Genomic DNA, 72,089 nt, shown 5'->3' with positions numbered 1-72,089 from the left:
TACTCGCAGCAGAAGAAACCAGATGTATTTGGCGTTTAAACCGTCGGCGAGCAACTTGTAAAGCGGCGAGGAAAGATCAAATCTGGAACAATGAGCAATTTTCCTTTCTTGCTGGCCCGCCGCGCGGTGCGGCGCGGCGCGAAGCAGAGCGACTCCAAATACGCTTTGCGGATCTAAAAGCGCGACGAGGTTCTCTCTCTCTCTCTCTCTCTCTCTCTCACCCTCTCTCTCTCACCCTCTCTCTCTCACCCTCTCTCTCTCCTTCTTTCTTGTCAGCGTTTACGAGCGCCAAGTCCCCGGGGGTAGTTCACAGAAAACTCGGCTCCCTGCCGATCGTAAATTTGCCGCGGCGCGTAAGTAAGACAAACGCATAATAAACAACCGGGACGGCGATCGCGAGCAACGGAATGGCGTACAGCTCTCGCCTCGCCTTGCCTCGCCTCGCCTCGCCTCGCCTCGACTCGAAGTTCAAGTGAAAACTCTCGGATCGATGCGCCAGCCATAACTTAGGGAACAACCTTTCGCCCGCGCCTGCGAGCGCAACGGAATGCACGCGTCGTCGTCGTGCTAACCAGGCGTCTCTCATCGGTTCTAGGAAGCGATGTATGAGTGCCGCGACATCTGGGAAACATTAGCATCCAAATCCGCACGGATGAAATAGGATCCGGATAATTCTGCCCGGGTCTGATCAAGAGCTATCGTCTCGCCGTTTCGTGTATATTTAAACCCTTAAGACCCGAATTATCGTACCGTTACGCTCCCGACCGAGCATCCATCTTCCGAACAATGCAAGACTATCCCGTTTTGATAGCAGACAGAGTTTTTGCGCGGAACCGCAGATAGAACGTTCCGTCTTTGTCATTTTTAATATATATTAAAATTAGTACCGTACATAATACGGTAATAATGCGATGTTACTACCTATTTACACACCTATTTCTACGGAACACGTCGAAGCGACGGGTTGGCGAATTTTACAGTTAACAGCAATAAACCGACAGTACGCATAAAATAATTTCTCCGGTAACAAACGTAAAAGTCTTGAGAAAGTGGATACTAAATAAACATCGTAATGCCACGGAGATGATAGGTGTGCGTATACGAAATGTCCATAAACCTACCGTTAATTACACGTTACTTAATGCCTGAGCTGAAGCTTGTTTCACGTAGGTCTTAGCTACCAATTAACTAAAACAATAGGGTCAAGAGATAGGTGGATAAAATATAGCCTGACTGACTATAAGATTGTGTCCCATTTGATTAAACTTAATAACTTATTAAACTGAAATTAATTCACATCAGTATTATTATTATTATTATTATTATTATTATTATTATTATTATACGTCGTTTGTTGTGAAAACAGTAAATGAAAAATAAAATATAAATATACATAAGTTAGCAGAGGCAGGCATGTACGATGTAATAGATTTTTGATCCGATTGCTCGAGTTTGAATACGAATCTATTTAAGGATGTATTAGGGGGGCCGGAAAGTAATGTCGTTTCTGCGCATATTTATCTGTTTGAATTTAATGTAAACAAACGACATAACTTTTCGGTCCCCCTAATATATACTCATGAGACCTTGAATTTTTTGTATTATCTACGGGACCGCATTTGTTCAGATTTTGCGCAGTTTTTGTTGCAGTATGCGATCGAATGAAGAATTTCGATAAAAATACAATAAAAAGAACGTTGATAACGGTAATGTAAGTGTTAAATAGATATTCGACTAGTCAAAAATGCAAAACGACACCAACGGTCGGGCGATTAAGATGAATTAAGGGATCTAGTTGATCGTTACGCGGCTGGAAAACGGCGCGGCGCTCGCATAAATCTCCCGTTGGCCCCTAATAGGTTAAGCTCTCAGCACGCTTAATTTCGCCTGCTGTCACCTGCTAATGGATTCGCCTGCAAAATTCCACGGAGATTTCGGGGAATCGTGTCAAACCACGGGACGCTAAGAGAAAGAAAAACAGGGGCGAGGATCCACACGGTAAACGACGGTGCTATGAATCTCGGGTGTTCGAGAATGCGTTTGCGGCTCGTAATGTCGCGGGAAATTACGCGCTCGAAAATTATGAGATTGTTGCAGAATGAAGCGAAGCGAACAAGCCGGAGATCTATTATCGTTGCCCCCGACTCGAAATTTCTCCGGAAAACGTCACGAAGCAGGGACTACATCTTCTCTGACGGTCTCTGTTGCCTGTTGCATTCCTTGCGGGCGCTCGTGTGAACCCCGTAACGGGCGTCCTACCCTATTCTTCGCCGAAATTTTGTCTTCTCCAGTCAGAGATTGAAACTTTAGCTACCAGTTGTTAAACATTTTAATAGCTCTGTCATGTTTAAGGGAAACTTAGTCATTTTCTTGCGATTTGATTATATTATTCATCCCAACTTTGTGCATAGATAGATGCGGCCACTAGTTTTTGCTGATGATCTTAAAGATATATATGAAGATAATGGGTGTTCTAGATGAAATTGCACTTCGAGATGAGTTGATTAGACTAAGCAAATGGTGTAAAAAATCATCTCTTAACACCGCTAAATACTATGTGATAAGAATTTTTGAGTAACTGTGAAAGTATTTCCCTCGAAACATTGAATAATACGTACTAATTGTAAGAAGTTCGATAAATTCTATTTTATTAGTGATTTTGAAAGAAACTGGGTCTATTCTACAGAAGAAATAAAATCGTTATTGAATAATTTACTAAACAAAATTCTCTATTATTAAATCTTTATGGATCAGAATTTCTGAATAGTGCTAAATATTAAATTATATATCGAAGTCTTAAATTCTGGGGAGAAGAAAAATATACACCGACATTTTATTATATAAATAACTGAATTGTTCGTAATTTTGGGAATTTTAGCTTTAGGCTTCGGAATTATTTTCCATTGGAGAACAGTTCGCACAAAGTATGTACCGCGTTTCCAATTGTCTAACCTGACCTGTCTAATCGAGCCCAACGAATCCCACAGCGAAGCACGAAGTGTACCTAATTTCCTTAACCACCCGGCACACGTTCGCAAACAATCGTGTGACTCGGACGCAGGCTGCAACCCCGTTTGCCAAAAAATGGCCGTAATTCTCGTGATTTCCCGTCACGCTCGATTTTCATCCAAGTATTCCCAGAAATGGGGCCGGGTCAGGGGCAGAGATACGATCTGGTAGCCATCGAATTCGTGCTCCGTTAATAAAATTACACGAACGCGTAATTTAGCAGCGTCGGAAATTGATTTTAATTTGCAGGAGCTGTCCGTAAAAACGTGACAGCGGAAAAAGAGAAGAAGCATAAGGACGAACGATGAAGCGGGGTGAAGCGGGGTGAAGCGGGGTCCGGAGCTGCTTGCGCCGAGTATAATTTCGTGGGACACGCTTACGAAGCACGGGGACCGGGACTGATTACGGGCGCAGTTAACGAGAAACGCGATACACCAGGAAATTATGAATTTACAATTCGGGGCCCCGGTATCTTTCTTCCTGCGATCCGATCGGAGATCGAGAAGAAGAGGAGGAGGAGGAGGAGGAGGGAAACAAACGAGAGGAGTAAAAAAGGACGAGAGAGAGAAAGAGAGAGAAATAGTGGTAAAGAGAGGTAAAAAGAGTGGGAGAAAGAGAAAGAGAGAGGAGTATAGGATCACCGGGCCTTCGGGGCCGATCTTATCCCCGGCGTCGTCCCATCGGCTGCCTACGCACGAACGTCCCCGGTCTTGACGGACGTCTGAATGTGCATGCGCGCAGCTGCATTTCACGCGAGACACCCACCGGCAATTATGCGCATGGTGAAACGCACGGAAGGGTGAAAAAGAAATCGCCGGAGCCGATGGCGGGAGAGAGCCGCGCAAGCCTAACCGAGCCAGAAGGCCTCTATACGTGGAAAAGACCACGACGACTATTTGTCAACGGCTGAGAGACGGGCCAGCAGATCTTACCCGCTCGGACCCGAGAAAAAGCGAGGATAGGACGCTACGAGACCACGGAACAAGACGAGACTCTTTCTCCCTTCATCTCTTCTCCTCTTTCTATCTTTCTCTTCGTCTCTTATACTCTGTTATACTCTCTTATACTCTCTTATACTTCCTTGTACTCTCTTCACTCTCTTCACTCTCTTATACTCTCTTACATTCTCTTTCTCTCTTGCACCCTCTTTGTTTCTCTCTCTCTCTCTCTCTCTCTCTCTCTCTCTCTCTTTCTCTCCCTCTCGCTCTCTCCCGCGTCTCGGCCCTTGCTCTCGGAACAGCCAAGCTGCCGGCGAACGGGGCACGTTCTTCTTACCCGTGGATCGCGGGTACAAATCGTCGCGGTGAGATCAAAAACCACTGTGCGCTCGCTTTCAGTGCCGCGCCGACAACGTGGCGAGCAGATAATCCGCCGTATAATTTCATCGTCTCCGGGAACACGTTGCTCCTATTCGAAAACCCCCCTCTGGAACATTGATTCGCGTGTAAACCTTGCCAGCCTGGAGAAACTATGAACTAGACGGAACACCGGCAGCGAGCCGGCAAGAACACGTCGTCGTTGGATTTTGATGCATCGGACACCGAGCTGCTACGACCTAACTGGTTGGTTCTCGACAAGGACTTGGTCTCGCTTAGGAATTCTGAACGATTCGATCGGGGGTAAGAAGAAATCGAACTAGAGAAATAACTAAATATTCTAATTCGCGACTCGTCCGTTTCTCGGTCCAACCGTTCTGGATCCAGTATTTCTTGATCCAGCAGTTGCTATATACAATATTTCTTGCACCATTATCCTTCCTGATCCATTATCTCTTGATCTAGCATTTCAAAGATAACATCTAACATACTCTACTACCGGTGATTAACCTTTCCCGTTCGACTGTACCCTCCCTGGGTGGTAATTACGGTACTTTCATGATTAAACGTTTTTGTCTCGTGAAATCTGTACCAATACAACTTGATTCGACATCTGCTTCAATCTAGGGCAATTATTTACAACGTTATATTAGTTTGTATTCCATTTAACCTCCCGGTTAACTCGTTAAGGGCCGGAAATCAACTCAAAAAATGCCCACATAATCAAAGTAACGTTTGTACTCGAAGTTATTTTAATACTACAGTATTTCTATTTCATATGACCTAATGCATTTTATGCATATGAAATTGAATATTGTGGCCCATTCGTTACGCTTTCGACAGCTCTTTAAATATAAACAAATTTGATTGGTAAAATTATTTCGAGACGTGACATTACAATTTTTAATGGCGTTTCGGAGTCGCCCCTCGAGTGCAAAGGGTTAATTAAGTACTTACTAATTTTTACAATCTTGTATATGAATCGCTTTAGATCGATGTGTTCATATGAACAACTCGTTTGGATAATAAAAGATCCAGAGATGAGGATAATAAACAAATTATCTACTTCAAGTGCTAGATTAAGTCATTACCGATTTCTACAATAAATAATGTTTCATTTTGCAAGATGGCTATAGGTTGATTTATCTTCTGCATGAACGAGATTCAAGAAAGTTCTCTGAATGTGGAAAGAGCCAAATTGAAAGTTGAGTAACTGGATGCAATAAACACATCAAATATACAAGATAATGCATCTTAGAAAGTCGAAAAAAGTGACCAGATGGAACTAATGATTGCATCTCTGCAATTATCGAGCGCGTCTACTTAGACGATCAGATAACAAACGTAAAAAGCAATTTCTCATGCCGAACAGGAGATTGCGAAACAACATTTCCCTGTTCGGGTGTTGTTCCAGTGGGAAGAGATTTTTCCGATGCCAGCTAAAATAACCGTTCACCGCGTGGGTATGCCGACGCGTATCAGCCTTGCAAGGCTGTTTCTGACAAAGCGGCCTCGTTCCGAGTCTGAAAGCAAACCCGTTGTAACGCGACATTCTTCTTCGCTAGGGTAAAACCGGCCACGAGGAACGAGGATATTTTCATGTTGTAGAGCGCAGCATTGCTCTCCGAATTGTCCAATCATTCAAAGATCGCGAGACCGCGTAGCGAAAGTTGTCCGCATAGAATCTGGCCGATTTCTGATCTTGCCGTAACACCGGTACGGTTCATCGACACCGAAACGCGCCTGTCTTCGATTATGTTCGAGCATTATATCTGACTTTATTTGTCGGCGTTTCAACTGCAGCAACCTAATAGGATTTGCGTTACAGGGCACAACGGTCTGGAAACTCGCTTTCAGTGACCAAAGGTATTTTAGCGTTGTTTCAACAGAGTAGATCATTGAATTCGTCTCGACACCAGACAGAATATTATTCAAGTCAAAACTATGTATGAACATTAAAAAACGCGAGGTAATCAGCATTTTTTATGAAAAAATATTTTTTTTGCAAGTCTTTATATTATAATTTGTAGAACAGTGAATACTGGTTAACTTTTGTTGGAAGCATTTTTTTGTCGGATCATCGAAAATGTTTGAAAAATCGTAGTTTGATTTGAAATTGGAAACGAGCGTTCAGTGGCAAGCACGTTTACTACTTGACTGCTTGTCCTGGCATCGAAATACTGTTCGTAATTATTAGCTAAAATTATTCTACACATGAAGATTTACAAGAAGTTGCAACTGAACTTGATATTTTCTCAACAATTCTTTAAGCTTTCATGTAAAAATGGTCTCATGCTAACGATTCTTAACAATATTTTTAAAACTTTTCCCAAAATTTGAATTGTCATTTCGACGCTAATTGCACGTGCATTAAAAAATATTCAATACTTCTACTAGTGCACTAACTAATACATACGGAACTATCATTAAAACCTGTTCGTAAAGTTCGCGGTTTTGCATTTAGAACGCCGTATCTTAGCACGGAATCGTTTGAAACCAAAGACCGTAACTGTTATAACAAAAACCAGAAAAATTGAATCGCGGGCATTAAATGTTGTTTATAATTTTGGTTACCAAAAACCAATTATAAATGACGGAAATAGCTTCTGGTTAAAAATAACCATTATAGATTAAGAAGAAAATTGAGTTCTGTTACAAACAACAATTATCGATGACGAGAACGTTAATTCGTTACAGGTAACTATTATAATTCACGAATACAGTTTTTGGTTATAAATAACCATAATGGATAACTAGAATTACACGTGTTGGTATAGTATATTGGTTACGAATAACCATTATCGATGATCAGAATTTTATTTTGATTACCAGTAAACGATATTGACAAGTAACACTTTGTTTTTTTATCCCTGACTGTCGTCTTCCCGTTACTAGACTATGCATTTGTATATAAAATCATGATCAAGAAACTTGCACAGTTTCAAAAAGATTAGAATTTTCGGGTTGCCAAACTTCCTTACAAATGCAAATGCGTCCTTGCAAATGCGTTTACATTACATTCTTCGGCTAAGGTAATGTTTATCTATAACGAATTAACATCCTCGTGATTGATAATTGTTATTTCTAACAAAAACAACTATTTTCGTCATTTGCAACGATGATTTTTTGCCTATCAAATTTTTGGTCTCTGTTCAAGACGAATAATATTTTCGATTTTAGGAAGTTTAAAGGATTTCTAGTTCGTAACAAAACAAACTGTTTCAGTATATTAACCCTTTGCGCTCGGAGCAGATTTTGCAAACATTTAGATTTCGTTATACAGAATTGAATAGAATAAAATATTCTGCTCGAAAATTTTATGGAAACTGATGAATGAAAGATTTTGTGTTTTTATTTGTGCATTTTACGCGATTACCTTGCGGTATGAAGGAAATTAATAATTAAAAAGAGATGCCACTTTGACATGAATATATTGTGTCGCCGTATCGGCGACATAAGTCGAGTGCAAAGGGTTAAATATAAGAAATTGAATTTTTTGACCGTGGAACGTTTCTTGGCCAGACCACTGTGTCACGGGTACGCTGGACGTTCGGACCCTTGAATGGACGTTAGGACACGCGCGACAGTCGTCGTGTTTGGAATACGATTACTCGGGTTCGCGAAAGAACTGTGTCTGAAAATGCGGAGTCTAATTATGCGTAATTGACGTCGATGGATATGCGCGCGTGTACGGTGTACAGAGACGGGACACGGGACCGGACGGTTGTGAAGCGGTGGTTGATCTTTCGGCGGCGATGCAAGCAGATGGCGGTTAAGTAGGGTACTGGGCCCGTCAAACACGAAACCATCGAGTCCGAGAAATTACGGATAGGTTTAATGCGAACAATAATGTGGAACTCCGGACTGAGCAACGACGAGAACGACGACGATGACGATGACGATGATGATGATGATGATGATGATGATGATGATGATGATGATGATGATGATGCCGGTGATGAGAATTCGGATTGTGACGGGACGGTAAATACGCGCGCATCTGTCCCTGAACCGCAGTGAGCAGAATTAAGTTGTATTTATGGCGCGAATGATACCTCGCCGCAACGGTGGGACATTATGTCGAAAAGAAAATGCCGGCCGTTGTAATTGCAACCGTAGAAGGGCTGCAATTATCCGGAGAATTATGCACGGCGCATTACATTATCGACAGTACCATTGAACGCAATTATTAAACGCCTCCTCCGAGGACTGCTTTCGTAACGATCCGCGCGGCTGAATTTACATTCTCCGGTCCCAATCAGAAGTATCGCCCCTGCAGGTATACACTTCGATTCCGCTAATTCGAGCCGGGAATTTGCATGAGGATCGGTGCACAGATGAGCAATTAATTGGAGGACGCTTGCCAGGCGATTGTTCGTCGTAACGAGGGAAAGTAACCCATCGATGCCGTAGCGAAACAGCGGACACTCCCCCATTATGAAATTCCAACTAATAGGCTTCCGGCTAAGCGTGCGTGCCTGATCAGGCCCAGCGGCCTAAATTCCAGCCGATCCTGCTCTAATTGTCATTCAAGTTGCCGCGCTCGCCAGTTTTTCCAGTCGGGTTTTTCAGCCGTGATCTCGCAACGAGACAGCCTAAGCAAGCATGCGAGCACTTACTAAATTCCGAACGAAACGAGACCAACCGAGCCCGTTGCCGCTCTGACAAACGATGCTAGAATATTGTGTTTAATTATGCCGCTTACACGACTATCCGGCTATTTATCCCCCCCCCCCCCCGATACAATCACGATGCTAATTAGAGAATTCGTTACACGTGTTTGAATATTACACCTTGTAAACGTGACTCGGGCATGCGACCTGAATACTAGATAGCTTGTACCGGATATATCGACGCGAAACGAGTGATCCGAAATTAGCGTCTATTCGCGGCTTTTCTACCGCGGCGCGGCGCATTTCAATCCGGTGTCACCCTGTATGTCGGCTCTGCTGCTGGCTCGTGATCCTCGAGATCTTTGATTGATCGACGCAAGATTTATGGGGACTACTCACGCAACCGCTTGGAAATGTCTGCCTCAAGTTTTAGTGTGATAGAGAGTAGCATGTGGAACCCCTTGCATCTGATCGTTACATCGAACATGAAGAGACTTCTAATTGGGATCTGTACGATGACAATTCTGTAATAATTAATCAAAGGACGTAACAAAGTTGCTGATAATCATGGTACTTTCAAAGTTGATCATTTTTCCTTCATAAAGTCTGTAACAATGCGGTCGTTCGTCTACTTTTATTTGAAACATTTTATTTTATTTTCCACGTTTTATCGTTTTATATTTTCATGAAAGCGTTGCTTATTGGGATAATCTGTTCAAAGAATGAAAAAGCAAAGTTTGTCGCAACTAGATCGCGGATTTTTATGTAAAATGAAAATCTTCAGCATCGATTGAAAAACAGATCGGTCAACAATTATTTTATTTCTTCCTTTAATAATTTTAATGAGTCGTAATTAGTGAATCAACATTCTTGGTTTTATTTAATCTTTTCACTGTTTCTGGTTTCACCCATCCAGTTTCGTTACAAATATATAAAATTCGCAATCTAATTAAAATTCTGAGGACATTCCTCGAGCCACCCTTCAGCCTACTAGGGTTAATAGCTGCTCCTTTAATTTCTACAGCAAGAAAAGAATGGTCTAACTAGCTTGTAGCCAAGTGCAATTTTTCTCCTATCCTAAATAATTTTAGGAAGTTCATAGTTAAATACCAAAAATTATTTCGAAATCCCTAGCCGAACATAATGTAATCATCTAAGTAAATAAGATGCATATACGAGAAACATAAACACGAAACCATAGAATAAGTTAGTAAATATGATTTACATGGTAAGGACTTACGTGTAAGATTAACTAACTAAACCGAGCTGTCCATTATATCTACTGACATGTACCTCTGTGATGTACTATACTAGATTTAGGGTAACTTCATGAGAATATATACATATTTTGCTGAATGTACCTGACAGAGAAGACTCTATGCATACTTCATTCCTAGATCATGGGATAGATCAAGCCTATATATATTTTTTAATAATTACATACATGCAAATTGCAAATAGACAGTTATAGACAAACAAAGAATTAGGAAAAATATCAAAGAAATAGTGCAAAATAAGTATAAATCCTTGCGGTTTAGTAGGGGGTCTAGAGGGTATAGGTTAGTTTAAGTCAAAATAAATCAGTTGTTTAAAATATTAGTCTTAGTGTTAGAATGTAAAATGTATAGAAGAGTTACCTATAAACATAAATATAAGCCAAACTAATAATACATACAGATTCCAAAGGTAAATTATGGCAACACGATTAGATTTTATAACATAATAGCAAATTATCTGAAATAGAAGAGAGGAAATAGTTTCGACCTCAAAGATCTAAGAACAAATCGATCTCATACATAGATCTTCGTTTTAAAGAGAACACCCGGACAAAAGAGCTGTTGCATACGACGATCAAAGGCAAATCCTCCGCTAGAAAACTGTCGGAGAAACACTGATTGTCAGTAGCGTTAGTGTTACACAGCAAACGATCAATTAGGATCCAGCCAGGACGAATCAATCGGCCGAGGAACAAGAGGCTTAAACGAGCCGCGAGGGGGTACGAGGATCGCGATCGAGGACCCGATCGCCGCGAGGTCGCTGCTAATTCCTCGGGGTCAGGTCGAGTCGTGCCGCGACTCCGTTCGCGATTGGTCGACGTCACCGGCGGCGGCCCCTTTTGTTCTTTTCGCTAAGAACCGCGCCGATATGTGTAGTGCAACCTGACGACGATCGTGATATGCCAGCTGGCGCCCACGCTCCTGCGACTTGAGACGTGTTCCAGTGCGCCACCTTCCGGCCCTGACCTGCCATCACTTCGGCCAATCTTTCAAGCTACACCCTTTTTCCTTTTTCTTCCCCTTCGCTCGATTACGCCGCCCCTGAACGGTACTCATTTCCAAACCGACTCGTTCGGTGCACCAAATAAACTGCCATCATTATTTGTTCGAGAGCTACGATCACAAATGGGTCGCAATCGATTTGATCATGCTAAACTGAAGTAACATTCGGAAGTAAATTGATTTTCAAACTCTTTGGGCGTTTTGGTCTATGTACGAGAGGATAAATTCAAGTCCCAGAAGAAGAATACATTTCATGAAATTACAAGAAAACCTGAAAAACCATTTTTTGCTTGTTGTAGAAATTGAAGAAGCAGCTATTAACCCTAGTACGCTCAAGGGTGGCTCGAGAAATGTTCTCAGAATTTTAAACATGTATTTTTGTTCTATGTTCTTTTAAACATTTGTTATATTTTATTGTTGTAGGTGCCTAACTGTATTATTCTACAGTATTGTATAAAAGAATATACCTCGAACAGAAAAAGTAATATTTGAAGCTCTTTTTCTTACATGGACACAAAATGACCTTGTTTTAAGCAGACCTTAAACCTTTAAATACCTAAAACTTCCTAGAATTAAGAATGTTTTCTAGCTAAAACAACAAACTATGTCAAATGTGGACATATATTGCGCTGGCTGCTTCTTCAATAGTAACGAACAACTTTCTCCCATTTCTAAAATAAAATTTAATTCAAAATAGTGACGTATGTTGCACCAGCTGCTGCTTTAATTGCTACAGAACGCATTGAATCGTTTACTTGTTTTCCTGCAAATTTTCTTATACACTCATTGAAGTATTAACTTCCTCTTATATATATATACTTTTGGACTTACATCTACGATACTTTTATTGGACCTAACGCAAACTAATCTAATCCAACAGTTCATCCAATCTGGATGCTAGAAAATTGTTAACAATTTAAATTGTATTTAAGCAGAATAGGCGGCACAATACATTGTTGTTTATACAATTATCATCTTCCTCGGCGTTCAAGCTGGAGTATTCATACCGCAACCGCGTTAATGATGACGAATGGACTAGCCGATCGAATCGGATAGCAACTGCTGCGGAAAATAATTGGAACGCGTCAGGTAGACTAGCTAAACGTACATTCCGCAACAAAATGATGGAACAACCCCCGATTTTTCGAGTTTTACAAAATCTGTGACGTATTTAAGTACAGTGGGTATAGAAAGTATTCGTACACCTTTTCAAACGGAATAACTTTTTAGTAATTGGACCAAACGGTCTAAATTTGGGGGGGGGGGGAGGGGGGATGTTAGATGGATTAGTTTACTGGCTAAAATATTATTTGGAAAAATTGCAACTTGTTGGCATGATAAAAGAATTAAAAAATGAAGTTTTTCAACTTTTATATCTGAGACTATAACGAAAATTTAAAAAATGCATTTTGTAGATCTCGGTAATTCATATGCTAAAGCCACTGAAACTTTTTGGTTGAAATTCGTAAAAAACTGCGATTTTCGCGATCTTAATTCTAGCTATAATTAGCTATAATTACTTATAGCTTATGCCATGGTCAACCGATTTTCACATAAACAGATATATTTCGTTAAAGACGATGTAAACAGTGGCAACTTTCTCGCAAGTTGCTAAGAAAGGCACACTGTTTACGCGTCTACGTACAAAACACTCAAATATATTGTGAATTTTGAAAAATTCGAAAAATCGAGAAGGATCTCCTATCATTTTGTTGCGGAGTGTACGCAACGCAACAATTTTTAAAGTTATTTAATTGAGGTGCTTATCAACGATGAGGAAGCGATAAGTCCCCTTGCGCGACGCGTGAGGTCCGATTGTAGAAGACGACAAGAAGAATGGAATTCCTGACGAAGATTGATAGACCAATGATTGTACAACGGAGGAAGCAGGTGGCCCGATGAAAAAATTCATCGAAATTTAACGTAGGCTCTGTTTGAGGTCTGCGACTCGAGACGATTTCCTGCTGGTCCCACCTCGAAAGTCAATGGCGACAGTCAAAGCTTGTAATGGCAATCGAAAGAAGAGTCCTCGATGGCTGACGATTGCATTCACCACCCGCCGCAATCTCTCCCACTAAAATCATCCTCCTACTCTAATGCCAGCAGAGCCACCTCTTCCTGGAAAGTGCATCATTGTCGACCAATGAATGTTACGTGGATCAAGCTACCAATTGGCCGACCCCTTTAACTTTCACCTACAAATCGACCTTACCGACAGAACGCCATCACGTGCTCCGAGTAGGCGTGGCCGTCTTGCTCCCGGGGCAGTGCCCCGTGGGGCAATTCGTGCCTGTTTAAATTCGAAACTTTAAGTGTCGTTTTATAACTGTAATTTTATTGATATGCATACAGGGTGGGCCAATGACTTTGACCACTTTGAATATCTCCGTTATTTTTAAAAAATATAGAGAAACTTATTGTATGTAAGTTGTATGGTATGGGGGAATCTGTAATATGCAAGTAATAATTTCCTACAAAATAATAAATTCCTACAAAAATTATGGCTGTTGAGACGATTTCAGCACTCCCTAAACAAGGTCACTCGATAATGGATATCAGGGTTAAATACAGAAGTTAACATTATAGGAGATACTAAAAATCGTCTAGCCATAATTTTTGTAGGTGTTCCATCGCGAAGGAACAAACACGTGGAGTCTTTGCGACCGGGTTTACGACATGGACGTGACCATAGTTAGGCTGCAGTCAAGGACACTTTCACAACCATTTGGCGGCCAGATTGTCCGGATGCCATCCGGACATGGCACAAATCACAAGGCAGACGTTTTTTCTTTCCTTTTACTCATCGTAAATAAGCCGTTTCCTTGACTGCCATAAGGTCTCATAAACCCGGAATTTCCGAAGGGTCAGCCGACGTCGAGCGCGCGACGGGGCCCGCTACCTGAGTTGACCTGACGGAATCTCCAGGGGATGAACCAGGGTCGCAGAGATTCCACGACCCAGCGACTAGCTTCCTACCCCCTCCAGGACAAGTTCCGACGAGGAACCACCCATAAATAGCCGAGCAAACCCGAAAAACGGTCTATTGCAATTTTACCGGTACACGCGAGCAGTCATCCCGCGAGCAATCATTCTCAAGTCACAAGCACTCAGTCTTCAAACCACGCAACAGTACGCGCAACTACCAATCGAACTTGAATCCGATAGCCCAAAATTAATTTGGCGGGCAATCAATCGGCGACTTAGGAACATACGCGTCCACCGTGCAATCCGGGCCTTACAACCCCGGAAGGGTTCATTTCACCGCCCGCGCGTTTCTTACGTCTCCGAGTCAATACATGGTCCTTCGAGCCGGATTCTAGTGATCTGTGTGGTGACAACAGTGCGCGTACTCGATAACAACCCAAGAAAGACCGCACACTACATCAACGGGCAGTCCAGCCAAGCAACAGCCACCCTGAGCCGCAGTCCAGTCAGACCACGCTCAGCCGAAGACAACACGCAGCAACCGGAACGCAGTCAAGGTAGGCCTGTTACTGAACGGTCAGTCAAATCCTTTCTTATTATCTACTCCCACTGAGTCCCGTCCGCGACGCACATTAAAATGGCAACCGACGACAATATTCAACAAATTATCCGAGACCTCAAAATGAAGCGCCGCGTCTTCAAATCGCAAATGACCAACCTGTCGAAATTTGTGACCGACTTTCGCGACTCCGACGTTGAACGCGCCAAACTCCGGAATCGGGTTGAACGGTTGCGGATCCAATTCGACAGCTTCAACGATATACAAAACAAACTCCACGAATACGAGGACTCCGACGAAATCGAAGCCGAACGCGAGTCGACGACAGAAACATACGACACGGTCATCGCGAATGCGGAAGTGTTGTTAGATAAATTAGGTAAGGCCGACTTACAATCGGTCTCCACCACTCGAGGCAACATCAGTTCTCCCACACCTACCATGTCCGGGACAACATTCGGAATCCATCTGCCTAAGATAGATCTGCCCAAATTCGACGGTAGTCTTGAAAGGTGGACTACATTTAAGGATGCGTTCAAGAACATCATTCATGCACATCCAGGTCTCACGGACATCCAGAAACTAAGCTATTTGCGACTATCACTAACCGGAAAGGCAGCATCCGCGATCGAGTCACTTACGATCAGTGAAGACAACTACAAGGCCGCGTGGCACCAATTGGTCGAAGATTACGACAACACGCGCGCTCTCGTACTTAGGCACACGTCGCTACTGATAGATACGCCCGCGATGCCAGACGATTCGGCCGATTCAATCCGCGATCTTGTCAATCATATGCAGTCACATATCCGATCGTTACAAGCTCTCGGACGGTCGTGGGAAAACATTGCGAACGATCTCATCACCAACGTCGCAATTTCAAAAATGAATCCCGAGATTCGTAAAACGTGGGAGACCACACTCACCGACACTCGCATGCCGGATGTCGACGCGGTATTCAAACATCTCCGAAACGCGTCTCATAGCTGCAAAACGGCCGAATCAATCGGGACTGCAAGGGCTAGGACCAATCAAGAGCGAGAGCCCATTGCCGCGAACACATATCGGCGGCCCAACAAGACGCGATGGAGTCCTCCGACCTCTCCGCAGACACCTCGACGACGTCCTCCGACCTCCCCACAGACACCTCGACGACAGACATTTGTCGCAACCTCGACACGAGCGTGCAAAATCTGCAATCTCGATAACCACGCGGCGTTCGCGTGTCCGAAATTTCGCTCCATGACGGCACCAGAAAGAATCGCGACCGCACAAACGCACAAATTGTGCCAAAATTGCTTGTGGCCAGGCCACGCACCCGAAGAGTGCAAGGCGGGACGGTGTCGCGTGTGCAATGGCAAGCACAACACCAAATTGCACCTCGACGCGGCATCCGGGAACGCGTCTCACAAGGACGAATGACAAAACAATACGACCATGGACATGCGAACAGAACGACTCAAAACCCTCATTTCGGACGGACAGACGAACGGTTTATTGACAACCGCCACAGTTTACGTGTTAGATCGCGATCGACAACCGGTTCCATGCCGAACATTGATCGATACATGTTCTAACGCGAATCTTATGACAGACGAACTAGCGCAAAATTTACGATTACCGACGAAACAACAAACCGCGACAATAGAGGCATTAAACCAATTGAACACCATCACCAACCAATTGGTCACAACAACCATTAGATCGAGACTTACGAACTACGAACGGACACTGACTTTCCTGACGATACCGAGAATCGCAGGCCCGCTACCCGACGTGCAAATCGACCGAGCGAAACTAGGCATTCCTCCGAACATCAAATTAGCCGATCCGAATTTCCATCGACCAGAACGAATCGACATGTTGCTAGGGACCGGACCGGCGCTGTCTTGTCTCAGCATCGGGCAATACAATATCTCCAAACGACCCAGCGACGAGTTAATCCTCCAAAAAACTCAATTCGGATGGGTCATTGGAGGTAGCGTCCCGATCCCTACGCCGCGAACAACACGCAACACGTTTTCCACCACCATACAGTTCGATTTACAAAATTTCTGGGAGGTCGAAGAAGGACCCCATAGGCACCATCCAACACTCGATGAGCAGGAGTGCGAAACACATTTCAGCAACAACGTCAAGCGTGACGCGTCCGGACGATACATGGTCGCGTTACCCTTCAACGAAAAAAGGGAGCAGCTCGGAGGTTCTCGGTCGATGGCCCTCAAACGTTTCTTGGCACTCGAGCGGAGATTAGCGCGGAACGACGAATTACGAGAACAATACCACCAAGTAATCAACGAATACCTCGCGCTCGGGCACATGACACAGGTAGACACCGTCGATACACCCGGATTCTACCTACCACACCACGCAGTTGAAAAACCCTCAAGCACGACCACGAAGGTTCGCGTGGTCTTCGACGGGGCCGCCAAATCTACCAGCGGGCTGTCACTGAACGACACTCTACTGACCGGTCCGACCATACAGGACAACCTATTCACCTTATTGATTCGGTTTCGAATGCACGCAGTCGTCCTAACCGCGGACATCGAAAAGATGTACCGGCAATTCATTGTCCGACCGGACGACCGTGCATACCAACGCATCTTATGGCGAGACAGGCACGGCGAAATAGCTACATTCGAGCTAAATACTGTCACTTTCGGACTCTCCTCAGCACCATATCTTGCCATAAGATGCTTACACCAGCTGGCAGACGACGAGCAGGACGCAACACCAACAGCATCAGTAATCCTCAAACGTGATTTGTACGTCGACGACCTGTTGACCGGTGCCGACACGATCGAAGAGGCTCAGGTCATCCAACGGCAAATCACTAGGTTACTGCGAAAGGGAGGTCTTACCATTCGACAATGGGCCTCCAACGAACCCAAACTTCTCGCGGGACTGCACACGGATCTTATCCATCCAAAGATCCTGGGCAATGCAACCGCGATGAAGACGTTGGGCATCTCATGGGACGCGGAGCGCGACACCATTCGCTACTCCGTACAGACAGCCACAACCAACAAGGTGACCAAACGTCACATCCTAGCAACCATCGCCAAAATATTCGATCCATTGGGATTACTCGGACCCGTGACAATACGCGCCAAAATTATCATGCAGCAACTCTGGCAATTGAAGATTGACTGGGACGAATCCCTGCCGGCCAACATCCATACCGAATGGACCGAATATGAGAGGTCGTTACAAGAATTGAATCAAATCGAATTCGGTCGACACGTAAGTCTCAGGAGCGCGGAAAGGCTCGAGATACACGGGTTTTGTGACGCAAGCGAACGGGCCTACGGCGCCTGTCTATACGCACGGGCTATCAATGCACGCGGCCAAATCCAGACCAGCCTAATCTGCGCAAAATCCCGCGTCGCACCCCTAAAGACCGTCACGCTCGCGCGTTTGGAACTCTGCGGCGCCGTCCTCCTAACGTCACTTTACGAAACAGTTCGCGACGCCATCACACAAGACATCCACGCTACCGTTTTCTGGACCGATTCGACGATCGTTCTCAACTGGTTAAACAAACCACCGTCCACCTTAAAAACCTTCGTCGCGAATCGCGTAGCCGACATTCAAGGAAAGGTCGACATCTCGTCATGGCGCCACATCAGATCGAGGGATAATCCGGCCGATCTACTTTCTCGAGGCATCACGCCTGGGAAATTTCTCAACAACGCACTTTGGCGATGCGGACCAGAATGGCTCTCTCAAACAGAGGCCACATGGCCCAACTCGAGATACATCCATTCAAACGACGTACCAGAAACAAAAAAGATCACGTGCCTCGCCACCGCAATCAACCAATCCAACGACATGCTTACCCGGTATTCCTGCATCCAAAAACTACGGCGAATTGTAGCATATTGTCTACGTCTGGTGCCTGCCCGTCGCAACACAGGCCCCTTGACCATCAAAGAGCTACAAGAAGCCAACATCCGCATCATCAGGTCCGTTCAGTCAGTCACATTTACACAAGACATAAAAAACCTAAAATCCGGAGAATTACACCCCAGAAGCAAACTTCGACCTCTGCACCCGTTCCTCGACAACGAGGGTGTCTTGCGCGTGGGGGGTCGCCTCCAAAATTCCACATTAGCATTCGCTCAGAAGCACCCAATTCTATTGCCAAGGAGTCACCACGTGACTGATTTAATCATCCGCGACGCTCACACGAAGGGTCTTCACTCAGGCATCACCGCAACCTTGCACGACGTGCGCCAAACATATTGGCCCATCGATGGAAGGAATGCCACCAGGAAAATTGTACGGCAATGCGTAAGGTGCTTTCGGGTTAATCCCCCCACGGTCGACTACCTGATGGGAAATTTACCTGCGGCACGCGTCACCGAGAGTCGACCATTCCAGAACTCCGGTGTCGATTATTGCGGCCCCTTTTACATAAAGGAACGACGGCATCGAAATCGCACCCGCATAAAGGTATACGTTGCCGTATTTACCTGTTTCGCGACAAAGGCCGTACACCTCGAAGTAGCAGGCGACTTGACAACGGATGCCTTCATGGCGGCACTCAAACGGTTCGTCGCACGCAGGGGGGCCTGCCAAAACATGTATTCAGACAACGGGACTAACTTCGTCGGGGCCGACAACGAACTGAGGGAAATTTACAGGACCCTCCCAACGGACGAAAGATTGCAAACCTTCCTCACCACGAAGGGAATCGCGTGGCATTTCACGCCGGCTCTGTCACCGCATTTCGGGGGACTGTGGGAGGCCGCTGTAAAGGCCTTCAAACATCACCTCAAACGAGTCGTAGGTGAAGAGTTGTTCACATTTGAACAATTCAACACTTTTGTAGTCGAAATCGAAGCCATTTTAAACTCGCGTCCGCTCACTCCCCTCTCTCCCGATCCAAACGATATATCGCCTTTGACTCCTGGTCACTTCCTGATTGGCAGCTCTTTAACGGCCATTGCCGAGACCGATTTCAGGGCAACTCCGGACAATAGATTGTCGACCTGGCAACACATCCAGAAGGTAAAACAAGACTTCTGGACCAGGTGGCACAAGGAGTATATTCACCAACTTAACGTTCGCCACAAATGGACAAGTGGTTCACACCATATTCGAGAAGGGACCATCGTTGTGCTGAAGGAGGACAACACTCCTCCCTTATGCTGGCACCTGGGACGAGTCCAGCAGGTCCATCCAGGAGCTGATGGAATCATCAGAGCAGTCACCGTTCGAACCGCAAACGGCGTCTTCAAACGAAACGTGAAGAAGCTGGCACCACTTCCCGATCCAGAACCTTCACCGCAGTACGACGGGAATCAAGGAAAAACAGACAGTTCATAGTTAATCGTGTTAGTCGATCGTACCGATCAACGGGGGGGAGCATGTTCCATCGCGAAGGAACAAACACGTGGAGTCTTTGCGACCGGGTTTACGACATGGACGTGACCATAGTTAGGCTGCAGTCAAGGACACTTTCACAACCATTTGGCGGCCAGATTGTCCGGATGCCATCCGGACATGGCACAAATCACAAGGCAGACGTTTTTTCTTTCCTTTTACTCATCGTAAATAAGCCGTTTCCTTGACTGCCATAAGGTCTCATAAACCCGGAATTTCCGAAGGGTCAGCCGACGTCGAGCGCGCGACGGGGCCCGCTACCTGAGTTGACCTGACGGAATCTCCAGGGGATGAACCAGGGTCGCAGAGATTCCACGACCCAGCGACTAGCTTCCTACCCCCTCCAGGACAAGTTCCGACGAGGAACCACCCATAAATAGCCGAGCAAACCCGAAAAACGGTCTATTGCAATTTTACCGGTACACGCGAGCAGTCATCCCGCGAGCAATCATTCTCAAGTCACAAGCACTCAGTCTTCAAACCACGCAACAGTACGCGCAACTACCAATCGAACTTGAATCCGATAGCCCAAAATTAATTTGGCGGGCAATCAATCGGCGACTTAGGAACATACGCGTCCACCGTGCAATCCGGGCCTTACAACCCCGGAAGGGTTCATTTCACCGCCCGCGCGTTTCTTACGTCTCCGAGTCAATACAGTAGGAATAGAAAAATATATTGTACTATTCAAGTAAATGGAGACGACCTTGACCAAAACTCCTCCATTTGTAAAAAAAAATGATTACTTACATATTACGAGCCCCTCCATGCTATATAACTTTTATATAAAAATTTCTCAATATCTTTAAAAATAACACTGTTCAAAGTTGTTGATCCACCATGTACATTGTAATATACATTATATATGGTTCATATGTGTACTTTTAGAAACACTTTAACTACAATAAACGTTATATCTAATTTAACAGTTCACTTTCCGTCGCACTTGTTACATTTCCATGCACTCCGTTATTCTCGCTATACCAATCTAATCTGACCTTCCCCAACACAACAGCAGTGCCACCAATCCATGAGATACGTTAATTAGTATTTTATATTAAGAGCAAGATTTGGCACGATACTCAAGGAATTCATTAGTTTTCGCGATGATATGATACATTGCTTCGCGCTTTACAAGAGGGTACAATGTAACTAATCGAATGTCGCATCTATGGCAAACGGAACGTGCTAAGAAATTTTGAGCATGTTCGGAAAATTAATTTCAGATACGATAACGATGTGTCGGAAGAGCAAGATGGACGAGATAGGATCGGAATTATGAGACACGAGAGAAACGGCTGGGCGGCTGCCGCGCGGCTGCCGCAACGCGCCTCAATTATCCTGGCCGCGGCGCAAACAACGAAAGATAACCTTTGACAAACGGGACGCAAAAAATCCAATTAAAACGAACTGCCCACGTGAATTTGATCGTTTCCGCCGGCAATTATCTAAATTACGGTCGAATGTAAACCGTAAATAATTCAGCAGCTCCAAAGCGGCAAGGATGGCCGGCCGCGGGGCGACTCCGCCGTTGAACAATTCGTGCTCCGCAATCCGTGAACCGTCCTCGGACGTTGCCGATGCGGTGATAAACGCTCCGCGGTGGTAAAAGAAGCAGGAAATATAAGCCACGGTTGCATTACCAGGAACAGGTTACGCGATTAAGACACCGGCACGGCGCGGGCTGAAAATCCGGGCCCGGCCCGGCGCGGCGCGGCGTGCCCCGGCGTGCCCCGGCCATACCGGTATTCAAAGAACCGGGACGCGAGTCCGGTCCCAGGCATTTGATACTCGGTATGGGGAGACATTGCGCTCGATCGCGCGTTTCGTGACATCGGCGCTGTTTTTCTAGAAATTCAAGGAATGCTCGACGTCCCTCGGCGTCTCCGAACCCCGCCGCGCCGCGTAACAACCGTGAGGAACCATTGCGCAACCGCTTTCGCGCGAATCACGCCCCTGGAATTCCGAAAACTATCCTTGTCCTGTGATCGCGATCATTTTTCACGGTAACGAACGATCACGGTCTTTCGCGGACAGCTTTTGTTACATCCTACGATACTACTCCAATTCCAATTGCATTTATTCTTGTTGGTATTGCTATCCAGAGTTAGGCACAATTCGTTCGATTGACGAATCATTACGTTTATTCAAAAAATGTTTATTCGAATAAAAGTACAATTTTCATTTTAGTTGTAAGAGTTCGTTCGAAGGAAGATAAGGTTCTTATTCGTTATTCGCAAATGACGAGTAGTTAGGTGTGCGTTTGGAGAAATCATAAACAGAACAGGAAGCCTTGATTACTTGAACGTCACCACTCTTCTTACTTATATATTTCTTTCTCACTAGCACATCATACTAAGGCATGGCTGAACTCAAAGCCGACAATATTACTGCCCACGCCGATATTATACAGAATGTCTCACCTGACTTTATCACCCTTAATTACTCTCGTATCCGTAAAGTTACAAAAACATTGTTCAAGGAAAAATGGTGATATTGTAGGAGAGAAAGTAGGCTATAACTTATCAGTAGTATAGCACATAATAGTAGAAAGAAGGACAAATGTTCAATGTTATTTGAAATTATTAAATGGAACTTCAATAGTTTTCTTAAACGTTACTTTAGATATATGTATAGATAAATTGGCATTGCGAAACAATGTTACATGTGTCATTGTAATTCATGAAGAATGGCTTAGAAATAAATAATCTTTATGCGCAAAGACAAATAACATGTTATATGTGAATGAACTGTTCGCAAATGATTTATTCCTAAATAAACTATTCACGATTAATTTATTCACGGATAAATTGATAGTATCTTCTTCGCGAATAAAATTATTCAATCGTTTATTTATTTGAATAATTATCCAGAGATAAAGTCATTCGACTAATGCCCAACTCTGTTATTATCATTATTATTACTATTATCGGTGTTGTTAATGTTATTTCAATATTCAGCATATTTGTAATATGTATGTGTATCTTTAGGAATTCACCAGCTACTATGTATAATAACCATATTTCATCATTCCACTAAATGGAATGCTTTTAGAAAATTTCTAAGCTACCCTGAATTTGAAAGCAATATCTCAATGACTCAGAATAAATGTTAATCTTAATATTATATTTTTTTTTGCATTCAGATAGAATAAGTATGTCTAAAGCGAATTCTTAGAAATTAGTTGGTTGAGCAGTGGTGTCAGGCTGCCGGCTGAACCGTGACGTCACCGGCGTTCCAATTACTTCGGACTACATATGTACATATGTAGTTCGGTTTTTCCCGCGCGTCGAGGAGAGGCTTCACTTATCTCTCTTCTGACCGAACGAAATGTAGTGCCACGACGCTGGCGCTAGTCGACGCTAGTAGTCGGCCTTCTCCCACTTACCGCTCCTTGCCACGTCACTTGATCCGAACGTCGTGACGTCACGGTTTATCAAGCAGCACTGTGCTTGATTGACACTGTTTCACTGTTTCACTGTTCTCATAGAGAAAGTTCGCATCTGTTGATTTTTTGCGTTTATGTTAAAATTGACTAGTTGAAATGCCAAACCACAGGAAGACATTTAAAGAATTTAAGAATGTTCTCAGATCCTTCACAACGTATTGTCATCAATAAAAGTAGAAATACATGTTTGTTTACCTTACGTCTCCCGCAATCGATGCAAGACAAATATTTATTTCGAATAAAGATCCGCGATCTAGCTATGAGCAACCAAAATAGAGTTTCCCTCATCGGTAATCATGATCGGCAATGAAAATGATTTTTCCATCGTTCATAATTATTACTTGTAACAAAAAACATTTTAGTGAAATAAATCATTGTCGACTGTATTTTATTACTGTTGTAACAGCTAGGGTATCTGCTGTAAATATTATATATTGTTCTATTAATTGCAACTACGCGGGGGGTAGGTAACAAAAAATATTTTAGTGAAATAAATCATTGTCGACCGTATTTCATTTCTGCTGTAACAGCTAGGGTATCTGCTGTAAATATTATATATTGTTTTATTAATTGCAACTACACGCGGGGGGTAGGACCGACCGCGGGATTAAAAGAGCATCTCGAGACGCCGGGTAGCGAAGAGTCGAAAATTATGCGGCACAAGGAGGATTTCCTTACTCGACACTTTCGCATAAGTAGGTGATTCAGATTGTCGCGTCCTTAGAACCACGAAACGTGAAATACGGGCCAGAGGAGCAAGTACAAGTCGCGGGGCAGGGGGGACCCCGCACAAGGAAGCCGAGTTTACGAGATGATTGTCCTAGGGGCCCTATTCATTCGGCATGGAATCTCCAAGCGGATCTCTATTGTAGATTATTGCGCCATTGTCCATTGTCGCGATCCCCCACGACCCGGCTGGGCCCGCCACTCTGGGCCTACCCTTCGCGACGATGAAAAAGAGTCACCACCGCTGTCGGTACATCGAAAAATCAAAGTCCGTTGTAATTGAGAAATTTCTTCTGCGGAGGACACGACAGGCGTCCGTCGTCGGAATTAAAACTATTTCTATATAGTCGAGACCAATATCGTTGTAAATCGGACGACCCCTAGCAACGAAAGTTTACCTTAATTATTAAAATACCGTCGACCAGTAATATTAACCCTTTGTACTCGAGACTATTTTAATGTCATAATGAAGACATTTGTTTCAACCGACAGTATATCCATTTCGTATGATTATTTTTACTTGATACAGAGACGACATAGAACGAGCGCACTTATAGAACAATTCTATTCTCTGACAATTTATCGGATACATACGAATTTAACAATGTGAAAATTCTTTTGAAAATAGTGTAGCAATTTTTAGCGTCGTCCCGGAGTCGTCTCTCGAGTGCAAAGGGTTAAAACTCGCTGTCTTATTAAAGAATTTAGTTGTTGTTAATTAAAGTTGATTGAGAAAAAAGAATTTGATGTTAGATTCGTGATCGGTGCTCTTGAAATCCGTGATATGAACCGTCTCGAAAGCAGCCCGGTTCTCATGGAAGTTCGAAACGCTTCCGCGTAATTACAGGGCGACCGAATAATCGCCGATCCTCGCGGAGCGTTGCATTCAATAATTTCGCGTTTGTTCCCGTCCGGAGCCGGCTATAAATATTTGCAACTTGTAACAGGTGGGGCAGGTCGTAAATTGATTGAACCGGACAGAAGTTGGCGAATTCGATAATTACAGTCCGCGTAAGAAGCGTTTAATAGCGAGGGGCTTGGAGTTTAACGTTCCCGTCGGAATTCGCGGCGTTTGACTTTAAAAGGCAACTGGCCCGAACGTTAGTCACATGTGCGTATGGTTCAATAAAAGCATATTCATCCTCTAGCGGGGCTTAATGGCGTCCCCGTTTGCTCTCTTTGCGGCGGTTTCTCGGCAGAGAGGATTTTCGCGACGTGCTTGCGGACGGTTATGCGGATCGGTAGCGTTGTCCCATTAAAAGGAAGACGCGCGTAGCATGCAAAAAAAACGGGCATCGACCGGGAGAGTTGGCTGGCATCCTGCGGGCCACCGTTCGATGCAAATCGATCGTGCCCCGATCGGCACCTGCGCGTGGGTACATGCGATTACGTATGTATAACTTCGACGAAAAGCGGTCGACGCCGTCATATTTTAGATCTTATCAGGGACGGTATTCTGCCCACGGAGGCTCGATCCTGCCGACCGGGCAATTATTAGTAATTGGCAAATTTTTGTCCCCGTCGTAGTTCACTTTAATGGTCGCACGTGGATAATGCTCGGCGATTCGGACATCTTGTACGTTTTTAAATGGGCCCGGCTGAATACTCCGGCCATATTTAGAGAGAGAATTTATAAATAAATTAGCACGGTTTTTGTCGAAAGTGTATACTTCGGCAAAAACTGAACGACGACATCCATCGACCAGGTAATATATTAATGTCGCAACGAAAAATTCTTCATCACGCGATGCGACGTCATCGAACCGATCTTTTGCTGTCGCTTCATTTCGCGTAGAAGCGAACTTTTTCGATTAAGAAGAAAACTTTTTCAATCAATTCCGACGTGTTCTTTCCAAAATGTTATTGTCTCTATGCGCATAGCTCTTAATTTCAGCTGCTTCATTTTATTTTTGTTTATTTTCATCGATATTTTAATCTAATCGTATTAATTATGGAGTCATTAACAACCATGCGTTTTACAGAATTAACATAGATGATATGCACACATAGTTCAACAGGACACGGTAGAAAAAAGACGATGAGACAGAAAGTCGCAAGGAGATGAAGATGAGAGAAAGTTCAAATCAAGATTAGTTTTCCATGGGCATGCTTATGATCACCGACATGTTTAAGAGCAGTTTAATTTCACGCATTTATGGCAAAAGTGGTTCGATGAAATGCAAAACTGTGGAGACATTGGCAGAATTTAAACGTATTATTACGTTATTGTTGATGTATTGAAACTATTCCTAAGAAGGAATACATTTTTATTCAACCCCTGTTTTCTGTAATTGATGCAGGACATTTTTTCTGCATATACAAATTATCTCACAATGATATCATAAACTTCTAACGGAAAGTCAAGCAAACGAGTTTTATTCCAAACTGCATCGTACGATATACAAGAACAATTTTATCGAAGAAAAATATACATATAATAAAAATACTGCTCTATATATAAAACGGGAATCTCAGCACAATCTCGGCAAATTATTTTGTCGAATTCGCGAGCGTAAATGTAAGGAGAGCGAGGGTTCAATGAATGAGAAGAAAGGATTTTTCGAGACCGCTATGTACATCTAACGGAATAGCCCTTTAATCACGATACACATCTGACGAGGAATCGCCTGGCGCAAGCACTCAGAGGAGTCCCGACAACGGCATAATTCGCGTGCTTCACTCACAGTACGCAGGACATATATCCACGGTAATTCGAGAAACATAACTCAAGTCCCTGCGGAGCGCTACATCACGGCCACCAGTTTCTTGGCAGATATCGCCGCGGCGCACCGTGTCGGCTTCCCTTTGCTACTTTACCGGACTTTTTCCTTTTATCTTTCCTACCCCCCCCCCCCCCTCTCCTCCCTTGCCCCTCGCTGCTCTACAATGTCTTATCCCTTCCAGTAGCTTTAACCGACTGTGACAATTTTTCATCGTCGCGTGTAACCACGGTTGCGACGATGTAAACCGATACCCGAGAGACCTCCATGCTGGTAAATAGGGGAGCCGAAAATCTATACATATACGGAGTCGCTTCTTGCCCACAGGTACATAACAGAACGCACCACTGTTTATTAAGGGGTCAGGGTACTTTGAAAATTTGAAAAGATTGAATTTCTTCTTTTTTTCTGTACTGTACAATAAATTGTTCCTAATTAACGCTCAGATTGTGCACAAAAATGGACAATTTGGAAAGAGCTCATTTTTATAAAAATGAGCCGCATGGCTTCTCTTCCCAAATTGTCCATTTTTGTGTATAACCTGAGCGTCAATTAGGAAGAATTGACCGTAGTTCGTAAGTCCCCAAATTTTCGACTATTAGAAAACCACGAAGGCATTAGTAAAAATCGCATTAAAAATTTACAAATAAGTATAAAAATCCAAGGCATTAGAAGGTTGTTGGCAAAGCCGTTCCCGAAACAAAATTGTAGATAAACAATAAATAAACTGCGAGTAACTGACAACCGGTAGCTTTCAGTAGTTAAGAATTAAATTACCGAAGAACTAGCTAAACGTGTCGCGTTATGGTCGCGCGGTGTAATTACACGGGGATCAAGTTATAAACTATGATATTACACGTTCGTCGAAGCCGCACAATACGTCAAGTTTTAAATGTCTACATCGAACTTCCGTTCGTAACGGAGCAGCAATAATTTGTATCGTCGAACGACGCGCATACAAAGAGCCATGACAGAACAATAAAACCCGTATACTTCATGAATCATGTTCAAACTTCATTATACGGTACGCAGGAACGTTGCAGTCGGTGTTACGACTTTCAGCGCTTCATCGTTGCATCATGATTCGCGTGTAATGGTTCTGTTTTATCGTTCGAACAAGCCCCGATTTCCAAACGCTTGAGTGGCTATTACTCTGATACCTGCGTCTCTCGCAAACAGTTAACTAACCACTGACGATAGTTGAATTAACAAATTATGTTTCTACGAATAAAAATATATTCGACTAGTTGGTTCCTTATCGTAAACGTAAATTAGTAACATAATTAATTCGTGTTAATATGCACATTTTCTTGCAATTATATACAATAACGAACAAATTTTACGTATAACTAAACAGCGGAACTGTACGTGAAACTAATATTATATTAGTAATAGTAATTATTAGAAACAAAAACCAAACGGAAATATTGTTCTTTCTTTAGCAGTTTCAATAAGTTGAGAATAAATGTTGGAATAGGTTTCAGTAGAATGTTGTAGGGGATTTGAAAAACATAATTTTTAATTTGCACATTTTGCATATTGCATACATTTTACACGTTGCATATTTTTTGCATGTACAATCGAATCTCGACAATTCGAATCTCAAAGAAAGAAGTAAAATCTTCAGGTTTTGATTTATCGAAGTCTTCGAGTAAAACAGGTTTATCGTACGAAAATTCGACTTGCAGAGGGCGTGTACAAGAGTTAATAATTAGCTGATTGAAAACCACGCGAAGTATGTCTTTGCATAATTTCGTCTGCAACTTTTAAAATAATGGAAAGAATGCTTTAGGAATTCCTAGGAATGCACTAGGAATTCCAAATACGATAGTGTTTGTGCAAAAATTTAGTGGCTCTTGGTTACGCGTGTTGCCATCTAGCGGCACCTGGGCTGAGTAAGTAACAATATCTCGGCAATACTCATTGGGCGACGTTTAAAAACGTTAACATGGCGGCACGCTGACCCGTCAAAAACGCTGAAAATTCGTCAACTTTGGATACATATAACTTTTGAACCAATGAAATCCGCGCTTTGAAACTTGCAATTTCAGCGTTTTCTCATCGATATCTATGGGAATACACCATGCGAAATCGATAAATTTTGGTCCCCTAAGGAATACTTTAACCACGAGTATCCGGTACTCTTATGCAGAAATAATTCGATATAAATCATTAAAACTTAACAAAACCATTATGCATCTAGTGTCGAAGCACCAGACGAAACTGATGCAAGATATTGGAGAAAATACACGTATGCATTAATTACGTTCTGTGATGTTGAAAAGACATTTTCGGCATACAAATTAATCTTTATCGAGAAAATACATCAACTTACCGTTGATAATATGGAAAAAAATCATAGTTACATATTATAATGCAAATTGAAACAGTAAATGAAACATTATACATTGTTACATACATAACATTGTATAATTATTTTGCATATATTTAGCATATATTTTGCATATATATTTGCATATATTTTTGCATATTCTGCATGAAGATCCGCTGTCTACTTATCACCAATACCAGCGTTACTCTTCCTTCCGTTTACAGGAAAAATCAAAAGTGTGTTTGAAAATAATATATATTTCTACGAATTTGAAATACGTGTGTGTGTGTGTGTCATTCTTTTTTATTAAACCCACGGTAAAAGTATCGATCTTTATATTGTTTCAAATTTGAATCACAAACGCATAAAACAAGCAGTTTGTAACATTTCAGTAATACCGTAGCACGTATCACTAGACTCAGAACCTAAGTGGAACATAGATACCACTGGAGAACATCCTACGTTCCAGTTATTATGTCCTCGTTATGGAGTCACGATAATCATGATGCTTCACTTAATTGCATCGTTCCCATTGTCTTGTATGCATTGAAATCACGCGACCAACGAAAGTAAGATGCTACCACGCCTGGGTACTAAAGTCTTCTACCACCTGTCGTCAATTTTCTGATGCTTGTCTCGGATACGGGAGGACACATGCAACATTATGCTGCGGCTATCCTGAATGTACACGAAGTAGCATGTTCGTGTATGCTAATCGCCGCAAGACCGGGCACTTGACCAGTGCTCTTGCAAGTGAAAAATAATTCTAGATTTAAACGATGTGCTCTGACGATCTATCGCTTACCGGCTCCTCTAACATCCCTCATAACCTGCATACAAACTACATAGCTCCGGTAGCTTGACCATTAAGTAGACTATTAAGTCCAACATAAATTTATACTCATAATTATTTTGTGCATAATAATGTAACCGTTAGAATTTTGCAAAATTAAATTGATATACATTGATCAACTTATTGAAAATTGCTATTGGCACTAGTACTATCAAACCAGTTAAAATTATTGAATCGTGGGGCAATTTTGCAATAAATTTCATAACTAGTCTGCGGATTTTTATGCAAAATAAATATGTCCTTCATCTGTTTCAGATAACTGGGGCCACGTTGGAAATTCTTTCCCTTTTTGATAATTTTTGTAGTAATAAAAAACAACATATTAAGAGTTTTCTATTTCGTTATAATCTTTCTAGTGTTTCCAATTGCACCTATTTATTTTTGTCCTAAATATATGAAATCTGCAGTCTAATTATAGTAGAAATTATACGTTTGAGTAAATCCAATTTTGTCGTTGTTATAAAACAGTATAGATTAGTTGTGTTTAACAAATTCAGTTGTTGCATTTTTAATTTCAAACATGTCTATATGTTTAATACAAATATAACCTAATACTGTATATTATGTACAAACACATTATATCTGTATACCCTGTAAATGCGTCCATTTTTCCATAATCATTGCGTAACAGTAGAAAGCAAAAGCTTATCGATAAAACAACAGAAATATACAATTTAATATAAAAGTTTATTTTCTCTAACCTAAACTGCTATATTTTTGTTATAGGTCTCAATGGACTTTGTATCCGCTGTGCATTTAGTTCGCAATAGCAGCTTGATTAATATCAGTGACCTTCGTGTTACGGTCACGACAATGGTAAAGGATCGTTGGTTTTAATGAGACACCTCCAATTACCTGTTCACTATGACACCTGATGAAAATGAAATGATATAATGCACCAGGACTCTTACCTTATTGAGCCGGTATCCTTATGCTTGCCGATGAGGAAGGTTGTCACGCCATCGTTCATCTGATTTGCCCACGGTGGTTTGACCCAGATCAGGTGCCTCAGGTGGCCAGCGTAGGCCGCGGGTAACATCCAATTTTCGATGCTAATTTCACTGTGCCAGAAACACAGTATTAGTATCTGAAAAATACTGTGCTCGTCGCGCAAAAAAAATTCACTAAACTCGAAACTATTCTTCCAAACAAGTTTATCATTTCGGACGAAAGTATATTCTTTACGGAATGACTCCTGATCCTGTGCAATCCCTTCAGTGTTGTGTTTCGTAAACCCAAAATTTCGGGCGAGCACGATTATTCAAATTATTCGTGTATTTTACCTATTCCATTGTAGACTAAATATGTAATTTAAAGATAAGAGGAACAATTGACACTTCGACTGCCACGTCATCTATACGTGGATGACGGAATTATTTGCTCAGATTTGAAAATTAATCTTTACGCTAATCTATTATATCTTTCTACTTTTATTAAAATTCGCAAGATATACAACTTAACTTTGCAATTTTCAAAGAAGATATTAACTGAGATAATTATTTATCTCGAAAAAGCTTAGTTTTCGTAAGGTTGATCCTTATTACGTGCAACACTTTCAACAGCATAGAAAATTGGGGGTCTATGTTTGTTACAAACTTTTAAACGCTCGAAAGTACTTGATTACCTGTATCTTTTAATTATTTCAAAAGTTACTTGTTTATATAGCTAATAAGTAACCAACTCTGAGTCGATCCTTCGAAAAATCGATCTTAGATACCCTGCTTACCGACAGAGCATACATCACTGTACAGATAGCTGCTTATCCACAGGTGCTCTTTAACCTAACTAACAAACAAACCTAATTAATTAAAGACATTTTATGAATTTCTAGAAATTCAATTTTTTCTAATTCGCTATCTTTTAAATGTATTGCATACATGACTATAAATTCCTGGGATGCTTAAAATGTATCGATGAGCACAGTAATTAAAAAGTATAAGTTATAGAGAATTATATTGCAGAAAGTTCATATCAGTATAATAATTCATTTGTACGCATTTTTTTTTTTAACAAAATATCACAAATAACACTAGTAATAATCAATACTTTTAAATAATAATTGCAAAGTTATTTGCAATTAATTATGCTACAAATCGCAAATCAATCATTTTGAAATGATAGAGCTACAATAATCAGAAATACTATGACTAATAAAATAATCTTGGAACTGCAGAAATTTAAATCAGCAACTTAGGTTATTTTAATTATTAGGACAGCAGAGCCTGATTTGTTCTAAAGCAAAGCGAACGAATTGTAATTTTAAATCGTAGTAATTGCGGAAAATTAAAGAATATTGTGATCAGCACATTAACAATTAATTTATACCCGAAATATACATAATGAAATACTTGTGTATACCTGAATAGTTGATTTTTGTCCCAAACGGTGTCAGCGGACATCGCTTTTGGTATGAGCATATCAGGATGAGAATCCAAATGTATGAACGTGTTTCCTTCAAACGGAAGATGCTTCGAGCCCAGACAGCGATAAATAAACGGCAGCACCTGCGACGAAGCGCGCGAAAAGTTGTCGCATTCAAATTTTCGCGTGATTACGCCTGGTCACGTGAGCTACGTCACTGCCAGACCAACGACCAGCGCCTCTAGCGTGCCATGACGGAAACGCGTACGGAACAAGTTAGGATGTAAACAAACAAAGAAAACGTTGACCATTCGAAAGCCTACCTCGTCGTGACCTTCCACCACGTAAGTCGGGACCCTTTTGAAATATTTCCTCGAGAACATGTTTCTATCGCGCGCACTACGAATACTTACAGACACACCTAAATTCGAAAGAAAAGAAAAGATCGATAATCGTACTAATTATCACGATATGTAACGCACGACCCACGACCGCGATTAAGAGACGCCTTCACGCGAAAGCACGTGGTGACCGACTGAAGTATGCCAGGCGGACAGCTCAAACGATTATTTTGCGAATAAAGGACGGACACGAGGAGGCGCGTACCCCAAATTCTCACGAGACGAGTTTCGTAAGGTGGCTTTCCCCCCCCCCCCTTGCATGCCCCTCAAAGAAACGCCTTAGAAACCTGATCTCTCTAACTCACAGCCGGCCTGCAATGAACAAATATGTAAATAAGGTCATTTTACATTTCCTATATACAGCGTAAAAATTAGTAATAACTAGGCTGTGGATCTTTATGTAAAATAAAAATGTTTGATTTGTTATAAACAGAAGTTAAATCGAAATTGATTTAATTTCTCAACAATTGTAATGAATTGCTGAATTTTTTAAATTCAGTCATAAAATAGTCAAATATCTGCGATACGTGTGGAATAGTAATTTAAGATAACATGAATTGTTTAAATTATATATATATATATAGAAATTCGTCAGATCTAAATGATATTTTACTAAACATAATTTTCTATATATCTAGAAAAACCGAATGAACAGAATGCACAGAAATTGAGAACATATGTATTTCAAGAGCATCTAATTAATGAAGCATTTTCTCTCTGCTTCTCTTATCAAATTGATAATAACAGAGTGATAAATTTTAATATTGTTACTGGCTTATGTTTCACCTATAGATATTTATTATAAACGCATAAAAATCTGTAATCTAATAATAATAATAATAATAATAATAATAATAATAATAACAGTACGACGTTATTTTACAATCCTGATCATCCGTCGGAGTACCGACATTGTATAAAATGAAGGCATTTTACACATAGAATGCCTGGCGTTTTTTAGGCAAAATATGAAATATCCAAGAATTATTTTAATATTATACATACTTTTCCTAGACATTGACTGGGTTAGAGTTTTATTAAAATAGGTTAGGTAATTATTAAAATAATTCTAGGATATTTCATATTTGCCTAAAAGCGTCAGACATACTGTACAATGCCTGCTTTTCATACATTGTCGGCAACATATACATAAGCTACGTCTTATAAATTTATTTCTTAATACAATACTTCAATATATAAATAACTATATCTGTACAAACATAATCTCGTTTTTACTTTAAATTAATTGCATCGTAGTTGGTATATATGCGAACGAACCTATGAAAGTGTTTACAAAATCTTGAAGAATAATACAATATTTTTTATCACATACAGGAATTGTTTAGATCTACAGTGTCCACTTCATTGTGTCCACCCATAAAGTATCTGCGATTTATACAATTCCATATGTAAACGGTCTGTTTCAGCTCTTAATGATGTTAAAAATTGTTCAATATTCATTTTGTCTTCGTTAATATCTTTATTCGGTGAATGATAATATGTGGTGTCGGTTTTTAGATCATTTAAATTTCCTATATGTTGTAACTCTTCTTGGTCCACAATTGTATATTCTTGTTCAGTTTCTTCTGACTCATCGATTTCATTTTCTACACATTCGTCTTCATTCAATTCATCGTTTGCTGCTTCATTTCGTATTATTATTAATAATTCATCAAACGAATTTTCTTTTACAACTTGTAATTTTTGAAGGATGTTATATTGCTTAGCTTCGCTTATGGACGCTATAAAATCTATTATTTCTAATAATTTTTCGCCAGGATAAGGGTTTGACCTAAAATACCGCAATGCGTTGCGATAATCGTCTATATCGGACTTTGAAATCATGAGATTCGGCATATATTCGTCTTCTTTAACAGGGTATGGAAAATATGCATTAAACTCTTTGTCTGATTTTCTATGCAATGTTTTGAAATCTTCTATTTCTCTATATAGCTGCAATAAATCTGTATCCAATGAGCCAGAATACAGATAGGTATCGTTGACTTCCTCTTCATTCCGTATTTCTGGATAAATGCACAAAATTGCTTGTTTCTGTACATTAAAAAATGTTTTGAGCTTCTTAATATGCTCAAAGTATAGCAATCGTTGTATAGATTCTGTCATAGTTTCCAATATGTAATTTAATAATCCAATTTCAAGATTCAATTTTTGTTTCCACGCGGTTGCCTGTTTTATTTGCATTTCTTCAGGTTTTTCGTCAATGTAGTTTTTACTGAAATCTGTCATACTGAAATAACAAAAAGAATTGATTATTTCATTCTGATGATCTTGATGATCTGGATCCGCTGTCGGTGACTCTGTATTTGTAGTAATATCTATAGTAGATTCTTCATCCAATTTTTTGCTAGGAAAATTATAACTTAAACGTTCAATAATGTTTTCAATATCAGTATCGGATAGATCAGCCTGTCGCACGTCCGTCAAGTCAACTTCAAACTCCGTTTCCTCATTAGCTTTTTCCCAATCAGAAGGACTGTCTGGAACAGGGTCTAATTTAAATTTATGTATAACCTTTGGTTGCAGTGTACTATAACATTTGACTTCTATTTCTTTTCCCTTCTCACTTTTATCATCACTATTTTCCAAACATGAGTACCTCGCTTTAAATTTATTTCTTTTATGGATATTTCTAGTATTTTTAATTACAGTGCCTTCTTCTACATTGTTTGTGGACTGTGCATTATTCGTAATTACGTTGTCTTCGTTTCCAAAATCTTCATCACTGTTTAAATTTTTATCATTTTCTAATCGAATTCTATCATCTATTGTACTTGAATCATTTACACTTGCGGTAGATATATCAGATCTTAATGCACTTCCTTTAGCTTCAGATTTTGCAAAAACTTTTTCGAGTTTGCTAACAGGAATAGTCCAAATATTATCTGGATTTGTAGGGAGTTTAAGTACATAAAAGTTTGAGCCACCAACTGAGCCTAATAATTGTGCGAATGTTTCAAGTTCGTTGTCTGCAATTATTGTGATTGAAATACCATACGATCCATAACGACCAGCTCTTCCTATTCTGTGCAAATATGTCGCTGGATCTGTAGGCGAATCGAAGTTAACGACTAAATTGACATTGTCTGCATCTATACCTCTTGCAGTTAAATCTGTCGTTAGCATTATCCTACATTTAAATGTTTTTAATTTATTGATTGCTTCAAGTCTTTTCTTCATGTCTTGATTCCCGGCAATATAAGTCGCCGTGAAACCCATAGAATTAATTTTGTTGCATACAGATTGTGCTCTGAAACGAGAACAGAAATTTTATCTCAAATATAAAACGTTATTTCTTATCTGAGCATAACAAGAATTATTAAGATACAATACTCACCTTGATTGATAATTCGAAAAGACCAGGCTTTGTTTGAACTGAACTTTATTAAATATTTTTATCAGTTGATCTACTTTTATTTGGACCTAATATACAAAGTGGATATGAGTATCGTATAGCAAAATAATTATGTACAGGATATTTAAAATTTCCGCCATTTAAAAAAGCATTTAAAGAGTATACGACACGAACGACGATACAAGTTGAAAATTTTGTAACGTACGTTAACAAATGCATAGCGATTTTTAAACAACTTCAATATTTTTTATGATCTACTGTTTAAAAGTTATTTGAAATAACAGAAATACATATATATTCTGCATAGATTTGTTTTAACCCCTTGCCGTACTCTTTCCTTCACAATTACAATGATTAGAACTTTTTCAATCGCAATAATTTCTTCTAAGAAAAAGAAATTTTATATTTATTGTCTGTTTACATCTATTTGAATGTTTAAATATTGGTGACAAGAGAATAGAAATTGATTTCGACTTAAAGGAACGGAACAACACTCATACCTAACAGCTTGTTACTAGAAATCTTCACCACAAATTTGAATCGTTAAAGTATGGCAAGGAGTTAATGAAATATCACAAACAAATCAAACCTGTTTCATTGCATTTGGATGAAAGGGAACGATAGCTACAAATTGTTTTAATCCAATAAGTATCGGACCATCATTATCTGGAGATGTTAAAACTGGAGAACACATATATGTTGATAAAAAGGTTTCAAGATCACCAGGGTAAGTTGCGCTCGATGCTATTACTTGTTTACTCAATGGTAATTTTGAAAAAATAAAGCTGAAAATTTTAAAAGATTATAAATGATTATTTGTTTCCAATAATAACAGTATAAATTTTATTGTACTAACTTAATGTCCTTCTGAAAATTGCTTTCCATTAATTTGTCAGCTTCATCTAGAATAAATAATCTAACATTTTCAACTACTAGCAGTCCTTTCTCAATTAAATGTCTAATTCTTCCCGGAGCACCAACAGCTATATGACAACCATTTACTTTCTTTTTATCACCTTCTAGAGCCATTCCTCCAATAAATACTTCAACTTTTAAGCCTGAAACATTAAAATGGTATTTATATTTCAATTCTTTAGTGTAATAAGAATATTTTACCAACTTTCCCATGAAATCTACCATTCATTTCACATCCTATGGATGAGCAAACTTCTGAAATCTGAACTGCAATTTCTCTGGTTGGTGCTAGCATTAATACTTGCACAGATGGTACTTGTACATTGACCATCTCAAGTGCTATCACACAAAATACTAATGTTTTACCAGTCCCCGATTTGGCACGCATAATAAGATCTATAACCATTGATTAATATTATTACTTATGAGCTATTGAAAACATGGTAAATATTAGGTGGACCGGAAAGTTATGTCGTTTGTTTACATTAAATTCAAACAGATAAATATGTGCAGAAACGACATTACTTTTCAGTCCCCCTAATACAAATCCACAAAACCAACCAAATCCACACCGTCCTAATGGAATCGCCTTCAACTGTATCGGCGATGGTTTCTCAAATCCACAACCGAATAATCCATCCAGGATCTTTTGAGAAAATCCCATTTGAAAAAATGTGACATCTTCTTTTATTTTAATATCCTGCGTGTGAGGTTTTTTGTGTATGTCATGTGCAATAATATGAGCCATTCTTCTTTGAAATATTGTTATACCACTTATATGTAACTGTAACAAAACTTTAAAAACACAGTCATATATTCACCTTTTGATTTAGTATTTAATATGTTTGTATAAATTATAATATGTTTAAAAAAATGACATATTTATATAAATTATATTTATTACTTTATACACTAGTATAATGAAAACAGAATATTTACATAATATACTTCAACCTTAATCTCCACCCGCATAAAATGCGTCTCAGTATTTACTTTTTATAAACTATCATTAAATAATTAATAAATATCCGCGACTAAATTAGAGATCATATATAATATCAAAGATCACTAGTATTATAAATCATTGTTATTGAATGATTCCGGGTGCCGCTAGTAAAGTACATACACTGTGCACTTTACAAAGGTTAACTCATAGAATTACTACAGTATATAGTGCTACCATATAACGAACCTTTGCGGGGGTAAAGCATTTAGAAAAATGAGGGCATGTAGAGAAACTGATTTTCTCTGATTGGTTAACGCTTCGCAGCAAAACAGTTCTGCCCCCACAGTTTTAGAGGGCTTTCCGAAACCTGCGAAACTCTTCCTATCCGAGCCTACCTTTGCGACTGGAGGTAATTAATTCGTATTGCAAATTTGCAAATTACAGGTATCCTAATATTTTATGAAATTTTAACTTGATGCGATATAAAATGTTATTTTTAAATAAATTAAATTGCTGTTAAATTTATATTTCCACTTTCATCGTTTGTGGCTTTCAAATCGTAATGTAAATGAGATATACAGAATACTGGATTCTTACTAAGAACCTTTAATTTCTGAAATATCGATAACAATTAGCGTGACACGATAATGATGATAAAGCTTCTAAGTCCCATTTTTAGGTAAGAAAGTAATACCATTGACTTAGGGTCTGTACAGTTATTGCATCTTATAGATTTTTCTGACTTAGCTTTGGGGAGCTCTAGAGTCTTCTTACCATTTCTTGTCGCCCTCTGCGTTACCGATAATTCACTAATTTAGACACGTTACCAAGAAACAAATATCCTATATATCTTATTTCTACTGCGAGTGCTGAATATTATTTGGAGCAATTAGCTCTAATATTCATTGGCAATAATATTCATATGGTGAGATATTTAAATGGTGATAATAGTATTTATGAAACATGTATTACAAAACTGCATCCGTACAGCATTGCACACAATGCTTATCTTCATCTCAAGGTCTGAATTACCGACTCTGTAGAAAATGCCGTGGTACGATAACGGACTCTACCGCTACGATAGCTAGATTCTACGATCAACTCGTGAATTACATATATCTGACTGCTTATATTAAACAATTATATGACAATTCGTTGATTTGTTCAAAAATCCATTTTCAATTATTTATACATACTATAATTATAATTTAAATGTATTAGTCCAAGGGATCTACATATAGAAAATAAGTATGGTTGTTATTAAATAAGTTGTTAAGAATTAAGATATAGTATAAGTTTAAATGATACTTAGTGCGTAAAATTATAATAAATTAATTTGTTAAGAATTCAGATGTAATATAATTTTAAAGGAAACTTAGTGCTCAGGCATTCGCGATTTTCCTTAGAGTTGCGAGACGAAGTTAACAACGCGTTGTGTTAGCGTGGCGAGAAATTGCCAATGCGCTGTGTTAGAGTTGCGAAAATTGCCAACGCGTTGTGTTAGAATCGCTTTCGGAGCGACTTTCGAAATTACGTAGTCGATCGGTTTCGCAGCTCCCGAGCGTTTAACCCACACGATGTACGTGTGCGTGCGTACGTGAGTGTCGCGATCTAAACATTGCGAATTGCGACGATGCTAAGACGATCGGCTGGCGTCGGCCGCTGACTAGGACGATCGGCTGGCGTCGTGCGCTAGCTAGGACGATCGGCTGTCGCCGGCGGCTGCTGAACGGTCGGCTGACGTCATGCGCTGGCTAGGACCATTGGCTCACACCGTGCGCACTCGTACGGAATGCGACGAACGTCGCAACGCAATTTACGATTATAAAATCACGATTGCGGTTTAGGATACCAATAACGATAGGGGATTATAATATAATGAACACACACACACGGCTTAAAAAATAGGATAGTTTCCAAAACCTACTATCTCTTAATTATTATTAAAACAGCTAGAAATAATAAATGCATCGATAGAATATTCTTGATGTAACGATTCTTCTATAAATTTGTGCTTTCAAAATTACTTCGTATGTTCGACGTTATTAATTACCACCGCTACTAAATGTTACAACGAAATAGCCACGGGATTATTTAATAATACCATTTGCAATAAGAATTCTCGTTAATATTAAATTATTCGAAAAGCAATCGATTTATCAACGAAGCTCGTCTGCTGCAACAATTTCTTGAAACTTATGTGCTCAAAATATTAATTTGTATGTTTGATTCTGTCGGCTATTTTCGCTAGAAAATTAAATAGCAAAATTGCCAGTGGGGTGCTTCACCATACTTCTATCAAACAGAATTGTTGCAAATATTAGGAAGCGAGAAATAATAAATTAATTAACAAAAGGAATTCGATATAATAACTTAAACAATTAGATCGATTTATGTAAGACTCTTGTTAAGTATTTGAAGCTAAGTCATATGTTTCGCAAGTATTTGATGCTAAATCGTTAGTTTCGCATGGATTTGAAGCTAAACCTTCTACTTCGCTTTGATTTGAAGCTAAATCATGTTTTTCGCATGGATTTGAATCTAACTCGTTTGTTTCGCATGCAGTTGAAACTAAATCATTTTTTTCGCAAATATTAGTAGATAAATCATGTGTTCCTTATGGATTTGAAGCTAAACCTTCTACTTCGCTTTGATTCGAAGCTAAATCTTGTGTTTCGCTTGGATTTGAAGCTAACTCGTTTGTTTCGCAACCAGTTGAAGCTGTATCATTTATATCGCAAGTATTTGAAGCTAAATCATTTGTTTCGCATCGATTTGAAGCTAAATCTCCTACTTCGAATTTATTTGAAGCTAAATCATGTGTTTGGCATGGATTCGAAGCTAACTCGTTTGATTCGCATACAGTTGAAGCTAAATCTTTTATATCGCAAGTGTTTGAAGCTAAATTGTGTGTTTCGCATTGATTTGAAGCTGAATCATGTGTTTCGCATGCATTTGAAGCTTGACCTCCTACTCCGCAATGATTTGAAGCTAAATCATGTGTTTCGCACGGATTTGAAGCTAAACCTTCTACTCCGCTTTGATTTGAAGCTGAATCGTGTGTTTCGCATGAATTTGAAGCTGAACCATGTTTTTCCCATGAATTTGAACCTAAATCATGTGCTTCGCATGCATTTGAAGCTTAATCATATGATTCGCATTGATTTGAGGCTAAATCAAGTGTTTCGCATGAATTAGAAGCTAACTCGTTTGTTTCGCATGCAGTTGGAGCTAAATAATTTATTTCGCAAGTATTTGAAGCTGAATCTATTTTTTCTAATGGATTCGAAGCTAAACCTTCTACTTCGCATTGTTTTGAACCTGTATCATGGGTTTCGTATGCATTTGACGCTAAACCTTCCACTCCGCATTGATTTGAAGCTAAATCATGTGTTTCGCATGGATATGAATCTGTCTCGTTTATTTCGCATGCAGTTGAATCTAAATCATATATGTCGCAAGTATTCGAAGCTAAATCATTTCTTTCGCATGGATTTGAAGCAAAGCCTTCTACTTCGCATTGAAATGTAGCTAAATCATGTGTTTTGCATGCATTTGAAGCTAACTTGTTTGTTTCGCATGCATTTGAATCTATATCATTTATATCACAAGTATTTGAAGCTAAATCATTTGTTTCTAATTGACTTAAAGCTAAACCTTCTACTTCGCATTGATTTGATGCTCAATCATGTGTTTCGCACGGACTTGAAGCTAACTCGTTTGTTTTGCATGCATTTGAACCTTTATCATTTATATCGCAAGTATTTGAAGCTAAATCATTTGTTTCTAATCGATTTGAAGCTAAACCTTCTACTTCGCATTGATGTGAGACTGAATCATTTGTTTCGTATGGATTTGAAGCTAAACCTTGTGTTTCCCACGGATTTGAACCTAAAATATGTGTTTCGCATGCATTTGAGGCTAAATCATGTGTTTCGAATGGATTTGAAGGTAAGGCCTCTACTTCGCATGGCTTTGAAGCTAACTCGTTTGTTTCGCATGCATTTGAAGCTATATCATTTATATCGCAATTATATGATGCTAAATCATTCGTTTCGTATGGATTTGAGGCTGAACATTCTACTCCTCATTGATTTGAGGCTAAATCATGTGTTTCGCATGGAATTGAAGCTAAGTCGTTTGTTTCGTAAGCAGTTGAAGCTATATCATATGTTTCGCAAATGTTTGATACTAAATCATTACATTTGCTTCCATTTGAAGCTTGACCTTCTCCTCCTCTTTGAATTGAAACTAAATCATGTGTTCCACATAGATTTGAAACTATCTCGTTTGTTTCGAATGCAGTTGTAGCTAAATCATTTATATCGCAAGTATTTGAAGCTAAATCATTTGTTTCGCAAGTATTTGATGCTAAATCATTTGTTTCACATGAATTTGAAGCCAAAGCTTCTACTTCGCATTGATTTGAAGCTAAATCATATGTTTCGCATGAATGTGAAGCTAAATCATTTGTTTCGCATGGATTTGAAGCTAAACCTTCTACTTCGCATTGATTTGAAGCTAAATCATGTGTTTCGCATGCATTTGATGCTAAACCTTCTACTCCGCTTTGATTTGAAGCTAAATCATGTGTTTCGGATGGATTTGAAGATGACTCGTTTGTTTCGCATGCAGTTGCAGCGAAATCATTTATATCGCAAGTATTTAATGCTAAATCACTTGTTTCGCAAGTATTTGGTGCTAAATCATTTGTTTCGCATGGATTTGAAGCTAAAACTTCTATTTCGCATTGGTATGAAGCTAAATCATGCGTTTCTCATGGATTTGTAGCTAACTCGGTTGTTTCGCATGGATTTGAGGCTAAACATTCTAATCCGCATTGATTTGAAATTTAACCATGTGTTTCTCATGGATTTGAACCTAAATCAAGTGTTTCGTATGCATTTGAAGCTTATTCATATGTTCCGCATGGATTTGAAGCTAAACCTTCTACTTCGCATTGATTTGAAGCTAAATCATTTGTTTCGCATGTATTTGAAGCTAAACCTTCTACTTCGCATTGATTTGAAGCTCAATCATGTGTTTCGCATGGATTTGAAGCCAACTCGTTCATTTCGCATGCAGTTGAAACTAAATCATTTATATCGCAAGTATATGAAGCGATATCATTTGTTTCGCATGAATTCGAAGCTAAACCTTCTACTTCGAATTGATTTGAAACTAAATTATGTGTTTCGCATGGATTTGAAGCTAAACCTTCTACCTCGCATTGATTTGAAGCTAAATCATGTGTTTCGCATGGATTTGAAGCTAACTCGTTTGTTTCGCATGCAGTTGAAGATAAATCATATTTTTCGCAAATATTTGAAGCTAAATCGTGTGTTTCGCATGTATTTGAAGCTAACTCGTTTGTTTCGCATCCATTCGAAGCTATATCATATATATCACAGGTATTTGAAGCGAAACCATTTGTTTCGCATGAATTCGAAGCTAAACCTTCTACTTCGAATTGATTTGAAACTAAATTATGTGTTTCGCATGCATTTGAATCTGAACCTTCTACTTCGCATTTATTTGAAGCTAAATCATGTGTTTCGCATGGATCTGAAGCTAACTCGATTGTTTCGCATGCATTTGAAGCTATATCATTTATATCGCAAGTATATGAAACTTAATTATGTGTTTCATATGGATTTGAAGCTAAACCTTTTAGTTCGAATTGAATTGAAGCTAATCATGTGTTTCACTTGGAATTGAAACTAACTCGTTCTATTCGCATGCAGATGAATCTAAATCATGTATATCACAAGTATTTGAAGCTAAACCATTTGATACGCATGAATATTAAGCTAAACCATGTGTTTCGAATGAATTTGAAGCTAAATCCTTTGTTTCGCATGAATTTGAAGCTAATTCATGTGTATCGAGTGAATTTGCAGCTAAGTCGTCTCTTTCGTATCCATTTGAAGCAAAATCGTGTATATCATATAGATTACAATCTAAATAATGTGTATCGCATGAATTTGAAGCTAATTCATGTGTTTCTCACGAATTCGACGCTAAATCATGTATTTCGCATGGATTTGAATCTAAATAATGTGTTTCGCATGAACTCGAAGCTGAGTCATGTGTTTCGCATGAATTTGAACCTAAGCCTTCTACTTCGCATTGATTTGAAATTAAATCATGTGTTTTGCATGGATTTGAAACTAAATCGTTTGTTTCGTGTGCATTTGAAGCTAAATCATGTATTTCGTATAGATTTGAAGCTAAATATTGTGTTTCGCATGAATTCGATGCTAAATCATGTGTTCCGCATGGATTTCACGCTAAATAATGTGTTTCGAATGAATTTGAATCTAAATCGTTTGTTTCGTATGCATTTGAAGCAAAATCATGTATATCACGTAGATTTCAAGGTAAAAAATGTGTATCGCATGAATTTGAATCTAATTCATGTGTTTCACATGAATTTGAAGCTAAATCATGTGTTTCGCATGAATTCGAAGCTGAATCATGTGCTTCGCATGATTTTGAAGATATTTCATGTGTATCGAATGAATTTGATGATATAACGTTTGTTTCGGCAGAATTTGAAGACAAATTCTACGCTTAGTATGAATTAGAATAATCATATGTTTCGTATGAACTTGAAACTATATTATGAGTATCGGCTGAATCAGAGGCTAAATCAACTGTATCTGCTAAATTTGATGATTAATCGTATGTTTCGTCAGAAATTGAAGACAAATCGTACGTTTAGTCTTAAATTGAAGCTAACTCATATGTTTCAGATAACCTTGAAGCTATATCATGAGTATCGGCTGATCCTGAGCAAAATCAGCTGTGTCTGCTAAATTTGAAGCTTAATCATATGTTTCGATAGAAATTGAAGTCAAATCGTACGCTTAGTCTTAAATTGAAGATCACTTATATGTTTCGTATGACCTTGAAGCAATATCATGAGCATCTTCTGAATCTGAGGCTAAATCAGCTGTAGCTGCTAAATTTGAAGCTTGATCGTATGTGTCGGCAGAATTTGAAGACAAATCGTACGTATAGTATGATTTAGAATTTAAATCGTATGTTTCTGCTGATTTTGAAGCTATATCATTAGTATCGGCTGAATTTGAAGCTATATCATTAATATCGGCTGACTCTGAAGGTTAAATCTGCGGTATCTGCTGATTTTGAAGCTTAATCGTATGTTTCGGAAGAATTTGAAGACAAATCGTATGATAGTCTTAAATTGAAGCTAACTCATATTTTTCGGCTCACCTTGAAGCTATATCATAAGTACCCGCTGAATCTGAGGCTAAATCAGATGAGTAGGTATATATATATACAGTTCTGCAATCATGGGCGAGGGGATGGCTGATACCGGGGGGGGGGGGTAATGGGAAGGAAGCGTCATCGTGAGCGGCACGCGTCGTGTGGAGGGGGGAAGTCACCGATAAGGAGTTTTGTGGTTTTGTATCCGGAGGGGCTCTCGGATGCTTTATCCGGGATTTTGGTATCATTAAGATTTATTAAAGTAACATTTTTTTATCTCGGTATAATATTGTAGAGAGAGGGGGGGTGCAGCGGTTGTTCTCTCTTGCAAACGATGCGGATAGAGAGAGAGAGAGAGAGAGAGAGAGAGAGAGAGAGAGAGATGTATTTTTTCCGCCTTGCAATGGTTTGTTGCCACATCCTTTCCATGATTAGTGATTTTGGAAGTCGCTCTTTTCCCTCTGTAGCGAACATTTTATTCGCTACTGAGTTGGGAATTGGTATGGAAGTTGGTGCGTTAAACGTGCCATCGTTGCAATCGTTCGCAATGTCTAAGATATTTGAACACGGTGTTCATAATTTTTCGAGCATTGTTCGGCGGATTTTTATCCCATATGGTGATGTTATTTTGTGTGACATGTATTGCGTTTTGCGTCGGAGATACCCGCACGCTAGGTTTTCATACGTGGGTGCATGCGTGTTCAAACCGCGAGATTTGCTCGATTACGTGATATACAATAGTATTGATGTTTTAAAAGTAATCGTTCCTTTGAAATCGCAATGCCGTTCGAAGAGATGGTTGAAGAGGATTATTTTTAAATACCGTAAAGAAACTGATTATATATGTTTGCGTCGAACCAGTGTTGATACCATTATCAAAATTTGAACGGAGTATGACCAGAGGTGATTTCCTCCCTCCATTGAACAAAGTGAAGAGAAAATTGGAATATTCATTGTACGGACATTAATTTACCGACCGAGAAACTCAATGCTTCACGCGTGAAATTCATATCGAAGTATTTTTCATCGAGTGACGAATATACGTCGTGAGCAATGGAAAGATGGTTCCTACATTACAGAATTTGGCTTGGGGATACGTCATAAACTTATACCTGAACGATCAATTTCCGCTCGAGTGGAAAACAGTAACGGAACGTCTAATGCGAAAAGATTTGATGAGTCGCGTGAGTTTCATCTATACGAAACGATTTAGCCAAATTATAGTGAAATGGCCCGCGACCGATTCACCGTCCGCGATACTACATATCATCGAGATGGGAGAGCACCGCGTGGTTGGATGTATAGTGTAGTTACGTTCGTGAGAACTGGAAACTTAACCGACGACGTGAAATCAAAATTGAAAAACTTGTTTCATAATTAATGTGGATTAATATTTTCACAAGATGACACAAGTTTGTAAGGACATGTTGAAGTTAACACATATGTCAAGGTTGATTCGAACTGTGGATGAGTATCGCGAATGGACGAAATCATGTATTGAATGTTTACAATGATGTAGGAAATATATGATAATTATGAAAAGAACGAAGCATCCATAGGTGTAAAATGGAGTTTGCTGTCGATCATGTGTTGTATGAAAACTTTGAAGGTCTCGTTAGATCATCGGTTTTCATCACGCGTTGGTAGCGGTTTGTATGGAAACGTTGGCGCGAGAGCATCGACTCTTCGTTGGGAGAACATCGAGTCAGCGTTTAAGAATCGTATATCGAACGCGTTCGAAGGTAAAATAGACGCGTTACCGCTGACGAAAGAGAAGTACAAAGCATTTTGTAATCAGTTATGCGACAGCGAGATATCCGACGTCGACTATTGTCACGCGAACGAAGTTTGGTCACGTTTCGGTATACAAACATTAGGACAGTACAGTGACTTGTACTTAAAATTGGATGTTGTTGTTGGCCGACGTGTTTGAAAATTATCGCGAAAAGTCGCTCGAGAATTATAAACTCGATCCAGCGCACTATTATACGTTGCCCGGTTTCGCGTGGGACGTGATGCTAAAATTGACGAAGATCGAGTTGGAATTGTTCACCGACGTTGACATGCTTTTGTTCGTGGAGCGGAGAATACGAGGTGGGTTGAATCAATGTTCGCATCGTTACGCGCCCGCGAATAACAAGTATATGTCGACGTATGATTCAACCGAACCGCCCAGCTATCTGATGTATTTCGATGTTAATAATTTGTATGGCTGGGCTATGTCGCAGTCTTTGCCGCACCGGGGTTTCCAATGGGTTGACAATATGAGTAATTTCAACATCGATTCCGTGCCGATTGACAGTCCCGTCGAGTACATTTTAGAGGTCGAGTTAGAGTATCCTCAGGAAATTCATGATTCTCACGCAGATTTTCCATTTTGCCCGATTCACGAGATTGGGGCGTTGCAAAAGAAACTATTGACAACGCTTAGCGATAATAATCGTTATGTTCTCCATTATCGATACCTCCAGCAATGTTCGAGGTATAATTTAAAATTAAAGACAATTCATCGGATACTGAAGTTTGAACAATCATGTTGGTTACGCTGTTACATAGATTTAAATACGAGGTTGCGCGCCAACGCAAACAATGACTTCTCGAAGAATCTGTTCAAACTAATGAACAATGCAGTGTTTGGAAAAATGATGGAGAACGTTCGAAATCATGAGAACGTAAAGTTGCTCTCGCGATGGAGCGGTCGACATGGTGCAGAACGTTTAATATTCCGACCAAATTTTCATAGCTGTACCGTATTCTCCGAAGATTTTGTCGCAGTTCAAATGAACCGGCTTTCCATTAAATGTTATAAACCTATTTACATAGGCATGTCGGTGCTGGACATATCAAAATTACATTTGTATGATTTTCATTATGACTACATGCTTCCAAATTTTCAAGAAAGATGCAGAATTTTGTACACGGACATGGACAGTTTAATTTATCAGATTATTTGCGACGACGCGTACGAGATGATAAAACGTGACATTCACCGAAACGATACTTCCAATTATGACAGAAATAACGTGTACGTTGTTCCGATCGCGAATAATAAAGTATTAGGATTAATAAAGGACGAGAATGGGGGCAAAATCATGACAGAGTTTGTGGGTCTTCGCTCGAAAATGTATGCGATTCGGGTACAGGACGAAGACGATGTAAAAAAGATTAAAAGAATTAAGACTAACGTAACGATTAAAAATATAACTTTTGACGACTATTTAGCATGCCTCCACGATCATCTAGAAAAATCAGTTCGCGTTAAATTGATAATGTCTATACAACATCAAGTGTATTCAGTATTGCAGAGTAAATTAACATTGAGTCCATATGATGTGTGCGTGCGCGCGCGCGCGCGCGCGTGTGTGTGTGCGTGTGTGTGTGTGTGTGTGTGTGTGATAAGCGATACATTTTAAACAATTCGATCGAAACCCTTCCTTGGGGGCATTATAAAATCGCGAAGAGGGGAAGTGAGAAAAAATAAAAGCGGTTATATAATTTCATTGATGTTCCGAATCCCATGTTGCGCGCGTGTTCACTTTTATTTGTAAGCGGAAGGACGTATACGCTCCTTGTATTGTTATCTTACGTGTAAGAAGGGGGATAAATGGTAGGGGAAATTGTATATAAGCTTTGACATTGCGTACAGCGAGTAGCGCATTCTACAGTTTACTTTATTGCACAGTTGTTCTTCAGTATTATAATATTCGCAATGTCAAATCAAACCAATAATTTTCTACATAAAAATGGATCTCACAACGATTGCAAAAATTACGGGTAAGTAAAGAAAGTTTGAAGAGAATAAAAAGTTCCTTTTATGAAAGAAGAAAAAAATACTGTATGTTATTTCTTTTTATAGATACTCCACTTCGATGAAACGGACGTTTCAGCAGTTGCAACCCCAGTCGCAGCAGAAGCAGTTGCAGATACCGCGCAACGCACGAATCTTGGGTAGAAGATACTCCATAGCCGGCAATTATTTCAAGTTCCTTGAAATTTGTGTACGCGTGGATGAAAATTTGCGCGTCGAGTTCATCTTGGGGGACAATCGTGGAACAGAGATTTCTTTTTCAATGACTACGTGGAAAGTGCAGGTGAAAACTAGAGATTATATTCACAGTTACCTCGACGCGGACAAGAAGGAAAAACAAATTGATGAGACTTTATCACAAATTGTTACAAATTGTTAATTTTAATGGAATGAGTCTAATCAAGTTGTTTGATTCTCAAGCATCGATTTATGTTACGAAAGAGACGATGGATAATTTGTACAAATTAGAGTTATGTGTGGATCATATGTATTCATGGTTATTAGAAAATATTCCAGAAATTCAGGATAGATTCGCGAAGCTCGATGATCGATTGCGAATTGTTAGCTTTATGTTTAGATCTAATCGTATCGAAAGCGAATCGTTGAAATTGTGTACGTGTGGGGGAATTAATTAGTATTAATGTAAAAACATTTATTTATTTTTCATGTTCATTAGAGAAAAAATAAAACATTACATTGTATAATTAAAGTACAGATGATTTCTTTATCCAAGAGTTATGTGACGAATCCAGTCCCAACCATTTTACATATATTTCATTTCCTTTTCGGCGCAATACTTTTTCTACTAAATACACGTCGGTATATTTGGTAGCGCGTATCTCTTATTCGTAAAATCCTCCAGCGATAGGTTTGTTCTGCAAATCAACCAAAAGGTACGTGACGGGGTTCGTTCGTTTCACCGTCGCGATCTTAAATACTTCCATTGACCAGTTTGGCGTGTATCCTTTGTCGAATACGGTTTTGAACTTGCTGATGCGCTCATAGTCGCCAACTTTGAATTTCGCAGGACCGGCGATCTTGACGTTACTGTACACGATAGATAAAAGATGCTTCTCATTTTTATGATTCACGTTTTATGTTTTTGATTATTGTAGTCCTTGATCAACGTGGCAGCATCATCGTTTTGAAGCGGTTCCGCCAAATGTTTGATCCTCTTGTTTCGAGCCGCGTACGATTCCGTTGAGAAGCACATCACATTATTCTGCATTGAATACGAAACGCGATCGACGTACAGTTTGGTGGCCGCGTCATTGTTCGTCGTAGGATTTGCGACGCGAGCGATCTTAGCGCCTCGCGCATCGTACAAATTGCCGATCGAGCATATGGCATTGTCGTGTACATAATTTTTACATATCGAATAAAAAGTTGAAATATCTGCCAATACTTTCGACTCGGGCGTACTCTGTTTATACAACGTACCAAATCTATTAATAGACATTTTTCTGAATTTCTTTCATTTTTCAGAAGTTCTTCGATTATAGATGTTATTTCATTGTCGTAGTTGGTATGGCCAGCATTTTTCGATGCCATCAACAATTTCAAATGATCAACCAGCTCATTTGGGTCATCCCAATGCACATAATCGACCGGATTGTTGGTTCACGCATCATCGTCGTTGGAATATTTATACCCTTTCCACGTAACGCCGAGGACATTGGTCGTATAATAGTTTTGTACTTGTAGCCCTCATTTCCCATTATCTGATTATCACGTCGGTGCGCATGCGTAGCGATGAGAATGTTTCTATAAATTTCCTTATCGTTCTCGGTGACAGGTTCTCGTTGGGTATTCTTTTGAATATCAATTCGTAGAGACCTGGAGTTCCCCTGTACCTAATTTTATTAATAACAATATCATCGTTGCTTTCCACGTCGAACGCAACGTTTCCAAGCATCAGTTTGTTATTATGAAAATACACTCCGTACACATTGTCCTGACTTTTCGGTGGCCCGCTAAAGAAATTGCTCAAGTATTCGCTCGCTAAAGATCCAAGATTACTGAACAAATGCTCGTATTCGTCGCGGTGCTTTTCAGGACTTCTCAAAATATTTCGCACCGATGATTCCAACGATGTTGCAACCGTTGGAGGTGATTCGAAAACTCCCTCCTTCTCCTGATGCATTGAAGGTGTTGGTTCGAGCACCATATTGCTGTCCGCATCGTCGACGTTGTTGTCGTCAACGTCAACATAGTCGACGTCATCGCTGACACCGAAGGGGGAATATACTTTATTCTTCTTCTTTTTCAAATGCATCTCTACACTTTCTTCACAGAGAACAGCGGCTGCTGTGTTTGCAAATCCAACGATCGATCCGCGATTGGTGTATTATCTTTCGCTTCCGTAGCTGTATTTTGAACCAGATGTTTCAACGGTTCCACGATCGGACGTAAATTCGTCTCAATGTTGGACTGTATATCCATTTTCCCAACTTTCAAGGCTAAACTCTTTTTACGAATGACGTCACTGGTCTTAGCTATTTCGTTAACGATGGCAGCTCGCAGGTTTTCCTTTGACGGGTGCATATCGAGTGGAAGCACGATGTGAAACCGACGCCTCTTACCGTCCAAATGAGTCAGATCACAGCACGACGAATTCGTTAAATCCGCGTCTGTAACGTCCTCGGTTCACAGGGCTGTCTTTGTCGATTACAAGGAATTCATACTTGTTTCGCCAACACCTTGAACAAATTGCGTTGAAACTTTCGAACGACATATCAGTATTTACATGATCCTGATGAACGTGTCGCAGATTCATAACATCTTGATTGAATAGAATCAATAGATTGACATTGTCGCGAATCAAATGCTTGGGTATTCTCACATACGATTGTGACAGACAGAAACAATCGACGTGCGAATGTCTGCCCATGGCAAAATATTCTCTCATAACATCCTGTTCGTCGCAGGCAACGTCGTCGAAGATAAATATCGAATTCGGTCGAGCATCCGTCGGAGGGATTACGTCCGCGTTGTTCGAATAGGCAAAATAACCTACGTCCTTGCCCACGTACAAGAACAAGTTGTTCAAGTATTGATATTTTGGCTGACGTAACGATTTCGAATACACGTACACATTTGTGAATCGCAGTCCATTCGGACTTTCCAACAGGCTAATCATGACGTTCGTTTTACCACATCCTGATGGGCCGCTTATCACGCATCGTATAGTACTCGGTAGCAATGACCCATGCTTTCGGATTATCTCATCATGGTCGTCGAACGTGCGACAGGTTCTGACTCGACTGTTTTTGTTATGCTAAATTTTCTTCTCGAACGATTAGGTATTTATACCAGAACTCAAGCATCGTAGATATCAGTCTTCTCGTATTCTAATGATAGAGCACATCTCCATGTAACTAACGCACGTACATTTTGTTCACTATCAATCAAAAACCTTTAACATAACAGCTTCATATACTATGTTACAGACTGGTATAAATAGCTCTGTATACCGCTACAGACTGGTAAGAAACAGCTCTGTATACCGCTACAAACTGGTATAAACATCTCTGTATACCGCTAAAGAGGTAAGAAACAGCTTTGTATACCGCTACAGACTGGTATAAACAGCTCTGTATATCGCTAAAGATTGGTATAAACAGCTCTGTATACCGCTACAGACTGGTATAAACATCTCTGTATACCGCTACATACTGGTAAAAGACATTCCCTGACAAGATTAGGTATGGGTCTGATAAGGAAGAAGGGTCGACGAGCGGTCAAAGGAAAGAAGAAGAAGAACGACAGTAGCTACAATATTGGAAGAATTCTACCAATTGCCAAACGAGGTGGTTTTCTACCGCTGCTGTTTCCTGCTTTGGAAGCTTTGGGAGCATTGTCAGGCGGCGCTGCTGCAGTGGCTAAAACGATAAACGAGGCGGAAGCTGCGAAGAAACAATTGGAAGAAACAGAACGACACAATCGTGCCATGGAGGGTCGTGGAGTGTATCTTACGCCGTACAAGCGTGGGGAAGGAATGAAGAAAAAAAGGAAGACGAAAGAAAAGAGAAGATAACTCAACGACAGATCTTGAATTGAAAATTGCCTGTAGAAAATTACCACATTTTCGCGGAGTTTTCATGCTCGATGAATTGCCAAAAAAATATGGATAAATGAACGAGGAATGGTCAATCTGGATAGCAGTCATGGTCCAGGAACACACTGGGTCGCATATATAAAGCACAAGTCGAGAATCAGCTACTTCGATAGTTTTGGAAATCTTCGGCCACCAATCGAATTAATTAGATATTTCGGACCGAACGTGGTAATCTCATACAATCGCAAGAATTATCAAAATTACAACGAAAGCATATGTGGACAATTGTGTGTAAAATTTTTGCGAGAAACTCTGACAGTATTTTTAATCATTCTATCGCCGCCGCCGCAAGAATGTCCTCACGTTCACGTTATCGGGAAGAAGTAGCGTCTTATCGTCCAAGTACTTCCCACCTATAGATCTGAGCAATGCCAACTACGAACTGGGCCTGCTCGATTTGCAAACTCATTACACGATACCAAACATCAGTTCGAATATTGGAAACAATAAATTTTATTTCGACGACAAAGATGAAGAGGTAAGCATCCCGGATGGTTCGTACGAACTGGAGGCGATCAACGCTTACTTGAGGCGCGAGATAAGCATGCGGTATCCTGCAGCCAAAGATAAGAACGATCCGAAATACCCGTTGATCTTGCGAGCGAACAACAATACTATGAAAAGCGAAATTAAAAGCGTGTTTTATCGCCAAACACATAGCATGTATCGGACACCCCCGTGAATATCATTAATACGAATATTAATCGAATAGAATTCAACGTAACCACCGGTTCGTACGATAACGGGAAACTGGTTCACACGATACACGAATTCGCGCCCAACGTGTCAGGGTATAAAATATCGGAAACGCCGGCACGAGTCATTTACCTTCCGATCGTCACACGATCAATGGATGATTTAACGATTCGCATTGTGGACTAGTCAGGACGTTTAATTGATTTTCGAAACGAAGAAATCACGGTACGGTTTCACGTTCGTCGAACCATCTCATAACCTCGGTAATACGTCATGCTAATTCACAATAATACGTCAAGCTTCAAAAACGGTGTATCGTTCCAAAATAATAACAATAATAATAATAATAAGGAGAAGAAGAAGACGAGGAAACTAACTGCACGAAACGTTGAATATCTACAATCTTTGGGATTTGTCGTTAACAAGTAATCGCGCCCGCATTATGTCGTACGACATTTTGAACATCTCCGAAGCACCGATCTTCGACAATCGAATAACTAAAATCGACCTGCACACCTACAATCCGTACGCCAACACTGCTTTTGGAAACAGCGATGAGATAAGAATACCCATTCAACATCAAAACTTGTACACTCTTCCGTGTAAAAGCTTCCTATACGTGGAGAGAAGGCTCAGCCTACTGGGAGGATCGACCAACGACACGGTAGCTCTAGACAACAATGCGATAGCGTTTATGTTCGACAAGATACGTTACGAACTGAACGGAGTGGAAATCGATCGGTCCAGAAATCCCGGTACAACGACGACCTTGAAGAATTACATCAGTCTGAACATTACGAACAACAACGCGCTGTCCAACGCGGGCTGGAAGTACAAAAACGATGATCAACAGAGGGAAAATGTCATCGCAACGCCTACGAATTTTCGAAATTTCAACTTTTGCGTCCCTATGAACACATTGCTAGGCTTTTGCAAAGATTACAAACGCGTTGTAATAAATGTTCGGCACGAATTGATTTTGATTCGCGCGCGCAACGACGCTAACGCGCTACGAAATTAGTCCGACAATGCGAAACCTGTCCTGGATTTGCATAAAATTCAATGGAGAATGCCGCACATCGCTTTGGACGAAATACACAAGTTGTCGATGCTGCGTATTCTTGAGAGCGAAAGATCGATCAGCATGAGTTTCCGTTCGTGGGAACTGTACGAATATCCGATGCTGCAAACAACCACGAAGCACACGTGGGCGATAAAAACGGCTCCGCAAATAGAAAAACCGCGATCCAATATTCGACTTTACTTGAACTCGGAAATGTATCCCTACGACGATTTAAACATCGATTTCGAAAAGGATAAATATGCGTTGCTCTACGACATGTACGCGAAATTTCAAGAGTCCTATTATGGAAACGGCGAGGTGTTACTGAATACTATCGACTTTCTAATGTACGGACCGTTCGTCGTCATCGATTGCTCGCGATAAAACGAAGCGCTCAAAAATGCAACCATCGACGTGTGCGAATCGAATTTGAATGTCGAAAAGATGTCCTACCTTCGACGGTTGCATACTGCCTGATTATACACGACTGTATCGTCGAGTACAACCCGTTGACGAGCATTGTCAGAAAAATTGTAAGATATGAAAAATACTATTGTAAACTAATATGATTCGAAAATATATGTACTATCATAAAAAAATGTTCTCTCTCTCTCTTTCACTCCCTGAACAAACCGCTAACCGAGTAGCTAATTAAACAATAAGAAATAACTATCATTTTAAAAAAAAATTTGGAAAGGATTGTGGGTATTTTAAAAAATGTATGTCAATGTGTGTTTCCTAAATACTTTTTATTACAATTTGAAATATGACCAGCATCAATGTTTTACACAAAAATATGAAAAACTTTTTATAAACTGATCTTCCTCTTCTTTCACCGACGCGTCGTTGATGGCAATCGCAAGCCTCCTCTTCAGGATGTCGCTCTTAATGAAAAAATAATCATTATTAAAAAATACATTTTAATTTTTTTAAATAACAATTATTATACACACCTCTCCTCATCTAAGTATAATCGAAGATACCACACTCGTCCACGCTTCTTGGTGGTGGTATTGAAATCATTGTAGGATCAGCACCGATCGGCACGTTGCCACAATTTTCTCCGAGGACATATGGACAATTTCTTGACCAAAAATGATGTTCCGACATAGGCTTGTCGTTATACTGCCACCGATGCAGTTCGATGTCGCATGCAAAACATGTTACAAAATCGTCCTGCCCCAGATAATAAAATCCCGCGGCCGCAAGCTCCTCCGGTTGAATAAATTCGATAGGCAAAAATTCAAAGCTTCAGAGCCTATCCTCCTCACGCCGATAATCCATCTTCCCCCTCTAAAAGAAGTTGTAGTAGAAAAACAATGAAAATCATTTGCAATAAATATAAAAAAAAATACCATTACCTTTTAATTTAACCAGCCATTCCCTAAAAACGTGGACCTCACTCAAACAACAATGATATTTCTTACTCAATCCTTTCTTTGGTATCCATCAATGCAACCTGCACGGACTATCAAATTTTCCATATGAAGGGTCGGTTATCAAAATATCATACTTCGGACACCCAAAGTCCTCCAGGTTTCTTGATTTTATTCCGATTTTTAACAAAATGTCCCGTTCAATAATCCCTCCTTTGTATCCAATTGTGGAGCTTTTATATGGCTGTATAAATTTTCTTATGATATTCCCGATATCCTCACCCTGATAATTAATTTTACCATTAAAATTTCTAAACGGTATTCCGTGCAGGAAGTTTGTAACGTATCACGCACTTTTACGATCTTCCATCGTTAAATCTTTATAACTGCAATCCAACTCAAACTCGAACAATTCACTTTCCCCGGAATGAACGGGGAAAGTGTATTATTATGAATAATAGCAAGTTCCTTGCAAATAAAGTTTTTTTTAAAACTAAACCCGCCCATGTCTACAATAATATCAACCGCGAACATTTTTCAAGATATATATATATATGTACGTACTTCTCTTTAAAAAAACTTCGTTGTCACAATGCGCACACAGTATGGTAACCGTTTAACTCGCGTCGTGTTTCGGCAACCTATTTATTAGCATGCAAGAGAATGTGGTGCAAGAGAAAAACTGCTACAACGCATCCCTCTCTCTCTCGCTCTCTACAATATTATACCGAGATAAAAAACGTTACTTTAATAAATCTTAATGAGAACAAAATCCCGATATCGCTTCGTAAGCGACTTCCCCGGGTAAAACATCCGCGAGTCTCTCCGGATACAAAACCACAAACTTCTATATACAGGGTGTCCCACAATTATTTTAACAGCCGAAAATGAGGGGTAGCTGAGGTCATTTGAAGTAACTTTTTCCTTTGCGAAAATGCAATCCGCGGCTTTGTTTACGAGTTATTAACGAAAAACACTGGCCAATGAGAGGTGACGGTGCGAGAGAGAGGGTCCGCGAGAGAGTCCGCAGCACGAGGCTTTGACAGAAGGTCGGGACGGACTCGAGCCGCGTTCGAAGTATTGAACAAGTCACGAAGCGAGAACTTTCCGGATTTTTTTAACTACATAACAGTGATATTTTTAAGAAAAACGCTGTTCACCTTTACTTTAAAACGTCTGAAGAATATTTACTAATTTTTCGGACCCGAAATAATATGAAGTTTAACCGTGACAGCTGTTTTAATTTTCTGGTGTGCATGACACCTCGTGTGTACCCTATGAAATTTTTATGCAAGGTGTACAGTGAAGATTAACGAATGATTTGCAAAGCTGATTTAATAATAAATAAGGGACGTAAAGGATTTGTTTATTAGAGAGATATGAAAAATATTATCAGTAAGAAACTCACCCATTTAGTTGAGGATGCATTTGCTGGCTGAAATTCATGATGTCGAAGGGCACTGACCTTGTACAACGTACAGCTGATCTTTCACTGCACTGTCACTAAACACTGATCACTTAATTAATCACTGATAATCCGAATCACTTGTGGATATTTAAGAAAGATCACTGAGACTCGTTCGCGGATAATCGTTTATTCGACGCGTTCGTTCGGAAGTCGACGTTTCACTGCCAAAAAATAGAGGCCTCGACCGTGGGCCCTTGTCGTTCGTCTTTCGGCCGTCCGAGGAAATAACACCCGATACTATTTTCTTCGAAGCGCAGGGTACCGCCAAATGAAATAAACAAGATATGCCGAGACGTAAACTGTGTCCGACCCGCTGTCACCCTGCGCTCTTAGAACGTAATTAATGGCCGTGCGAAGAAAATGGTATCGAGTGTCATTTCCTCGGACGGCCGAACGAAGAACAACAAGGACCCACAGTCAAGGCCTGAATTTTTCGGCAGTGAAACGTCGACTTCCGAACGAACGCGTCGAATAAACGATTATCCGCGAACGAGTCTCAGTGATCTTTCTTAAATATCCACAAGTGATTCGGATTATCAGTGATTAAATAACTGATCAGTGTTTGGTGACAGTGCAGTGTAAGTGAACTTCGCAAATAACCATACCAGAGGTTCCACCGACAGTATCCCTCGAATGTTGCGGTCATCGACCTGGGATCAGCTGTTCGTTGTACGAGGTCAGTACGTACGAGTCAGCAAATGCATCCTCAACTAAATGGGTGAGTTTCTTATCGATAATATTTTTCATATTTCTCTAAAAAACAAATCCTTTATGTACCTTAACGCGATTATTTATTATTAAATCAGCTTTGCGAATCATTTGTTGAATTCTGTTCGTACACGGAATTATTTAAATTAAAATATCATTTACGAACTTTGTTAATCTTCACTGTACACCTTGCATAAAAATTTCATATGGTACACATAAGGTGTCATGCACACCAGAAAATTAAAACGACTGTCACGGTTAAACTACATATTATTTCGAGTCCGAAAAATTAGTGAATATTCTTCAGACGTTCTAAAGTAAAGGTGAACAGCGTTTTTCTTAAAAATATCACTGTTACGTAGTAAAAAAAATCCGGAAATTTCTCGCTTCGTGACTTGTTCAATATTTCGAACGCGGCTCGAGTTCGTCCAGACCTTCTGTCAAAGCCTCGTGCTGCGGACTCTCTCGCGGACCCTCTCTCTCGCACCGTCACCTCTCATTGGCCAGTGTTTTTCGCTCATAACTCGTAAACAAAGCCACGGATTGCATTTTTGCAAAGGAAAAAGTTACTTCAAATGACCTCAGCTACCCCTCATTTTCGGCTGTTAAAATAATTGTGGAACACCCTGTATATCATAGGGATATGATAGAAATCGATTTTATATTCAATAATTAAAAAAGATATGCACTATCCGTGATCAAATTTACAAGAATATATATTTATGTATACGCTTGGATAATTTTTTCGAAAGATCTATACTGAATCTTGTCGTTATAAGATCTAAAGATACATATGAAATTTTATATCACGATTATAAAAAAATTTTATCATTCTGAATTGAAAATTAACATAATTATAGTTTAAAAAATATATATAAAAAACAGAAAAGTTTTAAAACAACCATTATCCTATGATTTTTTAATAATGTATTTATAATATTGTTCATATTTTATTTTAGCATATGATAGAATTAAATTTCTAAAAATGTCATACATATCAATCTAATTAAAAAAAAAAAAAATTTTTGTTATATATTTTTAATTCAATTTGATACTTTACTCTTTTATTTCTATTCTAAAGACTCTCTTAAATAAATAAAACAAACCGATTAAAATATGCCATGTTATTCATGTGATTCATATATAAAACATAACATTCAAGTATAAATATATTTTGTATTACAATTTCTATTGGTGTGTGTAACATTAATTCAATAAAATAAACAAAAATTTTTTAATGTATATGTCAAATTCAAAGCAGAAAAATTTAATTTTATTTATATAAATTTAATAAAACCAAAAAAATAACATGAGTAAATAAATATTATATAATAATAGATCAAAAGGCAACAACGAAGTAAAGGCAGAAACACTGTTCTGTTTTTTATAAGATATAAATTTTTTGTTTGAAACTATCAAGAATTTGCATTGCAAAAATTATAAAAAGACTATGAACCATTAGACAACAACATCCTAAAGAGTATTGAATTTTGAATGTAAAAGACTGCATAATAAACTCGTTCGCGGCGCGATACATTAATCACTAGATATACTTCTGGCATATAACCCATATTCTCAAAAAAATACAAAACTACTCAGTTTAGGAAATAATTGCAATAAAAAAGTAGATATTTGAGTTATATATTGTGGTATAAACCACATATATTGTTTAAAAATTTATCTTCTTTAAGAAAATTCTAGAATTTAGAATTTTCTAGAAAGAATCAAAGATAACAATAAAAATATTTTCTAACCGATATCAAGGAACAAGGAAAGATGAATACAAACTATCTAAATAAAAGTGATTGTTTTTTAAACATGTTTTATAAACAGAGGAAAGTCGACCAAATCTAGAGCGTAGTTGAAGAGTTCCTACGTTCAGATCGCATACCTGCTAATTATGTCATATATAAATTAACAATAACGTTACGAACCATTATAAAAACTCTAAAATATTTATATTTTTGATAAAATAAAAAATATAACCACGTTTATAGATGTCAGAATAACTTCTCAGGACAGTTAGTAAACGGTCAAAACTGAGAGTTGAGGAAATATGGCATTTTTGCAAATGAAATATAGCTAACGTACAAATTGAAGACGAAAATAATACTATGGTATCGGGTGTCATTTCCTCGGACGGCCGAACGATGAACGACAAGGGCCCACGGTCGACGCCTGGATTTTTTGGCAGTGATCAGTGTTTGGTGACAGTGAACTGAAAGATCAGCTGTACGTTGTGCGAGGTCAATGCCCTTCGACATCGTGAGCCACAATACCAAAAATGGGTGAGTTTCTTATTGATAATATTTTTCATATTTCTCTAATAAACAAATCCTTTACGTCCCTTAACGCGATTATTTATTATTAAATCAGATTTGCAAATCATTCGTTGAATTCTGTTCGGACACGGAATTATTTAAATTAAGATATCATTTACGAACTTTGCTAATCTTCACTGTACACCTTGCATAAAAATTTCATATGGTACACGTAAAGTGTCATGCACATCAGAAAATTAAAACGACTCTCACGGTTAAACTACTTACTATTTCGGGTCCGAAAAATTAGTAAATATTCTCCAGACATTCTGAAATAAGGTTGAATAGCGTTTTTCTTAAAATTATCACTGTAACGTAGTAAAATAAAATTCGGAAGTTCACGCACCGTGACTTGTTCATTGATTCGAACACAGCACGGAGCCTCCATCTTCTATCGCGCTCCACGGCCGAAGCACGTTTCTCTCGATCGATCGACCACGTTGTAATTCGCGCCCTCGCCTCCTATTGGTCAGTGTTTTTCGTTAATAACTCGTAAACAAAGCCGCAGATTGCTTTTCTCAAGGGAAAAAGTTACTTATTATGACCACCCATGTCATAATTATGCCTCCACCTAGCATTTTTTAGAATGTGTCTGTTTTTCAGACCTTAAGTCATGACAGTAGTGATGAAATTCATAAGGTCAATCTAAATTAAACCTTTTCTCATCTGAAAAAATTACATTGCACCATTCTGAGAACCACTTTACATGACTCAAGGCAAAATTAAATTGTTTAGACACCCAGATTTTATGATAGCTCATATATATTGTATGTTTTGATACGTTAAATTGTAATTCATTGATTATTTGCTACAAATTAGGATTTCTTTTTCATTTTTATTCCCTATTTTATGTGTTCATTCTATTTTTTTAATTTTAGAGCGACGGATTTTGTTCTATGTATTAAATTATACACCAATGTTTTGCCCTTATTTATTTAATTTGCAGTATTTCTGACTACATTTAAATTTGAGTTATTGATCAATTTTTCCATAATATATATATAATTTTTTTTCCTTTAAACATAAATATAAACAATTTATGACAAGTAAATTTATTTTTACTTTTAACAAGAATAATTGTTTGTTAAGTTTTTTTAAGCTACAAAAATACTAGCTTTTTTAGGTGGTCTTATAGTTTTGGAACGTTTTTTTTAAATTAAAAAAATTTTTCCTTGAAAAATTGAATATATATGCATTTCTAATCACCGAAAGTTCATATATATATATACAGGGTGTCCCAAAAATGTCTCGCATTACGGAAATGTGGGGTAGCTGAGATCATTCTAAGTAACTCTTTCCTTTGCGAAAATGCAATCTGCGGCTTTGTTTATGAGTTATTAATGAAAAACACCGACCAATGAGACACAATGGCGCGAAACACAACGTGGTCAATCGATCGAGTGCCATGTGCTCCTGCCACTGATTTTGACAGCTGAAGGGAAACTCTGTGCTGCGTTCAAATCAATGCTTCAGAATGTCTGAAGAATATTTACTAATTTTTCGGACCCGTTTTAATTTTCTGGTGTGCATGACACCTCATGTGTACCATATGAAATTTTTATGCATCGTGAAGATTAACAAAGTTTGTAAATGTTAATTTATTAAATTTTAATTTAAATAATTCCGCGTCCGAATACGATTCAACGAGCGATTCGCAAAGCTAATTTAATAAATAATAATCGTGTTAAAGGACGTAAGAGATTTGTTTGATAGAGAAATATGAAGAATATTATAAATAAGAAACCCACCCATTCGTACAATGTATGGTGAACTGCACAGCTGATCTGTATCTGTCGGCGACGGACAGAAGGATGTTTCCAGGCAATAAATAGCTATTTAACAACACAGTAACATATTATTGTACCCATCTCTAAGACATCTAAAATAACCTTAAATACTAAAAAATATGGGTGGTCTCATAATTTTGGAACGCACTGTATTAATTATATTTACTATATTTTATAAATAGTAAAACATCTTAGCACTATAAAATGTTATAGTAGTTATTAAACATAAAACTTTATTATTATTCCAACTAACTAAATCTTAGAACGTCTGTTGATATTTTATATTGTTTTAACTCCCTCTTTAGTAAAGTTAACATAATATACTATTTCTAGTATTTATTTAATAAAGTTATACTAAAGAGTTTTCTCTATCTCATGAATATTATAAAACAACAAATATTATCTTGATTTATAACGATTGAAATGTTCTTTTTGATATTTATAAATAACCTAAAATTAAAATAAGGGCGGGTCGACTTTTAAAAAATAAAAGACTAAAAATTTACCGTTAAAATGAGGGCCCATAAAAATAGAAGATTAAAAATTCACCGTTGAAATAAGGGCCCTTAAAATAGAAGACTAAAAATTCACCGTTAAAATAGGGGCCCATAAAAATAGAAGACCAAAAATCAACGGCAAAACAAAATGCCGAATAAAATAGAAGACTAAAAATTAACGGCAAAGCAAAATGCCGAATAAAATAGAAAACTAAAAATCAACGTCAGAAACAATATTATCGAATAAAATAGAAGACTAAAAATCAACGGTAAAATGTCACCGAATAAAATAGAAGACTAAAAGTCAGCGGCAAACAAATATTTCCGAATAAAATAGAAGACTAAATTTCAACGATAAAATATTGCTGAATAAAATAGAAGATTAAAAATCAGCGGAAAAATAATTAACGAATACAATATAAGACTAAAAACCAACGTAAAATAAAGCCATATAAAATATAATACTAGAAATCAATGATAAATAAGGATTACCAAAACAACTAAAACTGTAAAACCTAAACCTAAATTTAAAAGCATTAAAAAATTGGAGACTAATTTTAATTTAAATGTTATTTTAGTTTTTATATGCTTAAAGTTTTTTTTAAATTATCTTCAAATTATTTTAATGTTTTAGGGTTATTAATATCAATTGACTCGCTACTATATAAAAATTCCTGATTTTTTATTTAGTTATTTTCAAAAAGATATGTCAAATATAAAGTATATAGTATCTTTAATTCAAATTATTGTTTTATTTAACTTATTTCTATGCATAACCAATAATCATATTATAGTTGTTTTGTTTTATTAATCTTATTAACTATTTCACTATGAGTGTCGCCTATAGACGACATTGATTATATAAATTAAAAAAAATAATCTGCATGAATAGATAATCAGCAATTGTGGCCGGCAATTCTTTTGGCTAAAAAACAGAGACGTCATATCACGTCATCGTTTCGGCTAAAATTTTTTTATGATATTGAAAAAAAGGCTATGCATTCAACATTTTTAAATTTGAAAAAATTTATTTCTAAATAAAAAAAGAATTTTAGTGATGTTTATATGCTCTATTTGTGTTTTAAAAAAATCAAAAATTTAGGAATGTGTAATCATCAGTATTTTTGAATATAATTTAATAGAAAGTTTTTAAAGTCTTGAGAAAGGAAAATATAGCTTTATAAACTCACAAAATACTACTTAAATGAATAAAAAGGTCTTGATATCATTTAGTTGTTTAGAATTCTCGATATATATTTTTTATAAGTTTAAAAAAAGCTTAAAAGGTAATATAATTGTATTATAATATCAGAATGTGTTTTCTTTCACATTATTATAAAAGGGTATTTCTTCATTTTTTGACTAAAATAGTAGTTACATTTTAATGACGGTGTTTGTCGATGATATGTTATGACGTCAATGTTTTTTGGCCGAAAAAAAATTGTTGTTGACTGTTATTATATATAAATAAATGCATCCTAAAGTTTATATTTGAACCATAAATAATACTTTTACGTTATTATAGCTTGTAAAAATATAAATTTCCCAAATATACAAACAATAATCATTTAGATCAGCATTTCTCAAACTTTTTTTTTAAGTTGAACACTTTAATAATTTAAAAATCTTTGCGGAACACTAATTCGAGCATAAAACACCCAGTGGTACACTTATATATGAAATTTGTTGTACAAATCCTCTATATAACACGATTTAACCTATTTAAATTATTGTCGCAGGCCTAATCGACTTTAATGGAACACTATTGTTCCGTGGAACATAGTTTGAGAAACGCTGATATGGATAAAATCAAATTAATTTTAAGTCTAATAAACAACGCTCGTTATTAATATAACATTTAATTATCACAGTTTTATCTAAAGGATAAAAAGCCTTTATAAGAGAGTTAAATGACTATTTGTTTTACTGTGGTTTATCGGAAATATGATTCTTACATCAAATAAGACAAGTAGGATTCTGAAACCACATAAAAAAGTTTTATCTTCGATTATTATACAATACATCTATATATACTAAAATTATATTTCATAAATTCATATCACAATTTTTGAAAAAATTTATTGTAACGAAAGGATTAAAGATAGTAAATGGTTTATTTTTATTCTTAAAACCTACCGTTTTCATTAGAAAAACATTCCAAAGGCTATTTAATTAAAAAATGATTTATAACATATACTTCTATATTATTTTGTCAAAAAACAGTTATTCTTAATTTGTTTAATAACATTAGTTCAAGATTTAAAACAAAAGGAAATTGAAAAAAATATTTTAAACGGCTTTAGATAATAATATTTAAAAACAAATTCATTGATTAATTCGATCATAATGTGCCAAAAAATTATAAGAATTATTACAAAACCATTATTATTTAAGTATTGAAGTATTATATTAGAGCAAGATGTTATAGAAGTTTTAAGTGTAATCATACGATATGTATCAATAAATACACATATATAATACATTATATTGATTGCAATATCTAGCATAATACTTCATTTATCGACAAAAAGAATTTATCATCCCATCTCATAAATATCAATTACACTAACCAAGAAAAAGGGCAAATCTACAAGCTATTCTTTGTAATATTCTTTTATATTTTCAAAATTATGTAAAAATATTATATAATTTAACTTAATATTCTTAATGTAATCATTACAGTTTTGTCAAGAAAAATATTCACTTCTTTATTTCTAAACATTTCTTTAAATATGAAGACTTGTTAACCGAATATAATTAATAAAGCGATATATTTAAAACGTTTTTAATTTTTATAGTATTTTAACCACTTATTTGATCATTTTAAATTAAAAATAAAATATTTTCTTCATGTTGCAAAAAAAATATTTATGATTTAAAAACAAGCTATAACAAGCATGTTTTCTAATATATAATATAAATTTATATTTAAGAACCGAACCATGTTTTTATTCTTAATATTTTGTTTTAAGTATAGGATTACAGTGATATAAACACAAGTGTTAGTTATACTGTATGTTTAATAAAACTGTTATATACTTATTCTATAGCATTAATACTAAATATGTCTGAATATACATTTTTTTAATTTTATAAATAAATAATTTTGATTTTAATTTATATATACTTATATGTTAGGTACATGTTATATAAATCAAAATATATAAATATAGATATCAAACGACAAGATTTCCTTTATTTATAAAATACAGTGATACTAATAAAATGTGCAACATTAAAATTAAAAATTTAATATCTTATCTAAAGAAAAAATTTGAAAAATACAATAGAGCTTCAGTAATGAAATGAAAGCAAATAATAGTATCCCCCCCCCCCCGTGTCCGTTACCTTGTCGTGGTGGGGGGGCTTTGTGCCCTAATGATCCTCAAGGCTGTGCCAGCGGGGAATTTATTCCCTGGCAGGTTCTACCTAGCTGGAGTGGCTTGAGGTGAGGGGCCTACTAAAGTCGGACACATACCGTAAACCTGTGGTCATGTTTTACAGGAACGGGGGTCTTGCCTTAGCCGGCCGGGCCGCGAGGATGACAACCTCTCTAAAAAAATCCCTAGCCCCAAGCAGTGTTGCGAGGTGATGAGGGTGTAGCTGGAGTAAGCGGCAGCTATGGTTGGTGGGTGCACCAATCGTTAGCGGACAACCCCGGGGTACCTGGCGACCCCCCGGGCGTATTAGCCTTCCCCGAGTATGGCGACCACACTTCCCCTTTCCGACCACACTCGTGGGATCAATTATGGATTCTTTTTCAAATATAACCGGGGAGGGGGGTAACGAGTGAGAGGGAGAGGCGTGCGAACCAATCGTGCGCCTAGAAAGATATGTAGAGCCGGTGTCGCGGAGGCATTCTGCCACACGCGGCACAAAGAGGTCTGCGGCGGGCCTTGGCGACTGCGATGGGGGGGGGGGGGAGGATTCAGACTTCTCTGTCTCCTCTCACCATTCGACGCAGAGCGTCCCGGGCACCTCGTCCACGAGGAAACGAGGCCGGCCACCGACGACCGGTGAATACGTTGGCCTCCACGAGGCCAAACGCAAGCAGGCTGAGGCTGATAAAAGCCTCATCGCGGGCATCTTCGACCCGGTTGCCCCGGGGCCGAGGCCCGCGAGATCGAGCGACCCGCTTCCTGAAGAAGTTGAAGTCGCTGCGGATTTCCGAGGCCGTCCGACGCGGGACGTTGCGGCAGCGGTGATGGAGTGCCTGGGCAATGTGGCCAGAATCTCCAATGCTGCGACGGGACTGAAGGCCAGTGCGGTGCGGTCCCTGCGGACGGCGGCCCTGAACAGCCGGGTGGACGTTGCGGAGCTGGCAGTTAGGTCGGCTCCCAGCGCCACCCGGCTGTTGGAAGCGGAAAATGCCCAACTAAGGGAGCAGATGGCGGAGTTGCGGGCTGAAGTCGCCCGACTCCGTCAAGCGGTGGAGGCGGGGCCGGCTGTTGCCGGGATGCTTCCGCCGCTGGCCCCTGGGGAGGGCACAGGGCTGCCGCCGGTTGCTGACGTTCGGGGGCCCCAACGGGGGCGAGGAAAGTCCTCGCCCCCACCCGCGGCTGTGCCAGCAGACTTGCTGGCGCAGATCGGCTCCCTGATCGATGACAAATTGGCATCGTTCAGGAGGGAGCTGGTTCCGCGGGTGCGGGGCCCGCGATCGGCGGTACCCGTGCCGACCACCCCCCTCTGCCGATGGACAGGAGGGGGGAAAAAGGGTGGCAGTAGGGGAGGGGCTGTGGTCGCTAAGTCGACACAGATACAGCCCACTCAACCGCGGGCTGCCCCTACTGTTGTGCCGCCCTCCACCACACCTCCAACTGAGGTGTGGTCAAAGGTAGTTGGCCGGAAGGCCAAAAGGGCGGCTGCCGTAGATAAACCTGCGGCAGCTGCCAAGGCTGCTTTGACCGGGAGGGCGGCGAGGCGGGTGGCACCGGCTGCTCCCAAAAGGGCTCCCCTGCCGCCGCGTCCGCCCCGCACGGCTGCCGTTACAATAACGGTACCGGCCGGCGGGGCGATGACTTATGCTGAGGCGATGACCACTGCCAGGTCCAAAGTAGACCTGGCAGAAATTGGCATCGCCTCATTGAAGCCCAGGAGAGCGGTGACGGGGGCGATAATTTTGGAGGTCCCCGGAGCTGATGGGGCTGCTAAGGCCACTGCCCTTGCGGCAAAGATGACTGACGCGCTGGCGGGAACCGGCGTGACGGTCGCGCGCCCAATAAAGAAGGCCGACCTTAGGGTGCGCGGCCTGGTCGACTCGACCACGCCGGTGGAGGTTGCCACAGCTGTCGCCCGTGTGGGAGGGTGCGACCAGGGGGATGTGAGGACCGGCGAAATCCGGTCTTCCCCCTCTGGTTTGGGCACCCTCTGGGTCCAGTACCCTGCTGCGGCCGCACGCAAAGTTGCGGTCGCCGGCAAAATAACAGTGGGCTGGACCCGGGCGACAGTGGAGGCCCTCAGCGCCCGGCCCTTGCAGTGCTACCGCTGCTTTGGCCTAGGCCACACTAGGCAGCGGTGCACTGCGGTCGAGGATCGTTCCGACTGCTGCTTTGGGTGCGGCAGTCGGGACCACAAGGTGGCTGGCTGTATGGCAAAGCCAAATTGCCCGCTCTGTGCGGGTGTAGGCAAGCCAGCCGGCCACCGACTCGGTAGCCGGGCGTGCTCTGCCAGCGCGAGACGCGGCAGAGGCAGCAGGTGGAGAAAGACCACGGTGGCTAAGGCGGCGGCCACCGTGGCAAATAAACCGAAGGAGGCACCAAAAGGTGCCACCGTCGCGCCCGCGGGGGCGGATGGGGCCAAAGAGACCCCAGACGCCACCGCTCCCGCGGCGACAATGGATGTGGAGGCCTGCCCATAATGGGGCCCAAGGGCCCTATAATACAGGCCAACCTGAACCGCTCGTCCAGGGCACAGGACCTTCTTGTGCAATTCATGGCCGAGCGGGGTGCCGGGTAGCGGCGGAGCCGTACAGGATTCCCGACCATCCACGTTGGATGGGGGACTCGGGCGGCTCCGCCGCTATAATATGGGCAGGCCGGCCGGGGTCCCCGGCGTGCTCGGTTATCGAGCGCGGCCGGGGATACCTGGCCGTTGACTGGGGCGGCACCGCGGTTGTGGCGATCTACGCACCTCCGAGATGGTCCCTCGAGGAATTCGAGCAGTATCTGGACGTGGTGGGGAGATGTGTCTCCCGCTGCCAACCACGTCCGGTGCTGGTCCTGGGGGATTTCAACGCCAAGTCTACAGCTTGGTTCCCCCAGGACAGTCCCGAGGGGCCGGGAGGTGCTTGATTGGGCGGTGGGACTCGAGCTCCGTCTTTTAAACACGGGCTCGGTCCATACGTGCGTGCGGCACAATGGGGGGTCCATCGTTGACCTTTCATGGGCAACGCCCCCAGCCGCGCGCCGTATTACGGGGTGGAGGGTGGCGGAGGAGGTCGAGACACTGTCTGACCACAGGTACATTGTTCTCGGCCTCTCCGCCGCCCCATCGACGCCCCGACGTCGCCCCGCTGATGAGGGATCGCCTCAGCCGCGGTAGGCGCTAAAGCGCCTCGACCAGGACGCTCTGATGGCGGCAGCCCACGTCGTGGCCTGGCCGGCAACACCGGCCGGGCCAGTCGACGGGACAAGGGTGGCCCACTGTTTCCGGGGCGCAATGACGTCGATTTGCGACGTCGCAATGCCCCGAGCCAGGGTTTTCCCGAGGAAGGCGGTGTACTGGTGGTCGCGCGCGATAGCGGATTTGCGCACAGAGTGCGTCCGCGCGCGACGCCAGTACGCCCGCGCCCGTCGACGACGACGTTCCGATGTGGAGCTGGCTATCCAGCTGTATGGGCGATACAGGGAGAAGGTGATCGCCCTGCAGCTGGCCATCAGGCAGGCAAAAAGCCAGGTCTGGCGCGACCTCCTAGGTACTCTAAACCGAGATCCGTGGGGGCGCCCATACAAAATGGCGATGGGACGGTTACATCACTGGGCGCCCCCTCTGACGGAGAGCCTGGATCCGGGGATGCTCGGACGGGTCGTGGGCGCCTTATTTCCCGTTAGTGGGGAGGCGTCCCGGCCCGATCCTGAGCCAGGGGAAGAGGAGTGGTCCCCGGATCTGGAGGTCGCGCCGGAGAAAATGGCCGGGGTAGTCAAATTGCTCCGGGGCAAGAATACTGCCCCGGGGCCGGACGGTATCCCCGGCCGGGTCTGGTTGCTTGCCATGAGCGTCCCGGGCGAGAGGCTAAGAAGCCTCTACTCCGGGCTCCTGAGGTCCGGGGTGTTCCCGGACCTCTGGAGGCGAAGTCGGATGGTCCTCTTAAGGAAGGATGGGAGGCCTGCGGATTCTCCCTCCACGTACCGGCCCATTTGTCTCCTGGACGAGGCGGGCAAGATCTTTGAGAAGATCATTACTGCCCGCCTCGCCAGGCACCTGTCCCGTGTTGGCCCCGATCTGGCGGACTGCCAGTTCGGCTTCCGGGAGGGGCGATCGACGGTCGACGCAATCGACCGTCTAAAGTCCCTCTCGGACAATGCCGTGGCACGGGGCGGGGTGTGCTTGGCGGTGTCGATTGACATCGTCAATGCGTTTAACACCCTTTCCCTGGTCCGCCATTAGGGAGGCACCTGGTGCTCAACCAGGGTCTGAGGTATCTGAGGCGGGTGATCGGGGCCTACCTGCGGGACAGGTGGGTGGAATACCCGGGCCGGTACGGGACGATTCGGAGGGAAGTGGACTGCGGGGTCCCACAGGGATCCGTGTTGGGACCACTCCTGTGGGACCTGGGATATAACGCAGTCCTGGAGAAGGCCTCCCTGCCCGACGGTGCCACTCTTATCTGCTATGCAGATGACACGTTAGTGGTCACCGTCGGGGACACCTTCGATAGGACCATCCGACGAGCGGAGGTTGCGGTGGCAGCCGTCGTCGCGAGGATCCACGATCTGGGGCTGAAGATGGCCCCGGAGAAGGCCGAGGCCGTCTGGTTTGGACGACCTCGGTCGCGGCCACCGGCAGGATCGTGGATCTGGGTTGGAGGAGCCTTTGCTGTTGCGCCGGCTTCAGAGGCAAATGGCCCTTCGCCTCGTAAGGGGATACCGCACCACGTCTACCGTGGCGGCGCTTGCTCTGGCGGGAGAAATTCCCTTCGAGCTGCAGGCGGCGATGTACGCCTAGGTTTATAGGCGCATATGCATCGCCGGCCGGGCTCGGGGGGACCCGCCGGAGCAGGAGGCGGTCGAGTGCTTCGGGCTCCGGGCCCGGGGACTAGCGCTCGCCAGATGGCATGCGGAGCTTTGTTCCCATGTCGGTGAGCGCGTCCCCGGGGCTCTCCTGCCACACTTCACCTCGTGGCGGGAGAGGCGGTTTGGCAGGCTCTCCTACCGTGCGGCGCAGGTATTCACCGGGCATGGCTGCTTCGGTGTCTACCTGTGTCGCATCGGTCGGGAAGCGATGACGGTGTGCCACCACTGTGGCGCGGAGGAGGACTCGGCGCAGCATACACTGGAGATATGCTCCGCCTTTTCAGTGCTGCGCCGAGTCCTAAGAAGGGAAGTTGGTCGCGACCTCGCTCTCTCCAGCTTAATTGGGGCCATGCTGGAGAGCCCAAGAAAATGGGCGGCAGCCACCGCCGTCTGCGAACAGGTAATGTTGCAGAAGGAGGCTGCCGAGCGGGGTCGCCGTGAGCGGGGGGTGTGGCGTGTGCGCCCACGCCTAGAGCCCCCCCCCCCCCGAGCAGCTGAGAATAGGCGGGCGGCGGGTGTACCAGATTATGCTGGTTTAATTGCCCGCCGCCCGCCAACTGAAGATGTCCTCCCCATATTGGGAGTGACGAGGCAGTGTGGGGTGCGGTCCCCCGCAC

The 72,089-nt window shown here is 40.5% G+C and overlaps 3 protein-coding genes and 1 long non-coding RNA gene across 6 annotated transcripts; 2 read left to right on the top strand and 2 right to left on the bottom strand.

The window, feature by feature from the left end:
* The first annotated feature begins 16,138 nt into the window (after positions 1–16,138).
* Positions 16,139–20,035, top strand: LOC117219915 (uncharacterized). Its single transcript, XM_033469467.2, has one exon. It carries the CDS (start codon positions 16,139–16,141, stop codon positions 20,033–20,035), a length of 3,897 nt encoding a protein of 1,298 aa, XP_033325358.2.
* Positions 20,036–31,011: 10,976 nt separating this feature from the next.
* On the bottom strand, positions 31,012–32,976 carry LOC117221852 (misexpression suppressor of ras 6). Its single transcript, XM_033473135.2, has 3 exons — positions 32,856–32,976; positions 32,530–32,675; positions 31,012–31,232 (listed from the first exon to the last, which is right to left on the bottom strand). The coding sequence occupies exons 1-3, from the start codon at positions 32,913–32,915 to the stop codon at positions 31,079–31,081; spliced, it is 360 nt and encodes a 119-aa protein (XP_033329026.2). The 5' UTR covers positions 32,916–32,976; the 3' UTR covers positions 31,012–31,078.
* On the top strand, positions 32,686–33,368 carry LOC143260800 (uncharacterized). Its single transcript, XR_013035072.1, has 2 exons — positions 32,686–32,876; positions 32,948–33,368. It is a non-coding gene; the product is annotated as an uncharacterized LOC143260800 (long non-coding RNA).
* Positions 33,369–33,596: 228 nt separating this feature from the next.
* LOC117219680 (uncharacterized) lies at positions 33,597–38,557 on the bottom strand. 3 transcript variants are annotated; one of them, XM_076527393.1, is made up of 7 exons: positions 38,161–38,557; positions 37,783–38,016; positions 37,444–37,617; positions 37,163–37,364; positions 36,896–37,091; positions 36,289–36,374; positions 33,597–36,201 (listed from the first exon to the last, which is right to left on the bottom strand). In XM_076527393.1, exons 2-7 carry the CDS (start codon positions 37,967–37,969, stop codon positions 34,296–34,298), a joined length of 2,751 nt encoding a protein of 916 aa, XP_076383508.1. In that variant the 5' UTR covers positions 37,970–38,016; positions 38,161–38,557; the 3' UTR covers positions 33,597–34,295. The 3 variants fall into 3 exon arrangements, with proteins under 3 accessions (XP_076383508.1, XP_076383509.1, XP_076383510.1); XM_076527394.1 differs by having other exon boundaries at positions 38,170–38,557; XM_076527395.1 differs by having other exon boundaries at positions 38,176–38,557.
* Between the last annotated feature and the right edge of the window lie 33,532 nt (positions 38,558–72,089).

Source organism: Megalopta genalis, chromosome 19, assembly GCF_051020955.1.
Source record: "Megalopta genalis isolate 19385.01 chromosome 19, iyMegGena1_principal, whole genome shotgun sequence".
NCBI lineage: Eukaryota > Metazoa > Arthropoda > Insecta > Hymenoptera > Halictidae > Megalopta > Megalopta genalis.
This window is presented reverse-complemented; position numbering and strand designations above follow the sequence as displayed.

Excerpts from the sequence above, each read along its gene's own strand:
- LOC117219915 (XM_033469467.2), top strand. The coding sequence starts at position 16,139 with ATGGACATGCGAACAGAACGACTCAAAACCCTCATTTCGGACGGACAG.
- LOC117221852 (XM_033473135.2), bottom strand. The coding sequence starts at position 32,915 with ATGTTCTCGAGGAAATATTTCAAAAGGGTCCCGACTTACGTGGTGGAA. Across the intron at positions 32,676-32,855 it reads TGGTGGAAGGTCACGACGAG|GTGCTGCCGTTTATTTATCG; the intron begins GTAGGCTTTCGA and ends GCTTCGTCGCAG. Across the intron at positions 31,233-32,529 it reads GACAAAAATCAACTATTCAG|TGAAATTAGCATCGAAAATT; the intron begins GTATACACAAGT and ends TTTCTGGCACAG.
- LOC117219680 (XM_076527393.1), bottom strand. The coding sequence starts at position 37,969 with ATGGCTCATATTATTGCACATGACATACACAAAAAACCTCACACGCAG. Across the intron at positions 37,365-37,443 it reads CATAGGATGTGAAATGAATG|GCTTAAAAGTTGAAGTATTT; the intron begins GTAGATTTCATG and ends TTAATGTTTCAG. Across the intron at positions 37,092-37,162 it reads AATTTTCAGAAGGACATTAA|CTTTATTTTTTCAAAATTAC; the intron begins GTTAGTACAATA and ends TAAAATTTTCAG.